Consider the following 70,056-nt stretch of genomic DNA (forward strand, 5'->3'; position numbering starts at 1 on the left):
GAAGAGCCACAAAGAGAGGCCTGAGGTTTGTTGTGTTCAATGCACAGCCCCCAAGCCCGAAGGGACAGAGTCCCAAAGGGGAAAACTCCTTTTGCCTGAATGATTGGCTGCATAAGTGAAAATGGCCCCAGGGAGAGGAGAGAGTGCTTTTGTAGCTAGCCATAGGAGAGAAGCCCGAAAACTAGCGGCTGGATTCCTGTAGCCTTAGAGGTTAAGCATGTAGTAGGATTAAATGGCATGAGGTGCCAGGCTTAGGAGGTGGCTATGGGGGGACCTAGGGAGGGTTGAGCTGCACAAGCCCCCTCCGAGACCACAGACACTGAGATGTGCACAGCTGCTGCCACCAGGGGGCGGGCAAGGGCTGGGGAGGTGGCGCTGCGCCGGAGCGGGGCGGGGCAGGGACGCAGCGACGCCCAGGACGCCAGATCCCGTGACCGTCCGCCAGACCGCAGCCGATATGCAGTCCCCGGCGGTGCTCGTCACCTCCAGGTGAGCCAGACCCCCATCCCGCACTTTCCAGACATCCCAGCAGCTGGCGGTTTATCCCGCTGCACCGCACACTCTCCTGCGGGAGTGGTGGTGCGCCGTCAAGAGTCCCCGTTTCACAGACGAGGAAACTGAGGCCCCCTAAAGGATCAAGCACTCGCCCAAGACTCCAGGAAGTCCTGGGATTGTCAGGATAGCTCTGGCTGGGACGCGGCCCAGCTCCCTGTCCCTGCGTACTTCGGGATCATATCTTCCGGTCCCCCAAACGTTTCTGTGCTAGCTGTGTGAACAGCCCGAAGCTAAGCACCAGGGACGAGGTGAATGAAACAAGCTGTTCCCTGCAGAGGATACCCGCACCAAAGTGACTGGTGCTGCAAGGGGGTGGGGGGGAAGGCTTGGGGGCAGGGTGGATGTCCTACTCTTTCCTCTCTTTCCCCGATTTTTAAGTAACTCTGAAATGGTGAACTTCAAAGAAATTCGTATACTCCGCCCCACCCGACCCATACAAACGGTAGCCGAGATGGCAAACGGATGCTTACCCAACACACGTTCATTTCTACGCCCAGCTCCCTGTTTAGAAAAGTATGATTCTGTACATAAGCCCTGATGTTGAAAGCGGCTCGCTCCCCTTGGTGTGGTAAGTGAGGCCGCAAGGCGCATCCCCATTAAAAGAGATGCCCCTGTGGCTCTGTGAGTTGTTCCCTTTCACTGAGCCTCAGTTCCCCTTCCTGTAGAAAGAGGCTCCATCTAAATAGCTAGAAGCACAGGCGCAGTAAATGTCCCTGTGAGCCACAGCCAGCACACCCACGACTGTGAATTTGGTGCTAGGAAGGGTAGTGTTGGCATCCCTTGGTGCTAGCATGCCCTCGGGCGTTAACAGGCATAGTGTGCTGCTGCAGAGTGAGTGACACAGTGAGGGCGGACGAGCCATGCACTGCCCACCACTCCACTCCAGTAGTGCCTTTGAGGAGCGCTGCCCCATAAGTAAGCAGAGGTGGCCCTGCCCCCAGGATCAGACGGTGTTTCCAGCGTCCTCCTGCTAGGCAGCTCCGGGCTTCCTGCATGCATCCACCCAGAGGGTGTTTTCTCAGGGACTCCTTCTGTGCTAGATGCAGGTCCAGGTTCTAGGATACAGTAGTGAGGCATTGGTGGGAACAGGTCGGGAGTAGGAAAATGCAAGCTTTGTCAGGGTAGTAAATGCCATGAATGATGAGGAGAGTGGTCAGGTGACCGCGTGAGTGTTATACCTCATGGTCAAGGGAAGACGTCCCCCAGTGGAAAGAACTGTAGAAAGGAGATCTTGTGGTGTGTGCTCAGCAGAAAAGCCACAGTCCAAAGGCCAGCGTGCTCAAGTGGAGGGAGCATGGAAAGTGTGAGGTGGCCTGGAGACACCTGCCATCAAGAAAGGCCACGAGGTTTCATTCTGAGTGTGTCGGGGAGCTGGTGGAGCAGGGAACTCGGCATTTGTTCAGATGGGTTTGCTTTAAAACTCGATTGACAGTCAAGTGGAGGTGCTGGGTAAGTAAGAGGCAGGAGGGTTTGTAGGGAAGAGTCTGGACCACAGGTAGGAATTGGGCCGCCCTGGGCTCGGGATGCCAAGGAAGGCCTTGAGTCAGGGTGAGGTCACTGGAGGGCAATGTGAGCCAGATCGGGCTGAGCCATGGGAACAGGGTTAATAGGATCCATAAGGGACCTATAGCCACATCCTGACGGAACCGCTTGGTTTAGGACACAGTGTGCTGTGCCTATGAGCCATATCCTGCCAACTGCTTGCTTTTGTGATTCCAGTTGGACAAGAACACACCCAGACCGGGCAGGGGTGTCGGCTGTAGCTGCTTCTCTAGTTGAACTGAGATGAGGTAGCTTGCAAGGCTTGAGATATTTATGGTCTCAGGCTTCCGGTTCGGTGACCCAAGTGGATCTTTCTTGAAAGTTCCAGAGTGGTGCTCACACTGTCTAGGGACCACTTCTTGTCTGGATGAAGGAGTAGTGACCACCCCAGGCTTACTGCTCTCCCCTAAAAGTCAGAAGTCAGGAGTTTCAGGGAAGGACAGGGGAGCATAGTTTTGCCAATCCAGGAGAGACAGGAAGTATAATTGTGTCCAGGCACAGGAGCAGAGGAGCTGAGGAACAGGGCTTTTAAAACTCAGCTGGGGGCTGGGGATTTAGCTCAGTGGTAGAGCGCTTACCTAGGAAACGCAAGGCCCTGGGTTCGGTCCCCAGCTCCGGGGGTAGGGGGGCGGGAAAAAAAAAAACTCAGCTGGGCCCTAGGCACGAAGGCAGGGGAGCCACACGTGACATGGAGAGCTGCTTGCACAGTACACTCAGCTGGAAGAAACGATACAGAGGCTCTAAGGACAGGGATATGAGTTCAGTTCCTGGTGTGGTTGTCTGTGGGAAACCTCCATGGGCGGTTCCAAGTGGGGCTTGACGGTCCTCTCCCATCTTCTGCCGTTCAGGGTGAGCAGCCTTCCGTGTTACCACTTCCCACTACCTCAGCTTCATTGCCCCAACCATCCCAAAGAAAAGGTGCCTCATTTCCCTCTCACAGCCAGCCAAGGCTGCCTGGGATGGCTCCCTGGAACTCTGACAGCAAACATAAGCTACTTCCTGTTCCTATAGGTGGCACTGAGCAGTTGAAGTAATTTACCCACCTACTGGGAGTGCCAGCTGCTTCCTCCATGCCTGAGCCTCTTCCCCCCATGCTACTTCTTGTCCTTGTGATGGTAGCACGCGGTCTTCAGCCTCAGACAGAGAACACTGTCACTTGGCCATTGGTAAAGAAGTGGCCTGGCTCGGGACTCAGTGGTTGAGCGCACTCACTGGCTGTCCTTCCAAAGAGCTTGAGTTCAGTTCCCAGCACCCACATGGCAGCTCACAGCTGTCTGTAACTCCAGTCCCTGAGGGATCCAATGCCCTCTTCTGACCTCTGAGGAGACTGCATACATGTGGTACATGGATATTCGTGCAGACAAAACTCCTATACACATAACATTTAAAAAGGAAGTGACCTAGCGTAGTGTGTCTCATCTTGCAGCCTGTGTCTGCTCTGGATGCCTTTGGAATGCTTCTCCAGAGGCAGTCAGCTCAAGTCTGCAGAGGGATCCATGCTTACAGATGCACCTCACATGGGATGAGAGTACAGGTCTGTACAGTCGCTGGACACACACACATACACACACACATTGCATATTTCATGCTTTTAGTATGCTGTCCCAGTGTGACAGCCTGATAGCCTTGTTCTCAGGCATGAGTGTGTGTGTGTGTGTGTGTGTGTGTGTGTGTGTGTTTGCATTAAAAACATGGGCTCTGGTAGGCACTCCCAGCTCTCGGAGAGCACTAAGCTAGCCAGCAGATCCTTGCAGCCCAGAGAGAATGTTCTAACTATACTCAGACACAGGTATCTGTTCCTTAAGGGTATCCAGAGGAGGAAGTCACTGTTTCCTTGCAACCTTAGATGTCATTCCAAGCTGCCACTAGACGCTCTGGTTAAAGGCAGACAGGACCATCGGGCCTGGCTGGGCCTGCTCTACTGAACCTTGCCTTCTTCAGAACTGAGGAAGTACGTCTGTCCAGATTCCCTAGAAGGCTTCAACCTGCTCTGTCTTCACAGACTGAGGCTTCTCTCTTGGTCTACATACCCTCAGAATGTAAGGACAGACTGAGAAGAACACACAGCTGAATGACCTGGTGACCGGGTCCCACTGACCTCCTTCCTGCCTGCCCCTCATTGGCGAAGCCTGCTTACTTATACTTGATCTTGACCCGCCTTCCTTTGCTTTACAGGCAAGTTCAGAATGCGCACACGGGCCTCGACCTGACTGTACCACAGCACCAGGAGGTGCGGGGTAAGATGATGTCAGGCCATGTGGAGTACCAGATCCTGGTGGTGACCCGGTTGGCTGTGTTCAAGTCAGCCAAGCACCGGCCCGAGGATGTCGTCCAGTTCTTGGTGAGCAGGGAGCCCTAACCATGATGCTCTGAGGGTGCCCAGGCAGGTATGTCTGCCCCTCAGAGTGCTGACACTTCTCTATACAACACGCGTCCAGGGTCTAGAGTGCTAGACTGTAGGATAACAGAAATGCCAGAGGAGACCACAGCAAGGCAGACTTGTAAAGCAGCATAGATGGTGACCCAGGCACGTTGGAGCCTGGGAATGTGTAGAAGGAACAACTTAACACACCTTGGAGAGAAGATGCTGGCACCCTCTTGGAAAAGGTAAAGGCAGGACAATGGTTTAAAGAGTAGATGGTGTTGCTTGGATGGTGCTGGCACACTCGGGAGTCAGAGGGAGGCGGGTCTTTAGAATTCAGGGCTAGCCTGGTCTGCAGAGTGAGTTTCAGAACAGCCAGGGCTATATGGAGAAGCCCTGTCTCAAAAGAATAGATGATGTAAAGCTGCAGGGAAGGAGGGAAGACTGGCCCAGAGGAGGACACGGGGGTTGGGATGACATGCGGGACTCAGGTTGTACCTGGACTTGACTTGCGGCCATGTAGTTTTAAGCAGGGAAGCGATGGTCCTGTCTGCCTTTAACTAGAGCATGGCATCAAAGTATCAGGACCAAGAGACACCGGCTCTGAGGATAACAGTTGTCCTCCATGCTGGGAGCCAGCACAAACAATAGGATAAGAGGCAAGGAGAGAAGGAGAGGCTTACAGTGTGCAGATGGCCAAGATCAACCACACCGGCAAGGAGCCAGTGTGAGAGTGCAGCGTTCACCCACTGGGTGGACACAGGAAGTCCAGCATAGGAGTGGGCCAGGCCTGAGTCCTAGGTATCTAGATATCAGCTTAGAGGCCATGTTAAGAGCTGGGAGTGGGTGAAGCTACCCAGAGAGCAGAGGTGGAGAGTCAGGAGAAGAGCTGAGGAGAGGAAGTCTTGGAAGCACCAGCAGTGCCAACAACAGTGGGGCCGACCATCAGGGCAGAAGGGAAGGCTGGGTGATTGAAGGAAAGGAAGCTCAGGAAACAGAATTTCAACTAAAAGGAAGGATGGGTTCACACATCTATTTACCCTTTGGTCTCTTATGGAAGGGATGCAGATCTGGTGAGCAGGAAGGACCGGTCTTGGGATCTTAGGATACGGAAAAATGAACCAGAGTCCTTTAGTGCCCCAAGGGAGCCCCTGCTGCACGTTGGTTCAGCACCTGCAGGCAGCCCAAACAAAAGGAGAGCGATGAGTGTACAGCTCCGTGACAGTAAGGGACGGAATTCTAAAAAGATATGTCTCACAGATCACTCCCCACAGTGCCGGGTTTCGTCTGATTGTTCCTTAGACCTTAGACCAACTCTTGATTGAACCCAGGTGGTCCCTGGCCCATGGTTCTGGGCCTGCTGTGTTCTAGAGTGGATCTTGTTCTGAGGGGCAGCTCCTGGTGGTCTGGCCTGAGCTCAGGTACACCTGTGTGTTCAGACTCAGGAGCAGGGAAAAGGGGGCGCGGCGTGGTTCTGGGGCCTGAAGGAGAAGCAGCATCCTTGGGGTCCATCCCAGCCTGTTCCATCCTGTACAAAAGGCTGGAGGGGGGTGGGGATTTAGCTCAGTGGTAGAGCGCTTGCCTAGCAAGCGCAAGGCCCTGGGTTCGGTCCCCAGCTCCGGAAAAAAAAAAAAAAGGCTGGATGTCAGGTGGCGTGAATGAAAGGTCATCTGTGACACTGCCACATGCCACATTAGTGATGCCTTGTCCCAAACAGTGATGCCCATGCAATGTGGAAAGCATACAGAGTGTGGGTGCGCACACCTGAGAGGGCAAAGGACAACTCATTTGCTCCCCCACAAACATGGCGGTATCTAGGGGTGTAGGCCAGAGTTATGCTCCCAGGTCTGTAATCCCCCTAGATTTTGACAAGTTCGCTAAAAGAATTAGTAAGCATTTTGTGTCTATCACTTAGAAGGATATATACGTTTTAATAAAAGCAAGCTTTTAGTTGCTAGCCATGAGGTAAGCCAGCCCCCAGGGAGGAGCATTATGCCTGAGGTCTGGCAGACACGCAGAGGTATGTATGTATGTATGCATGTATGTATGTATGTATGTATGTATGTATGTATGTATGTATGATGTATGTACGTACGTATCAGAGGACAGAGGCAGCTCATGTTGGCTCCGTGCTCCGCACTGCCCGCCACACAGAGCCACTGGGTACTTTTGTGTTTCCATTTCAGCTCCCTGTTGTCCTTATCACGTTTGCTGGCTGTGGCCTGAGATTCTAGCTAGAACACAAGTAGCTGATAACCCTGGATGGTACTAGAAACCTGGGCTTAAAGCTCCCTCCCTGCCCCTCACACTGCCTGGTTTGTGGGTCTGTGGCCTGAGCCTTCGTGGTGCAGTTAGGCCAGCAGGGGGCGCTCGTCCCTCACCATGGCCAGGCGCAGTGGCTTGATCCAGCCTGAGCAACTAGCTAGTGCACTGGGGATCTTCCTTACCCTTTCCCTGGGGGTTCATTTCCAGGAAGGTTCTAGAACCAGGCTCTTGTGCTCAGCTATGGGCAGCAGTTTCTTACCCCAGGGGAATCCCCACTTGGAGGGTTCTGAGGTTCCACCCCCACCGCCACTACACGACCATCCCCGGAGTCTAACACCTAACACTGGGTGGTGTGCTGCTTATTGAAATGTGGCCCCCTACCTGTCAGTTAACCACCGTGCCTTTCTGAGCCCCAAATGATGGGGACACCCGCAGCCCAGCCACACACTAGCCTACATACATACTTAAGGTGGTGCAGCCAGGCCTGGAGGAGCAGGTCCTCCATGCCTTCATCCTCAACGTTGCCACTCATTTCCTGGGGAGACGGACCTGGCCTCCAGGGAAGCATCAAGGAGTTGAGGGCTGAGGTTAAATCGAGGGTGTTGGTGAAGGCTGTGACATAAGGCAAGTGACTTTTGTCTGAGCTCATGTGGATTGAACAGATACCAGCAATGGCACCACCAAACCCACGGGGCTATGGCTGCTCCCTGCGTGGGGGCCCGGAGCCAGCTGGGGATTCCTGTGTCAACAAACGCATAGCAAGAGTATAGTATATGAACCCATGCTCACTGAGCCGTGGGGAGGTGGGGAGCTTAGTAAAGAGGCAGATGTGATCCCTCGTAGCAGCAATCCAAGTAAACCTTCAGAGACTCAAGGGACACTTGGGACCGCTTGGTAGCAGCAGCAGGACCCATGCACGCTGTGCTCCAGCTAACCTTACCTCTGCCGCCTGTCAGGGCAGGCCCCACCTGTCCTGTGCTGGGAAGAGGTCACACAGTGCTGTCACAAGATGGCCTGACACCTGCCAGGGGCCAAACTCACTGTGCTCAGGTTTGGAAAGCCCAGAATAGGTGGAGGTCATGGCCGTTTGCAGGCTGGGTTCAGGTCCCTGTGTCAAAGTCCTTTACGTGAACCTGCAGAAATACCTTAGATCAGTCCATCATTGCGTCCTTCCTTTGAGACTCTCAGACTTCCCTGGGGACCAGAGATTGAGGCTAGAGGTATACAAAGGGCCAGCAGTCAGGCCTACTCCAGGCGCCTCTCTGGTCAGGGTGAGGAAGCTTCTCACCCTTGGTTCTTCTCTCAGGAAACCACATGCTCCTCTCATTCCAGGTCTCCAAAAAATACAGCGAGATCGAGGAGTTTTACCAGAAACTGTACAGTCGTTACCCAGAAGCCAGCCTGCCCCCACTGCCTAGGAAGGTCCTGTTTGTCGGGGAGTCTGACATCCGGGAAAGGAGAGCCATGTTTGATGAGATTCTACGCTGTGTCTCCAAGGATGCCCAGTTGGCGGGCAGCCCAGAGCTGCTAGAATTCTTAGGTACCCAAGGTGTTGTCCCATGTCCATGAGGTCTCTGCATCCCAGAACCCACCTCACCCCTGTGACTCAGTGGGAGGCCCATTGACACCCTCCATGACCTGTAGCTTTAGCAAGGATGTTTAGGGCGTTGGGTCTCAATAACCCCCTGGGCTGGATGATGAGCAGGGCACCCAGCCTTCAAGGGACTAACCTTCTGGATGCCAGCTGTATATTCACAGAGTGGCCTCACCATGGCCTTCCTGCCATCCTCATTGTATATCTCTCTTCACTTCGATACTTACAGGTACATATATCCCTCCTCCTCCTCCTGCCAGCCAGACTCGTCAGCCTGGGAACACTGGGCTTCTTCTGGCCCTGTCCCTTGTGAGCATCTCGCTCAATCCATGGCCCACATAGAGACTATGGGTGTAATCTGACATGACACCCTTATTCCTAACACTGAAGACCTCATGCTCTTCAGTGTAGCACCGGGGAGCTCCCCACCCCCATTCTCTCTTCTACTGGTGTTCTCTATAAGAGAAGTCATTTTTTTTTCTGATGGAGATTGTGGGGGATAGTGTGAACTAACACACATGAAGTGCTTCAGACAGAGCCTATTATCAGGGGGTAGTGATCCAGGGACCACCCCTCTCCTGTCTACCTAAGTCCCCCTTGGGGAGCATCTGCCCTTCAATGCCCTGAACAATGAGGCCAGGCCACACCTATGGGTGGAACCTCTATCTCCCCCTCACCTTCTCCATCTTCTGGTCAGTCATTACCTTTGCTCTGACTAACAGGGTTTCTTAGATAGCCCTGCCTATATTAGAACTCACTTCATAGACCATGCTGGCCTTGAACACACAAGGTTCTGCCTGCCTCTGCCTCCCATGCTGGGGATTAAAGGCACCACCACACCTGGCTGAGTGATTTTTATTTTTTAGGTGACTGTTTTAAAGGGTAATTTACCAGTCGCTGCTTGCTTAAGGATAAGCAAATAAATAGTCCAAACCTATGCTTCTCAAACTGTCCTCTGGGGAGAGCTAGCTAGTCGTTCCAGCCTTTCACAGACAGATGCGCTCACAGGACTGTGTGCTCAGAGGCTGTGGTGATGCAAAGCCTCTGTGGACATTTCTGGGCCTTGCTTCCCCTTTCTGGACTTAACTTATCGCAAACACCTGTCTCTGAACCATGCTTTGAGTCGAGCTGATGTAAGCCCAGTTGTCCTGGGGCGATCACGTCTATTCTGGGATCTTCCACATGCTCCCTGCACTCATCCCGGAGTCTGCAGGCTCTCGGAGTTGTGTGTGTATGCTCAGGTCATCAGAGTTCATTGCCGGACTTACTACTGTAAAATGTTCTGAGAGACAGTCCTGGCCCAGCCTCATTGTACAATGGCTGGTGCACTTCACCTCTGGGCTGTGGCCCTTTCTCCTCTGGCATGACACAATGACACAGCTGTTGCCCTCTTGAATTCTTAGAAGCTGTGACCACTTAACCTGTATGTGAACCATACAGGATTGGGTCCATTAACCTTCCCTCATGGGGGTAGGAGGGGCTCACAAGGCCCCACCCCTCCCCAGGGGACAGACAGGGCAGATGGAAGGACAGACAAATAGATTGATGGATAGATAGGTAGCTAGACAGGTGGGTGGGTGGGTGGATGGATGGATGGATGGATGGATGGACAGGCAGATAATTGAGAGGTGGGGGTGGATAAGCAGATGGATGGACAGACAAGCAGTTAACAAGCAGTCGTTAGGAGAGAGGCTTTTCTTACATGGTGTAACTACTTATAAGCAGCCTGTGCTCCTATAAGTAACCCCAGTTAAACTCAGCACATTAAGCTAGACATGGGTGGGGTCGTCCCTTTGTTCTGCAGGTGGTGCCCTATCTGGGCATGTCTCCTTGGGAAAAGTTTATAAAACACTCAGGCTTCTTCTGACATTCCCCATGGCCAAGCAACAGCAGGCTCCCTGAGTGCCAGCATCACAGAGTGGGATAGCACAGCACCTGGTGCTCTCCCAGACTATCCACTCGGGCTGGAGCAGAATTTGGTCCCAGGAAGTTACAGGAAGCCCTCAGCCTCAACCTGGCTTAGGCGAGCGGCTGTGGTGATGTGGCCTTGAAAGCAGACAGGAACCTCATTTTCCTTTTCTTCCACAGGCACCAGGTCCCCGGGGGCTACAGGCTTTGCCACCCGAGATCCCTCTGTCTTGGATGAGACAGCCAGCCGGCCAGGGGACAGTGATGAGGCTTTTGACTTCTTTGAGCAACAGGATGAAGTGCAGCCACCCACATTGGGCCTGAGCAACAAGAATGTTGAGAAGTCCTTGGAAGAAGAGGAGGAGGAGGAGGAGATACTGGATCCCCTGGGCATCATGCGGTAGGATCTCCACTTCTTCTGATGTCATTGCTCAAAGGTCTAGGCCGTGGGACGTTAACCTGGTGTGCTCAAGGGAGTTTGCTCTGTTCTGCCTCAGTATCACCTGTCTGTGTGGCTGGGCTCAGAATCACCCACCCCTCCCTAGTTATACCCCCGCTCTGAGGTGAACTCCCCAGAGTTAACCCCATGATAGCTCGGTAGTGCAGACTGCTGGACCCAGCCTCCTGGTGTTGGGACCTGCCTTCTTTTTGCAGAGTGGCACCGTGACTTATTTGCCCCGAGCCCCTCACCATCTGTAAGGCAGGACTTCTTTCAAACCCTCCAGGACAGTTGGAGGCCTCTGTGAACATGGGTATAAGCACCAAGAGGTGCTGCCTGCAGTGGTGGGACAGTGTCCCCTTCACACGCTCACCCCACCCCAGTAGGCATGAAGAGGCAAACCAGCTAGCTACTGTCTCTGCTTTACTCCTCTCTGAGGCATCCCGCCAACTAGCTGCTCCTGAGTGCTGACAGCAAGGACCTCCCCGTGCTGGCCATGCAGCCATGGGGACAGGGCACCCCGGCTGGAGGAGGTGATGCAGAACCAGACATCTCCTGCCACAGCCACTCCGGTGGACGCAACGGGCTGCGAAGGCTAATAGAAATCGGCTACTCATCCATCCCAGAATACTGGGATTTTCCTTCTTGGCTCAAGCAAAGAGCAACTAATATTTTCTGTGCCGAGCATGATACTCCGGACTCCCCATACTGCGTCTCATCTGTTCCTTGCCTTGTAAGCATCAGTTGAAGGTGGAGCACGGTGCTGGATTGGCACTGAGTTGGGGGGCTTACTGCTGGGACCTGGATTCCAGCTCCATCTGTCGGTAGCCAACGCTCCCTGGCTGTCCGCCTCTTTCTTCAGTTTTCCTCAGTAAATGGGCTCTTGGCAGTACCTACTACAGGGAGCAATCCGGGGAAGACTGTCTAGCATGCGTAGATGTTAACATTAGCTGTCATCATAGCCTTTCAGCAGAATCAGACCACCACGGGCCAGGGCACCCTCCTCCACACTGTGACAGTGGGTCTTAGGAATGTACCGCCGTCCTCAGCGTACAGACAAGGGAGGCCTCCTGAATCTAGAGCTTCCAACGAAGTGGACAGAGGCATGTTCAGTGTAATGGCATACAAAACGAAGTCCCCCCAAATCGGTGACCACTCAGCATGGGGCCTGCCTCCAGGATGATATGTGAGCCGTTGGCTGCGGGACCTCAAGATCACCATAGAGGCCTCACATTGGGCAGAGCTGCCCAGGCACAGAGGCTGCAGTAGGCCCAGAGGAATCAGTGTCCTCCCAGTACCCACCAGCCAGTGGGGGGTCTGGTCCCCAAGGGACAGACAGTAAGGATACCAGGGTGACGTGAGGAGAAGCCTGTAACGCACACTCCTTATCCGCCCCACCCAGCCCTAGGGCCCTGCCTGGGCTTTATTTTGTTAAGGATAAGGCATTGTTTGAACTCATGCTGTCTGTCCTTCTAAGTAACCACCGAGTAGTGCCAAGCTGAAATGGGCTTTTGGGGCTGCACCAGCCTTTGGCTGGACAACATAGTTAGCAAAGTGGCTCCTTTTTTGGGTAGGAAAATGCTCTTGGGGTTGGCAAAGTGCTGCCTTGGATTTCTTACTCTAGTGGCAGAGTTGCGGGTGGGGGCGGGGCAGAGGTCTCAGCAGCTGGGAGAGCCAGCCTAGGACCACCTGCAGCGAGCTCTGTGCTCTTGGGGGGCCCTGGCTCCTGGATTCTGGGAACACAGCACCAAGAGGACTCCCCTTCGTGCCAGATTTTCTTTTAAGGACCCATGTGACACCAGTTGGTATTATCGGCTCTGTCAGGAATAATAAGGAATTTTTTTTTTCCGAGAGCTTTTTCAATGCCAGGAGCTGAGCTAATTGGGCTTTGCTTGCGGGAGCTCATGTTACCTCTGAGACAGCACTTCTGAATTTGGCTGTGACCCTCAGTGAGTGCGTTGTGCGTCAGGACACCCATGTGTATGTGCCTTGCATGAGACCAGGCGAGGTTTGCGAGTGTAGGAAGCCTCGCTGAGTGCATTCTGTGCCGACATCTCCTACCCTGCCTCATTTGTGAAAAGATTCGTAACACGCCAAATGGCTTTCTGGGAACCTTGCCGGAGACGCACGGGAAACCAAGCCCTGGGAGGCTGATACTGGCGTTGCTTTTGTTTTCTGTAGTCGGACACTGGAGTCTCTCAGAGTCGGTGGCTTGAGCTCATTCCTGTAGCCCCAAATGGCAGAATCGGGGCCTGGTGGTCTAGTTTGGTTTCTACCACGTGATAAAGGCCATGGGCAAAAGCAACGCGGGGAAGAAAGGCTTTACTTGGCTTACACTTCAGGCAAGAACAGAAGCACAGACCATGGAGGGACGCTGCTCACTGGACTGCACCTCCTGGCTTGCTCAGTTTCTTCCACAACCCAGGCCCACCTGCCCAAAGGTGGCACAGCCCCTGTGGACTGTGGTCTCTCTCATCAGTCATTAATCAAGAAAATGCCCGGTTAGACTTCATGAAGGCAATCTGATCAAGGCTTTTTCTCAGCTGAGGTTTCTCTTCTCAGGAAACTAGTTTGGGTCAAGTTGGCCAAAAAAAAAGCCATCTGGTACGTGACAGAGCAAAGACTTGAGGTCAGGTTTCCCAATCATGAACACAAGGGTTTCCTACCTCACCCTTGGGATAGTCTTGTCCAGGAGAGGTTTGTAGTCAGGATTCCTCAGCTCCTCTGTACACGCAGTGCTCCCCACCCCCACTCTCTTCCCTCTACCCGTACCCCTCTACACATCTCCCCCCACTCCACTCCGCCTCTCTCTGTCTGCACCCCCCCCCTTCCTTCCCTCCTTCCCTCCCTCTGCTGGAGCCGCGTTCCTGTGCTCAGCCTCAGACATTCACTGCTGTGGCCACAGGGGGGCGCCCCGGCTCCACTTCAGGAGCGTCTGCGAGGGTGGGAGCAGTTGGCACAAAGTGGGAGTCGGCCTGGCCCGGCTTTCCTTTGTCTCTTCAACCTGCCTCTGACTAGGGAAAAGTCAGCTGCTGCGTTATACTGTTAGGAAGCAAAGAAAAGCCCACCCTCTAGCCCACTGAAACAGCATGGCTTCTTCTTTTCTGGGGATTTTTTTCCTGACCCTGTCCCAGGGCCATCTGGACTCTGGACATAGCGTACATACTGTTTCACACTCTGCCGTTCCAATCAATGTTCTGTCTCGGGCGCCTTTCTCTGTCATACATACTTTTCTGTATTTAACTCTATTTTGGGGTCTATGTGGCTCTGAGAAAACAGTGCCTTGCGTGCTAGAAACATTTTTCAACGTGACTCAAAAAATACCCCGGTCGTTGGGAATGATTGGTGAAGAGTCCCTTCCCAGGAGCAAGGATTAGCTCCCAGGAGCCTTCACTTCTCCTGCTGCCCCCTTAACAAAGGGACCGTTTTGTGCCTGCGCTTCCACAGTTTGGAACCGGTCTGTCTCCAGACTCTTGAGCCAGTCCCTCGGACCCAGGCACTGTAAACCGCGCGGTCCGGCCTCACCTTGTTGGACACTGTAGTGCCTTTCACGTGTTTGCTACCTCAGGCAGGCAGTTAACGTGAGGAGCTTCACGGGTCCGGGGTCGTTCCATAGAATTTCTCATCTAAAAAATAGCCTCAGAACAAGGTCCCAGAAGGCTGCGCGGGGACCGTCTGATAAAAGCTCCCTGGAGGTGACACATTTGCCCTGTTGAGGGTCCCTCCTCTCTTCCACCCCAGGCCGCTTGCAGGTGACAGGACACAGCTGGCTCTTGCCCCTGCCTATCTGTGAGTCTCAAGGAAAGGGAAAGCCCAGGACCCAAGTGGAGAAGACCTCTCCTTAGATACTGTTTTATTTTTATGTAGATTTTGCTTCGTTTTTTTCCCATGAAACAACTGCTTGTGTTGAACATAAAAAAAAAAATACTTGGATTTTTGTATTTGGATGAAGCTTCTGCTCTGGGATGATCCTTCAGTTTTTGAATGCCCATAGACCCCCTGCTAAGTCCTCCTGGATTTGCAAACCCAGCATCTAGAATCCAAAGCAGGGAGGGGCTGTGGGGATGGGGTGGTTTCAGCCTTGCCCCTTCCTGCCTTCAAGAGACCCTGGGATGCCTAAGTAAATTACAGTTCCGTCACTTCTGTCTTAGGGATTTTGAGCCAGGAGACCAAGCCTCTGCTGGATACTCCTTTGCAGCGGAGAGCAGTTAGGGGCTGTGTTCCAGGTGGGGATGCAGATTCATAGGCCCCCTCAGCCCTGCATGGAACCCCAGAGTCTCAGTGAGCCTGTGTGTGTGAACAGTGGTTACACTCAACACCAAGGCAGTCCAGGCACTGCAGTATGCAGAAGTCTGAGAGATGCCCCACCACAGTGCAAAGGGAGACTGTAGTCTCCTGCTAGTCTCCCACCCCTGCTCTCCTTGGCTCTCTCTGCTGCCTGTCTTTACTGAAGAGGTTCTCTGAGAACCAGATACCATAATGGAGATCTCCAGGAGTGCCCCCAAGGTCCCATGTCATGGTTGGCCCCAAAGTAGTGAGGGAGACACAGTCAAAGCATTCAGCCACACTTACCAAGGGGCACAGTCATCTTCTACTGTTTGCTGTGTTTCCCATCCAGGTACTTATTGCTCCTGGCCCAGCCTCAGTGAAGGGACTCCAGGGACTATGGTTAGCACAGTGGTTTTTGTCCTTTTTATTTAAGTAGCAAAGTCTTCAAGAGGTTCAAAAGGAAAGCCCCACACAGACCCATAATGTAAAAACCAGACCCAAGTAGAATTGTCTTCATTTGGACAGGCGTGGAAACTCGATCGTTGCCATGTAAAGCGGCCCTCGATGACTTTGGAAGAGACTGGGGCCTCTTGTGGCATCGATTGAAAGCCAGTGGGAGGGCTAGAAGTCCAGTATGTATGATCACCCCAAAGGGATTCAGCATTCTGATCTCAGCTTCGAAGCAGGCCATGACAGTTTGCTGAACTCCAAACTGTGGTTTCTTCAGTCGTGAAACAGTTAGGGTCTCAGAAGCAAAGGGACCCTCGATGGGGTGCAGTGGGGGCCGTCTAGCCTTTCAGGAACTTTTACATTTCCCACCAAAGCCCCCAAGGGTCTAGACCCAAGAGTCCAAAAGGAAGAAAGGAGAATGCTTCGTGAAATGTTGTAACTAGTTCGTGTTCCTCCTGAGGCCTTCATGTAATGTATCTTTCACATCAGATGAACGAACTGTAGAAGGCAACACCCCCTATTGTCAAGCAAACCCCAGCACTAGATAATAGCTTATGGGTGTATGGGGACGGCCACCTCCTGCCAAGTGCACCTGTACAGTGGAGGTGGCTGGCCTGCTTCCCACAGCTCTTCCTCTAGGAGAAGGGGGTTTGCTCGGCTGAGCCCTTTGGTGGAACTAACACTTACTTAACCTGATTCCTCAGACGCAGAGTCTTAGAGGTCATGTCTACCAGCCTGATTGAGGCTGCCCCCAACGTCAAGTGCTCGTAGCCTGACAGTCTGTGTTCAGGAAGAGGTTGGACTCAGTTCTGGGTAACAGAGTTCAGGAACATTAGTAAGAGGGCAAGAGCATCCAGAGAGCAGCGCGTCAGTGACCAGATGGGTGCTTCAGATTCTCCACATGCCCACCTGAGACCACTACCCGTGTCGAGTCTGGACTTCCTCAGCTTTTTTGTTTGTTGACTTGTTTCTCAAGGCTGTGTAACCCTGGCTGTCCTAGAACTCACTCTATAGACTGGGCTGGCCTCGAACTTGGAGATCCTCCTGCCTCTGCCTCCCGAGCGAATGCTGGGACTGACAGCACGTGCGCGCAGCCGCCACCCCCTGACTTTTCCATTTTTATCCGCTTGCTCTCAGCTTGGATGCCGTGGGTGGTGATGGACAGCTCTTCAACAGAGGCAGTCAACTTCCTCAGCTGAGCCAGCAACTAGAATTCTGTGGGATATTGGTGGGGATTAGGGGGGGAAACAGCTACTCAAATAAGAGCGCCCGAAGGCTTCTTGCTCATTCTGCAGTGGCTGGGGTGGAACCGACCACCAGCACCTGCATTTGCCAGAGGCTCAAAAGCAGACAGGCGAGGGGTGAGAAGCCCGATGGCAGACAAAAGAGAAGGCAAGGTTGGACTGTCAGCATGGCCACCTAGAAGAAGGACTTCTGGGTCTCAGGGAATTGTTAAGGAGGTGTTTGGCCTGCCTTCTCTGATTGATCCCACTAAATTGGAAGTGAAGGTGACAGTTAAGCAACCCGGCAGGTATTGATCACGCTTGGCCATTGGGGACCAATGGCTGCAGAGGGGTAGTTTGCTGCAGGCTCCGCTCCGTGTCCCATGGCCCTTGTCCCCGTGTACGTACTATATGTCTTGGAATAATTGCATCGTGAGCAAAGCTGGATTTTCACTTCAGGGCAAAGGGTTGTCCCACTGCAGGCAAGACCACTTGCTCTCCTGGTGGTATGTGGTAGGTAGACGACAGAGAAAATGAAATGGGGTCACCCATACTCTAAGAAGAGGAAATCGCTACTGAGGTACTGGTCCCCGGCATACGGCTTGGCTCTAGAAAACTAGGAGAGGCTTAGGCCTTAGGCCGCTGCTGTCGGGATCCACAGCAGTGAGGCCTGTCCAGAGTGGTTCCTCACACCAGGCCTGTGTTCCTGTTGGGCCCATAATCATAAGCTGGACATCATGAGACAGTGGCCTTGCCCACTGCCATCTGTGTACAGGCTGCAGAGTGCTTTCGTAGGGCTTCCTCCTGAGTCCCACTTACCAAATGAGGAAAATGGACTCCGAGGCGCTGTGGCAACCCAGGTGTGCCAAGCCATGCTCAGGCCTGCACTTCCTTGAGGCACAGGTACTATACTAATGCTCGTCGTTTACCCAGTCTCTCCCTGAAGTTCTAGTCTATTCCATGACACTGGAGCGCTCTGTAGAGACAGATGGATCCCAGGAGTGCACTGGCCAGCTATCGTAGCCTACTGCTAAGTTCCAGGCTAGCTAGAGAGCCTGGTGTCAAAGCCCAGGGTGGCCAGTACCAGGGGAATGACAGCTGAGGTTGTCTTTTGGCTTGCACAGGCATGCTCACACCTGCTCACACAGGAGAGATTGTTCAGTAACACCCGAAGAATTTCCTACGATTGAGATAAACGGCCGAATTTAAGGTTAAGATGTGGACAGTGCTTCGTTTTTCAAAGCAGGAAAGTCGCATCATTGGGAAAGAGGTCCGTTGCCATATTTGGTGAGGGAAGCATGGCCCTGGCTTTGAAGGTGGTCTGTGTGGGGGCTGGCTGTGTCTGGAGACCCTCTCTGTTACTCCCTTGCTCTCAGGGCAGCTGGTGGCCGTCACTGGTTGCCACGGGAGGTGGATAAATCTGGAATGGCTCCACAAGGCCCCTGGGTGGCCAGAGGAGGAGGCTGCTCTCGGGTGTCAATCACTGTCACCAGAAGTGCCTGAGCCACGGGGAGCGAGACACTTCTTGGCCAGGCAGAGCTTTGGAACTGTCGGCAGCAGCTGCCACATCTCCCTGCGTTTGCTACGCCCAGCTCTGAACAGGGCCCGGCTGTACATCTGGCTCCTGTCAGATACACAGCAGGAGAACCAGAGTCTGTACAGCAGCATGAACATGCTTACACATGCCTGCGGCCGTGCAGGGACCGCTACCTACCTCACACAGCCTGTAGTGGGCAAGGTGCCTCTTAGGGTAGCCCTCACCTCAGGATCTGCACAGGTCTGCAGGAAGTCAGGGGCTGCAGACCCTGCTCTGTCCCTGCTGTCCGTGCATGGCTTTCTCTCCTGACAGTGCTGAGGGTGAGCTCCTGACAGTGCTGAGGGTGAGCTCCTGACAGTGCTGAGAGTGAGCCCCTGACAGTGCTGAGGGTGAGCCCCTGACAGTGCTGAGGGTGAGCCCCTGACAGTGCTGAGGGTGAGCCCCTGACAGTGCTGAGGTTGAGCCCCTGACAGTGCCGAGGGTGAGCCCCTGACAGTGCTGAGGTTGAGCCCCTGACAGTGCTGAGGGTGAGCCGTATGTCTGCGGACAGCTGGGTGGAGGCATTGGCCTTGGGTAGTGTAGGAGGACGAATGCTCAGAGCCCCAGTGACTCAAATCCAGATGAAGTGATTGACCCCATCCATCCAACACTTAGCATACGGTTCTTGTAATGGCGCCGCCACAATGTTCTTTCCAGCATTTACTCTGACCTCCCCTGCCTTCCAGGGTTCCTCAAGACAGACCATAGTCTGTGAGCAAAGTTCCACGAGGGATGGCTCCCCCGTCCCTCTTCTCACCCGTGCCTAGCGAGGTGTATGCTCCTGATTAGGCCACAGTCGGGCTCCTTCACGGTGCAGGGTGACTGACAGCCGGTCTGCCAGAGATGCCCCTCTACCCTCAGCCACTGGGTCAGCTGCTTGCTTCCATTACCTCCGTCCGTTCCTCCCTGCATCCTCACCGACTTCACGGTGTGCTCCAGCCTGGTTTTTCTTAGGTGGAATGACCTGTGTCTGGGACTGACTGCTCAGCTCACGGCCTCTGGGAAGGTTGCGAGTGCATCTTAAGTGGTGGGGTCTGTCTGTATCACCTAGAGCAGGCACCTCTACATGGGAGGAGCGGGTGGGGTGGGGAAGGGAGGAGGAGGAGGGGGGAGGAGGAGTGGGGAAGAACAGGAGGAGGAAGAGGTGGTGGTGGTAGTGGTGGAAGAGGGGGAGGAATGGACAGGCTGCTTGCAGCTGAAAAGCTGGCAGAGGGGTGTTGTTAGAAGAACTGCCTTTGTAAACATGAGTGCTGACACTGCAGCTCTGACCCCTTATTTCCTGTCTTATAACTGTCTGCCTGCCTGCCTGCCTGCCTGCCTGCCTGCCTGCCTGCCTGCCTGCCTGCCTGCCTGCCTGCCTGCTTTCCTGCCTGCCTGTTTCTCCTCTCCTTCCAGTCAGCTAATCTGTCTTCCTTCTCTTTGATGACTATCCAGCTACACAGGACAGATGCCTATCTATCTGACTGTCAGTCTGTCTGTCTTGCTGCCTGCCTTCTTCCTTCTAGTATTTGCTGAACACCTTTCTGCAGTGTTGGGATCAATCAGACAAGACCCTGGGGGCTTCCAGGTCCCCTCGCGTCCCTTGTGTCCCCTTTGGAGAGCTGAGAAATTGGAGGACAGGACAGCTCAGTGGGCAGACAGTGCTGACGGAACGCTCTTGTGCCGAACATCTGCTTTGTTTCAGTTCAACAAAAATCGCAGATATCACCAAGGAGGACAAAGATGTGAGAGGGAAACTTGCCCAGAAGGGAGGTCTAGCCTCATCTGTGCTGTCCAGGTCAGACTGAGCCGAAATGGAAAAGTGGTTGAAACCTCCCTCACCTGGCTTCCCGCCTGTTCTCTCATACTTCCCTTCTTCTTCCCGAGTTCCCTACTCGGTGCTTCCTGCCGTTCTTGATCCATAGGAAACTTTGCTCCCCTGCCCTCTGGGCCTTTTGAGTGGGTACCATGTGTGTTGGGCCCTCAAAGGAGGAGGTTTCCGAGTGGGCGAGCACCTGAGGGTTACATTCCAGAGCCATGCCCACAGTTCCAGGGCCCTCTAGGAATACTGACACAGGGAGTCTGGACTCTGGACATCCTTGCTAGGGCCATGGCCTCTGTCAGTCACCAGGACTGTTGATTCTGCCTGATAGATAAAAATGTAGGGAGCCCTCCCACGAGGAGCAGCCGAGTCCACACTGTGCGTCTGAGAGGAGCTAGAGCGGAGGCTTTCTGAAGGGTGCTCACTATCAGGTTAGAGATCCTCACTCCCTCACCCGCCCCAGCACCACAAGCAGAGCAGAGCCCTGTCAGCACTTCACCGTGGTGACCCCGTTGACAGAAGAAATTTTTTGCAAATACTGCAGTAGGGACACAGATGCCATCACTGTTGGAATGTGCCACTCTCTCCCCAGAGGACAGCAAGGACAGTTCTGTTCATAGGACACTGAGAGTAAGGAGCAAGATCCTAAGTAGTAACCACCCTACTCCCAGCCCCCAAATATCCTGCCTGCTGGGCAACCTCCACTGGACACTCGATGCCTCTGAACCAGGAAGGCTTCTGGGAAAATAGTCTCCTCAGAGTCCCTGGCTTTGCAGCACCCAGGGACCTGGTATTTTTATCTGCCACTGGAGAGCCTGTGGTACAGTTTTTGACAGTGGCCAGCCCCTGCGCAGTTTGCCACTGTGCTGCCAAAATGAGCTCAGAGATGACCTCAGTCCAGTGGAACTAGCTGCCAGGCATTCAGGAGAAAATGATCCCGGTTTCCAGTAAAAAAAAGAAAAGAAAAGAAACTTTTACGGTTTGTAGGAATCTTAAAATGCCTAATGTGGGTGGCAGCCCCCGTGCATGAGGTCAGCTTGTTAAAACAAAACTAAGTTTGTGATCCGGCATTGGAGACGTTGTCACTAAGGCAGTCCAGATCATGTGACCCAGCAACGTAGAGCTAGCCTAGCCACCTGGATCAAGAAGTAAAACTGCAAACCTCAGGAGCCTCCCTGGTGACCCTCGGTTTCCCACCACAAGCATCCCAGGGCAGGAGCTCATCAGTCAGTGAACTGGTGTGGCACAGCCAGGCCCAGCTGACTGCAGAGGAACTTCAGAAAGGAGTAGGTTACCCAGGGGAACCATTGAGTAGCCAAGAAGGACGGCAGGTACACTACTGAGAGATGGGTGGTGAAACAAGGGCTTAGGCGGTGGGGTGGTTAATACTGTCAGTCTAACAGGACAGAGGATTAACCAGCCTCTAGGAGGATCGGAGAAGGGTTTTTGGATTGGATTAATTGAGGTCGGAAAACTCACTCTAAGTATTGGCAGCACCGTGGTATGGTCTGGTGTCTGGGACTTCATAAAAGGGATAAAGCAAACCAAGCACTGACAATGGCTGCCGTGTGGCCAGCTGCACCTGTCACGCTGACCGCCCCACCCCCATGGTAGACTGTACCCTCAAACCATGAACCCGTACAATCCCTGCCTTCTTCAAGTTGTTCTGTCATTGTTGTTGTTCACTGTTTCGTCACAGAGAAAAGTGGGGGCTGGAGAGATGGCTCAGAGGTTAAGAGCACTGACAGCTTGTTCAGAAGTCCTGAGTTCAATTCCCAGCAACCACATGGTGGCTCACAACCATCTGTAATGGGATCTGATGCCCTCTTCTGGTGTGTCTGAAGACAGCGACAGTGTACTTATATAGAATATATAAATCTTTCACTAACACAGGCTTCTTCCTGCTCTCCTAGACCCTACCCCTTGAACTTTGAGCCCCAAATCACATTTACCCCATGTCTAAGTAGCTGTGGAGAGCAGCCTTCTGAACCCGAGCCCCAGGGGGTTAGGGACCCCCACTGCCTTAGTTAGTTAGGGGTTCCATTGATACCATGACCAAGGCAACTCTTATAAAGGACAATATTTAACTGGGGCTGGCTTACAGGTTCAGAGGTTCAGTGCATTATCAAAGCAGGAAACATGGCAGCATCCAGGCAGGCGCGGTGCAGGAGAAGCTGAGAGTTCTACAGCTTGTTCCAAAGGCAAGCAGGAGAAAACTGCTGTCTTCCAGGCAGCTAGGAGGAGGGTCTCAAAGCCCACCCCCACAGTGACACACTTCCTCCAACAAGGCCACACCTACCCCATCAAGGCCACACCTGCTCATATGTTCCTCGGCATCCAGAAGGCCCAGCTGAGCTGGAGATCTGGGAATGACCAATAGGCCACTCGTGCACTCGTGAGAATCCTTACCTTGTGTTTTATCTCCAGCTCCAAGAAGCCTAAGAAACACCAAGAAGTGGCCATGAGGACCAAGCCTTCACCTCGGCTCACCATCTTTGACGAGGAGGTAGACCCTGACGAGGGGCTCTTTAGCTCAGACAAGAAGGTGTCCCCTCGGAGACCTCTGGGGACCACAGAGGACCGTGAGTACTGTGTTGTCCCTGCTATCGGCTTAGCGCTTGGTGAACATCTGCGTCCCTGAGCAAGTGGGTCTAAACCTTGTCCTGTTTCGATGGAATACAGATTAGAGTGTAGAGATTTCCCGCTGGTGTCCCTCACGCCTGGCATCCCCACAGGCTGCAGCATTTGGGGATTACATACTCACTCGGAATGTTCTACAGAGCAGAGAATGACAGGTTTCTTAGTTGCTTAGAGACCTAGTTCCTTAATTACATCTGCAACCTCAAGGGCACTGGAGCTCCCTGAAACTGTTTAATGGAAAGTGGATACTGACCTACCTTGGGCATGCATGTGACTCTGTATAATTTTTAATTCTCATGAGTGTGTGCCACCCACGTAGATTCTACTGCAAGGCGTGGTGCAGGGTTCAGAGGAGGTGCTTAGCGGCTTTGGGACTTTTCCGTGTATCTCTGACCTTTGCTCACGCCTGCCCAGGTCCTTCTCCCCAGGGGAAGAATTGATGATTCATCCAATGCTTAGCGAGCGTCCACCAAGGGAAGATCCATGGGGAGATAAAGATAGATAATATCACCCAAAAATTCAGCACAGCCCAAGTCTCTTTCGGGGATGAGCAGAAACACGGGTTCCCATAGGACCGTAGGCATCCTGGGAGAGAGTACAGCGGTGAATCCCAAAAGCCAGGAGGCTTAACCAGGTCCACTGGGAAAAGACGCTTCAAGTAAAGACATGATCGACACTCCCAAAGTGCAGCTCCTGTGGGACAGGTTGGCTTCCTGAAGATGGATGGGCCTTGTGGGTAATTTTTGTCTGTCGCCTCTGCTCATCACCCACGACCTTGACAAGACCTGTGGCTGGTGGGTGCCCCTCAGTGCCCGCTCGTTAGCACTGGCCTGCCAGAACTTCGAGGAGCCTGGTGCAGTGTCCTGAGAAGCCACTTCTGCCAGCAGTGAGAAGCCCTCGAGGACTGGAACAGAGCCAGGCCAAAGCGGACAGGCCTTATAGAGACGCTGTGTCCTTGCCTGCCTTCTGCTTTCCTGCCCACTCACTCGGGTGCAATAGGGGGCTTAGCAGGCCTGCTGTCTGGCATCTGAGGATAGACAAGCACTTTCTTTATCGTCTGCTGTGTCCTCTCTTCCCACAGCCCTGAAGCTGTTTGACGACCCTGACCTAGGTGGGGCTGTCTCCCTGGGTGACCCTTTACTGCTGCCGGCTGCCCATGAGAGTAGAGGGCCCACATCCAGCCCAGAACACAGGGATGCCTCCAAAGAGCTGTTCAGGTACCGTCGTACCCCAGGAAGACTTCTCTAGCTTGTAACCCAAGTGGTAGTGCGTTTTACCAGCTTCAGCTCACAAGGGAGGAGGGATCCAGGCCTGGCCAAGTCTAGCAGCCATGAGTGGCTAAAAGGGGGTGAGGATTTGCTGGGAGAAAGCTGTGGGCAACGAGGGCAGCCCCACTGGTTCCACGAACTACACTCATTTTCTTCTCACACTTCTATTTTAATAGCTTTTTTTTTAAAGATTTATTTATTTTTATTATATCTGAGAGTACACTGTAGCTGTTTTCAGACACACCAGAAGAGGGCATCAGATCACAGATGGTTGTGAGCCACCATGTGGTTGCTGGGAATTGAACTCAAGATCTTTGGAAGAGCAGCCAGTGCTCTTTTTTTTTTTTTTTTTTTTTATTAACTTGAGTATTTTTTATATACATTTCGAGTGTTATTCCCTTTCCCGGTTTCCGGGCAAACATCCCCCTCCCCCCTCCCCTTCCTTATGGGTGTTCCCCTCCCAACCCTCCCCCCATTGCCGCCCTCCCCCCAACAGTCTAGTTCACTGGGGGTTCAGTCTTAGCAGGACCCAGGGCTTCCCCTTCCACTGGTGCTCTTACTAGGATATTCATTGCTACCTGTGACGTCAGAGTCCAGTGTCAGTCCATGTATAGTCTTTAGGTAGTGGCTTAGTCCCTGGAAGCTCTGGTTGCTTGGCATTGTTGTACATATGGGGTCTCGAGCCCCTTCAAGCTCTTCTAGTTCTTTCTCTGATTCCTTCAACGGGGGTCCTATTCTCAGTTCAGTGGTTTGTTGCTGGCATTCGCCTCTGTATTTGCTGTATTCTGGCTGTGTCTCTCAGGAGTGATCTACATCCGGCTCCTGTCGGTCTGCACTTCTTTGCTTCATCCATCTTGTCTAGTTGGGTGGCTGTATATGTAGCAGCCAGTGCTCTTAAACGCTGAGCTATCTCTCCAGCCCTTAGTAGCTTCAGTAAAGGAATAAATTACACAATTCATGAGCGAGTATAATTGGTATAAGTGGGTTCGGGAACAAATAAAACTGACCCTCAATACACTACAGCATACTCAGAGAGAACAAAGCACAAATGTACTTCAGAACCATGGCCCAGTCCACCAGGAGGGTCCCATCAGAGGGAGGGGAAAGCCACAGTTAATCTGTTACAAGAACGTTGGTGTCAGATGCAGAAAAACAAAACAAAGCCCACTATTTCCTTAGAGCTTACTGTGTGTTTGGCACTGTGAGAAATTTGCTTTACCACAGATATTCTTACTTACCCCTTGCTCGACCCCTAAGATAGGCGCTGTTCTCTGCAACTACAGAAAATAGTATAGGAAAGATCACCTGCCCCAGGCCACCACTCCTGGCAGGCTCTGTCACCACCTCTCTGCTCCAGCGGAAGCCCTGAGCCCTCGGAGAAGAGGGAGAGAGACCTGCCTTCCTGTCTCAGGCTGTGGCTCTCCCTGACTTCTCCTTGCACCACAACCTGATTTCCGGTTGCTCCCACTATGGCGTCTCATCCTCCTTTTCCCTGCCCTCCAGGGTGCAATGAGTGTCTGGTGAGGTGCATGAAGCAGAGCTGCCCCTTTCCAGGAATAGTTTAAGTGGCACTGGGGCCTCAGAGGCTGTCATCCGCACCCCTCGTTAGCAGCCCCAGGCTATTACACAGCCCTCTAAGCGCCCGCCAAGCCTGAGTCACCTCGCTGGCGTCTTGTATTTACATCTCCCAGAGGCCCCTGGCATCTGTTCACTCTCTCCTCCTGTGTCCTCGCTCCTGACGTCCTGCTGTCTGGGAGGGGCCAGGATGGCTGTTATTCCATTAGGGAAGAAACTGAGGCACAGGCAAGTCCGACAGCACGGTATATGCCCATGGGACGGACGTCATGGGGCCTCTCCCACATCGCATATTATAAACCCTCTCCTTCCAATCCCACCCTCCAGAGAACACTGTCCTGTGGGTGTGTCGGCTTCACGGGACCCCGTGGCCAGCTGACACCAGCTTTTAGCAGGCTGGTCATGCACGAGCAAACACGGCCTTATTGGTCCCTGGGAACCTTCCTTTTCATTGTGCCTCCCTATCTTGCACAGCCCCTGGGAATCACGGCTTAAAGAATGTGGGCTTCGCAACCCTGTCTCCATTAACAGACATCTGGCGGTGAAGCACTGGCTTCTTGAGAGCCGGAGCCAGAATTTTTCTTTGTGCCTACCTTGTTCCTGTTAAGGGAGTGAGTGCCCTGCTTCTTGGTAGCAGGCTTTCTCTCCACCATCCCTGTTATCCACCTGCCTGGTCATTGGTTCTCTCTGAGTTGTTGAGTGAGCCGAGCAGACTTCTGGAAGCCTTTATCTCAAGCCTTGAAGTCGATCTGTAGTTGGGTTCTGTCATCAGTGGGGGCTCAGGGAGGAGGAGGTGTTACGGCTTCAGGGCACAGAACACTTCACGAGAACCACCTCTGCCCCTCACGTGTTGGCCTCATCCCACCTGGATGTAGAAGAGAGAAGGGCTGGACCTGGTGCTCGTTTGACCTGTTCTGAGGAGCCCATAGGATCACACTGTGGCTGCCCACCCCAGAGACCCCTCCCCGCCTCAGCAGATCCAGCTGTGACTTGTTCCAAGGAGTCATGGCTATGCCTGAAATTGGTTCTGGGCCTTTAGCTGCTGCTTAGCCTCCCTAAAGAACTCTGAAGATAGTTCTGACTCTTTGAACTCTCCTGATATCTTGTAGGGGATTGAAAGGAAGCAGTCCCCTGATCCAGGGAGTCAGGAAGCAATGCCTGCCTGGAGAAAGCAGATACACATTGGAGCTGAGAGTGGCAGAGCAGTCAGCCCATGAATGACACCTCCAGCATCTTTCTACAGGGGCCGGGCTTTCTAGAAACTAGCCCATCCATTCCCTCTGTGTCCAGACTTTCTGCTCACTTCCTTACCACCCAAACAGGCTCTGAAGGCCCCAATCACACCAGAAGTCAGGCAAGACCATCTAGAACTCCCAAGTGCTGGTTCCTGGTGGGCAGTTCTCTGGGACGCCGCACCAGGAAGCTCTGAGCTCACTCAGGCTTCTTCAGGCTTTGCAGGACCAGAGCAAGTATGCCTCTGTCCGTGCCTGTACCCTCCCCCTCCTGCTGGGGTAGTACTTACTGTAAGGACACGCTATCTGGGGTAGTACTGTAAGGACACACTGTCCAGGGCCGAGTGCCTGCACAGTCCTGAATCCTTTTGCTTTTCATTCCCACTGCCCTTTGCGCTCTGTCATTTCCCTCTGGGTCCCTGCCATTTCACAGCAGGGCCATCTTTCCTCTCCTTTTCCCTAAGAACCCGTTCCAATCTTCTCTGGCCACACCCTTCCCCAGCCATCAAGTGACTGCTTCATGGCCCGTAACACTCTCAGATCCTCTCTGTCCAGCTGGGTCGGGGTCCCCTGAGGAAGAAGTGAGGCATTGACTCTACTGTAGCCAGCGCCTGCTCTGTTTAACATTCTGAAGCTGTCTGTCCAAGTCAATATGTGCAATATTCCCTTAGACTTGCGAGGCCCCTCCTCTGTGCTGTTTTCTTTGGTCCTTACAGGGATCCCTGTTAGGTTAGGGGAACAAGAACACCCCTCCTTTACAGATAGGCAGAGACTGAGAGAGCCAGAGAGGTGGCGTGACCTGACGCCATCCGCTGAGGGGCTGCGGGATATACACAGTAGAAGCCAATTGTGCACACAGCTGCTGGACAGCACTTAAGGCTCCCTTCCCCACCCACCCCACCCTGCTTCCTTAAGATGAGGAGTCAGAGCGTGGGGAAGCTAGGTGCCCCCCAAGTTGTCTGCTTTCTATTGCTGTCCTGTGCCTACTCGGCACGGCTGAAAGATATCTGTGGAGATTACCATCACCACAAGGGACGGCCCCACCCTGAGGCTGGAGAAGGGGCCTCCATGTAGTGGTATCCAGGAAGGTGAGGAGAGCAGCCACCTATAGGGTACGTGCTTTATCCCCACCCTAGCCATGGTGCCCAAGACGGTTTTCATTTTGCCATAGCTCAGGGACTGGATTCCCTTGTACTGGAGTTACAGGTCGTTTCGAGGACCGAACCTGTGTCCCCTGGAACAGCTGATGCTCTTTAACTGCTGAGTCATTCATTGCTCCAGGCTCACATGACCCAATCTTGGTGTGCACTGGCTAAGTCCACTGCAACCCTAATGGGGCTCTATCTAGAACCCAAGTGACTCAGATATGCAGAGGCCAGCAGACCTCGTCCCACGGCAGCTCAGAATCCAGTGTTTACAGTGTCTCTGGATGGAGTTGATTTGGCTTCATGTTGTGTCTCCTGGGTCAGACATCCTTGTTGTGACTCAGGCACGACTATGATCTAGTGCCCTCTCGTTGAACCACCCAGCCTTTGGACTGTAGCTTCCTGCCTGCAAAATAAGGCACATAGATGCCCTTCCCTGATAGAGGGATTTGAGAGACAGATAAGATAATGATTCTGAGGTGCTCTGTCCAGTACCAGGCAGCAGGTGGCCATTTCTAAGGGGCTGGGAGGCGAGTCCCCTGAAGACTTTGAAGTGGTGTCACCACCAAGGGACTGGCTCTACCCTGGCTGCTGTGGAGGTGGAGGGTCAGAAAGACCCACCCGTGGGTTTCTCCTCAGGGCTGCTTGGATGAGGCACACTGGTAGCTATTCACCGCCCATGTAGGGAAGGGTGAGGTCCCAGGCTCTTGCTCCTTTGTGGATATAGTTATGCTAAGACTGTTCTGCTTGCTTCTCTAGAGTTGAAGAGGACCTGGACCAGATTCTGAACCTGGGATCTGAACCAAAACCCAAGCCCCAGCTGAAGCCCAAGCCTCTAGTCCCGTCTAAGCCAGCATTACCCAGGAAGCCAACTGTGCCCCCCGCAGTGGGCCCATCAGGAACTGGGGCTGGGCCACAGAAGCAGCAACAGATCCAGGCTATGGATGAAATGGACATCTTGCAGTATATCCGGGACCAGGACACACTTGCCCAAGACTCCCCCAGCCTCTTCTGACTTCTCCACAACCCTGCCCTTCAAACTATGCTGGGCCTGGGGAGGAAGCCTGTGTGTCAATATGTGGGTTCTGCTTGCAAGGCAAGGACCACCAATGGAAGTGGAACCCTGGACCCTCCCAGTCCCCCCACATCTTTCCCTTTTCTCCTGGGCTATGGGATAGACAAGGACTCTGCAGAATGTAGAGCTGAGAACACCATAGAAATCAAGCCGCATCATCTCCACCCAGCTGGCTGTAAGAAGAAGGTTATTTGTGGGCTCGTCTTGCTCAACGGGGACCTGACCTCAAGTGGGGAATGAGATCGGAGGACAGTGTCCCCCAGGGAAAGGACATCTTCTGCATACTTGTTCCCACTGGCCAGCTCAGCATGGGAAGGAGTGTGAGCTTTGGCTAGGCCAAAGGGGTCCCTGGGACAGGCTGCTCCAGACTCTCTATTTGGCATAGCTGCTAGGGCCCCGAGGTGTGTTCTGAGGAGAAAGGCCAGCTCCCCTGACTGCCCTGACCCAAGTCCCTTCTTAGTCTCTTCTGGCTTCCAGTGCTAAGAAGAAACCATAGGCCCAGCCTTGCCTTTCTAGGGCACAGAGGCTCCCAGGACCCCATGCCTTCCACTTCCTTCCCCAGAAAAGGGCCTGGCTAGCCCATGGCCTTTTGGATGCAGCTGTCAACAGAGTAGGTCCTAGCATCTCCCAGGGTTTGGCCCATGGGGTATGAGGCTCTGAGGCCTTGTCTGCCCTCAGGATCTGAACTTGTTCCTTAGCCTTTCTCCTGTGGAGCCACCAGCCAAGGGAGAAGGAACTGTGCCCCAGGGCAATCCCGTGCCTTCTAGTAGATGCTGTTTTATGGAACGAAGGACCTTAGAGTATTTTGTGTCAGAAACATTTTATTTGTAATGAAACACATAGGGTTTTTGTTTTGTTTTGTTTTTGTCTTTTGCTTTTTTGTTTTTTCAGAATGCAGCCATTTTGTTCCTTGGGTCAACTGGGCTTCACTGAGGCATTAGAAGGGCCCAGTTGGGTCCAAGAGCCACTTTCAGGAATCTCCAAGTAGCACGGTTCAATTTTTTGTTGCCGTCAGTGTCGGGGTCCCCAGCTCCTACCCTGTAGTAAGACCTATAGGATCAGTCTAAGAGTATCAAGTCGGACCTATCTTTCATCTCACCATGTCCCTTGTCACCTGCCTCGATCTGAGCAGGCCACCTGCCCAGGCTGAAAACGGTTCTAGGCGGAGGACCAGAGTACCCTGCTTTACTAGGTTGAGGGTCTCCCCAGAGCCTTGAACTGACTCTAGATAGCCTCGACCCCAACTCTACTTCCCCTTCACCAGCAGGCCTTCACCCCTCCATCTCTTGGTGCCCAACACTCAGCCCAGTGTCCAGAAGCCCTTCCTCACTGACTGCAAAGGCAGGTTCACGTGGCCTAGTCTTGTGTAGAGCTACCCTACTGTGTTCCCTGGGCATCTTTGGACCCTTCTCCCTCTATATCCACTCCTCTGTGCCTTGGCTACCAGCTCTCTACCTCTCTTTCATACACACCTTGCACCTGCTTTGGGTGTTAGATGACATAGGAGCCATGGGTGTGTAGGGGCTTGGATGACCACAGACTGATCCCCACCTGGTGTTCCTAACCGTACCTGACCTGACCTACCACTCTCTAAGGTGGTTTTGCCCACTAGTGGGGATGTCTACTGTGGAGATTTTGGGATACCTTGGCGTGGGTGTTTGCCCCACAGATAGCATTTTCCCAATCATGATTTGTTTTGATCACAGGTCTGTGACCTACAGCCAATCTATGTCTCCCAGCTACCCAGTAAAGTCTGTGTGTGACAAAGCCAGAATTTCAGTTCTTTTCCATGTCTGGGCTGGTGGTGGTGGTGGTGGTGGTGTGTATAGAGGGATTGTCCTTTGTAACCAGGGAAAGTACTCTATGTCTCTGACTCTCTGTATGTTTCTTTGTGTGTCTGTCTCTGGTTTTGTGTATATCTCTGTCTCCATGTCTCTGTCTATTCTCCGTCTCTCTCTCCACTTCTATCTCTGTCTTTCTGTCTCTCCCTCTTTGTCTCTCTCTTGTCTCTCCCTCTCTCTCTCTTTGTGATGGAGGCTGGGATAGTCCCTTATAACCAGGGAAGGTACTCTATGTCTCTGTCTCTTGTGTTTCTCTTTGTCTATCTCTGTCTCTCTGTGTCTTTAAATCTCTCTGTGTGTGTCTCTGTCTCTCAATTTGTTTCTCCCATCTCTTGCCCTGCCTCTCTGTCTCTCTGCTTCTCTTTGTATGTCTCTCTTCTCTGTCTGTCTCTGCCTCTGTCTTTCTGTGTATCTCTCTGTCTTTCTGTGTGTCTCTCTGTCTCTCTCTCCCTCTCTCTCTGTCTCTGTCTCTCTCTGACTCCCTCTCTCTCTGTCTCTGCCTCTCTCTGTCCCTGTCTCTCTCTCTGTCTCTCTCTGACTCCCTCTCTCTCTCTGTCTCTCTCTCCCTCTCTCTCTGTCTCTCTGTCTCTCTCTCTGTCTCTCTCTCTGTCTCTCTCTCTCTCTCTCTCTCTCTCTCTCTCTCTCTCTCTCTCTCTCTCTCTCTGGTGGGGAAAACTGGGATAGTCCTTTGTGACCAGGGTAGGTACTCTATGTCTGCTAATTCTGTCGGGGCCCTCTAGGCTGTCTCTTAGCTGGACCTAGGAGAAAGGAAGGAGTCTAGGGAGTCCAGTCCTTCCCACTGTGTAAACTGAGGCAGAGGGCCAAGAAATCCAGACTCAATGGGAGTCTCTGGCCAGTAATCATTCAGCCAAGCCCTGTGTAGGAGGAGGACTGCTTCCCTCCAGATCCCCACCTTGGGGACCATGTGGGGCTTAAACTACCATGATTTCAGACATGCCCCACCTGATGGAAATACACAGACCTAGCCTTGCAGTCCTCACACACTGCTTCATCTTGGGTTCTACAGTACAGCTCTGCAGGCTGCCACCCACTGCGGAGCAAACAGCTTCTCAGGAACCCTCAGATCGGTGCAGTCTGAGCCACCCCATAGAGCCTCTCTTCCCAACACTTTGGTTTGAATTCTTAAGACTGAGTTGGAGTCTGTGTTCTTGAGGATAAACCGACTGCTGTTCTGTTCTGAGAACTGACACCTCAGGAGCCTGCAGCTCAAATATCTCTCCATGCGAGAGAAAGCGAAGGCTGGACAGCAGCGTGTGTTTCTTTGGGGCTATTATGGGGCCCGTGGGCAGGAAGCATTGCCAGTGGCTGCATCCGCTGCTCCCTTCCTCCCATCATTGTTCTTCTTAGAACATCGTGAACTCGGGACCGTTCTGGAAAGTCCCAGATCTAGGACTAATCCTGGCCAGGCCGGCATCCTGGGCTCTGCGCATAGAGGGGCATAGAGGGACTGTTTCTGCATCTCTGTTCATTCTCATGTGCTCAAGGATCTGCGCTAAAACTAGAGCCCTTGCAGCAGACGCTGATCACAGCCAAGTCCTACTGTTCTTTGGGACCTGAGCTCCTCGTTCTCACCTGGGCTTTGTGTCTACACTGTGGATTTAATGCCCAGTGCCAGGCCGATGTGGAAGGCTGCCCTTGGCTTACTAGCTCACTCACCACCCTGCTATATGCATCCCCAAAAGAGGACCACAAGCTGCCCCCAGTGTATCTCCTGCCTGGATGGCTAGCACTTCCCAGTGCAGCCATCTCCCCACAGGCTGAGGACAGCCCAGAGCAGCCACGATGCACAAAGCACCTTAGAGTAGCTGAACTCTCAGGTCCAGCCTGAGATGCCCCCAGGGACTGCAGACTTGTTTTGAGCCAGCACTACCCAACTCTGTACCCTCAGAAGTCAGGAGAAAGGTGGCCAGGGACTGGTAGAGAAGTGACACAAGCAGCTAGCAGTTCTCACGTGACCTTGGTGAGAGGTGGTCAGGTTGGGGCTGTGGAAGCTTGCTGCTCTTCTAAGGGATCAAAGTCTAGTACCTGTGACCCATGACAGGTTGGGTTCCTCGAAATCACCTGGAACTCCAGATCTAATGCCTCTTCCTGCCGCTGTGTGAACCTGTGCACACCTGTGCACACGTGTCCTACATACTCACAATAGAGTATTTTTTGAAAAGACTATCTCAGGGTCTGGAGAAATGATAGCTCAGAAGTTAGGAGCACTGACAGGTCTTCCAGAGGTCCTGAGTTTGATTCCCAGCAAACCACAAAGTGGCTCACAACTATTTTTAATGAGACCTGATGCCTTCTTCCGGTGTGTCTGAAGAGAGTGTATTCATATGAATAAAATAAATAAATAAATTTTAAAAGACCAAATATCTCCATTCCTGAAATAGGATGTGCTTTGGCTAAGTTATATCTGTGCTTAAAGAAGCTTCAGGAGCTGGTCACAGAGGACTCTTATCCAAGGGGAGTTCCTACTAAGTGGCAGTGCTGCCTACTAAGTGGCAGTGGCCAGGCAGAGTCGTCAGAGGCCCATGGATTGACCTCAGTGAGCCTCTTAGCAGCACTGGCTGTTGTATACACGCTGGGCATTGTGCAGTGAGTAACCACGATGTGCAGACCTCAGGGCCCGCTCTGCTTGCTAACCCCTAGTTTCCACAGCTCTGGCCAGTGGTGAGGGGCTGAAGATCATACTCCTCGGGTCATCCTCAGAATAAGAACTCTAGCTGAGATTAGTGTTGCCTAATCTAATATATAATTCACTTCATTCTCTCTTTTTTTAAAAAAAGATTTATTCATTTATTATATATAAGTACACTGTAACTGTCTTCAGATACACCAGAAGAGGGCATCAGATCTCTTTACAGATGGTTGTGAGCCACCATGTGGTTGCTGGGAATTGAACTCAGGACCTCTGGAAGAGCAGTCGGGGCTCTTAACCACTGAGCCATCTCTCCAGCCCACTTCATTCTCTCTTAATCACACTTACAGCCTCTATTCCCAAACAGCCTTCTTCACAGCTTCTAGGTAGACTAAAAATTTGGGGAGACTCTCTTCAACGAATTACGTTCAATGCCTGTCCTGAGCATTTGGCATTCACAAGTGGCCTCAGGCAGAGAGTACCCACTTCCCTTTTGTCCCATGAAGCTGTGTCCTGGTACTTAGTGTCAGGTTCTGTGCTTGAGCCCTAGTTTGGTGCCTATTTCTTTGTGCCTCCTGCTCCAATGAGCTTCAGTGACTCACAAAGAAGTCTCTGCTAATGGTAGAGACAGTGACATGCTTGCCTTCCTTCCTGCAGGGCATCGCAGGCCGGGGAACACCTTTTCCGTATCATTACCTGCCATCCAGAACATTATCCTTGTGTGGCTCGGCATGGCTAGCCTTCCGGGGGAGTGGCTCCTTCCTGAGCATCCCTCCAGCCGGCTCCCCATCATCTACTCACTCAACCTCTGAGAAAGGCAGAAAAGGACTCTAAAAAGGAAGCCTGGAGGCTACAGCCTAGGGCTTCCAGAGAGTGAGGGCCTCGGTGCTGCTGTCTCAGAACTGGCTGGCCCACACTGGTTTCCTGCCTCTGGAGAGCAGGCTCTTAGCCTCCCTTGTGTTTGCCTCTCTTTTTGTTTCTGATTTAATGGCCACTTTACTGACTTCCCCTGACAAGTGCTTTAGGTCCCAGAGGGCCATGTTTTTAGATGAGAAAGAAGGACAACAGGTTTCTTGTCCACCTGTTTCCCCAGCATGCAAGACTGTAGAGAGGTTGAGCAGACACCCAACAGTGACCTTACTTCTGCCCCAGGCTGGTATTTAATTAACTCCAGTGAACTTCTTTCTGGTTGTCTGGTTGGCCAAGGATTCGAACCCAGGCCTGCTGGACTGTGAAATCCCTAAAAGAGAGGACCAGATATTGGATGGTAAGGGAAGCTGGGGGGTGCAGTGGAGCGCAGATGTGACGGAGCGGGGCGGGCATCTCATTAGATGTCTTACTTCATACCTGCCACTGAGCTCCCCCCCCCACCCCCACCCCACCACTGGTCTGCCGACTCCGGCAGTGACGTAGGTGCGTCCCTTGCCTTTCTGTGGCTCAGGAACCTTGTAAAATGGCAGCACGGAATCATCTGACCCACTGAGGCCGGATCACGCTGTTTAAGTGTGGGCCATGGAGCATGTGGGAAGGAGGGTAGATGGAACTTGCTGGAAACCAGCCATTCTGATGAGACTTGCCAATATCATCAGGGCGGTGGGAGTGGCGACCTCCTCCCAGCCCACCCTACAAAGTAGACAAGGGCGTTTTCCCAGCACCATGGAGACAAATAAACACATCGTCCTCTCTCTCCCAGCCCCTGACCTTTTGTTCAGAGCTGCAGGCTGGGTGCAGAAGCCCGTGAAGGGAGAGCCTGTAGACAGAGACAGCTGCCTCCATGAATCCCCACCCCCCACCCCACGTTTCCCTTCCATGCCTTGCTCCCACCGGGTAGCAGAGCTAGCTAGGATCCCGTTCTTTCCAGAGTCTGCACACAAATATTTAGGCACGGATGCTCTCAGCAGTGTTATTCTCAACAGTTTCCTGTCCACAGGAAACAACCCAAATACCCGCGGGTTAATGGATGAAGATACTGTGGTATATCCATATATGGCTTAACACCATTCTGCACGGAGAGGAAGAACTTCCAGTGGCTGCGGCGGGGCGGACCTCAAAAACAGGTTAAGTCAAAGAAGCCAGGCCCAAAATGCATTACAAGATTCCCATTTGTGTGGAAATCTGGAAAGGGTAAAATTGTGGTGTGGGCAGGAAGCAGATGGGAGTGGTTGGGGGGCTGAGACGTGCGGGAGAGAATCAACTGCCAGCAGCCAGGAGAAAACATTTACATTTCAGAGCAGGGAAAATGATCTAAATGTGAGCTTGCCTGTAAACATTCACTCAGATTCTCCAAGCCCCTCAGTTTAAGTAGGGGAGCTTTTACTGCTTTTCAACCCTGACTCTGTGAAGCTGTGCAAAGAGGAACCCCGGTCTGAAGCCAGCCCTACCTCAGCGGATCCAGGGATTGTGCCCGTTGGTATTTACCCAGAGGAGTTGAAAGATTTGAGTCTGCACACGAACCTCGTGTTTACAGCTCCGGCTTTACTCCTAATGACTCAAGCATAGAAGCAATCAAACCGCCCTTCCCCGAGCGAATGCATGAAGACTAGTACCCAGGCAGTGGAGTATATTAGTACTGCGAGGAGATGCACCAGGGGACCTCCATAGGTTAGAGGAGAGCTTCACGTAGGGGAGAGCTTCACGTGCCTATTGCAAAGTGAGAGACCATCTGAGAGACAGGACTGAGTCGTGCCAACTCGGTAGCACAAGAGGAGCATGACATAGTCAGTGAGAACATCACTGGTTGCCAAAGGGTCAAGGGGAAGGAGGGATGAGTGGCTCAAGGACAGGGAAATTGCTCAGGGTGGATACCCCACAGTGGACATGTACGTACATTTGTCCAAACACTTAGAATACACACCAAGAGTCAGCCTAATAAAAACTAGACTCTATAGGATCAGCGGCCATTCTTTACAGCAGAGTATCCATGGTGAGGAGGTTATGCGTTTGGAGGAGGAGAGGCCAGAAGATTATGGACTATATGGGGACTCTGTACTGTCTGTTGTTTTTCTGTAAACCTAAAACTGCTCTAAAATATAAAAACCTATCTGAAAACAGGGGCTTGAGAAGTGATTCAGTTTGGCAAAGGGCTTAAGTTCAGATCCCCAGCACCCACATATGGCAGTGCGGGCCTACGGTCTCAAGCATTGGAGAGCCACAGACGAGCAGGTCTCTGGAGCTCACAGGCCAAGGGAACCTAGCCAAGTCAGTGAGCCCTAGGTTTTGTGACACTGTCTCAAGAAATAAGGTGCAGAGTGATTGCAGAAGACACCCAGTGTCGGGGTTGGGGATTTAGCTCAGTGGTAGAGCGCTTGCCTGGCAAGCTCAAGGCCCTGGTTCGGTCCCCAGCTCCAGAAAAAAAAAAAAACAACAACAAAAAAAAAAAAAACCCAGAAGACACCCAGTGTCTACCTCTGACCTCTAAATATGAGCTCACAGTGGGTGCACACAGCTGCATGTATACACACCCATAAAGCACACACACAAGTGGGTGTGCACACTCCTGCATGTATACACACCTGTAAAGCGCACACACAATCTCTCTGAACACATAAATTTAGGAAGGACCCACCAGGAAGTCTCTTAATTCAGAGGACAGTTCCCACTCCTAGAGGTTAGCCCTGCCTCCCTGAACCCTGGCCTCCCCTTGTGCTGTCACTCATCTGGGATTTAGGTAAGACTCAGCAAACATCTTCCTGGTGGTGGTCAGGATTCTTGTCCCAGAGATAACCACACGGAAGGAAGGAGCTGTGGACATCTATGGAAGAATAGAAGTCTCTAAAATGCCCTGGAGAAATTCAGGGACAAAAATCCCCAGTGGGCCTGGACACCATCTGGCTTTATCTCCATATGAGATTTCCAGCTTTTGTCCCTTCCTCAAGCTGTCCCATGTTATCCTAAATAGTCAAGAGTCACTGGTCAGAGAGAGATGTCCAAGGTTCTCCCTGAAGCCTTCAGTAAATCCCAGGAGCCTAGGCCACATGGCTGTTGAGAAGATAGACCATCCAGGGAGTGAAGCCCTCATCACCCGACCCACCACTCTGGGCCCCTGAATTAGGCTATGAAGTTGCAGTCCTGCTGATGGTCTCCGGGGAGCCCTTTGGATTCAGTGTTGGGCCTCAGCTTGTTAGCATCCAGGAAGTACGGCTGTATGACGAAGCAGAGAACAAAAACTGCATCATCTCAGACTGTTCACTGCTGTGAGAACAACAAGGAGAGAGAGAGAGAGAGAGAGAGAGAGAGAGAGAGAGAGAGAGAGAGAGTAAGCCTGGTGAGGCCGGGGCCTCTCCCTCCCAAGCAGTACTCACTCGGCCGGCCGCTGACAGTGACCAAGAAGAAGTGGGTGCTTCATTGTGCTTTGTTTTGTTTCGTCTCATGGTTACAGGAACAAGCTAAGCAAGTCATTTCCTGTCCCTACTTTCAGCCCGAGACATTATTGTTACTAATAAATAAGAGGCAGGCTCCTGCTGTTGGCTCCTGCCTGAAGTCACACCCCACCCCCACCCCGAGCCATGGCATTTGAGCCGCTCTTGAGGACGGACACCCCTTAGACCTAAGGCTCAAGCGTCCTACATTTAAGGACAAGTTTAAGAGTCTGAATTCAAGAATAGCCCCCTCCCTGCAGGCTCGTGTAGGGATCAGGATGGCTGAGTGAGCTTTGCAGAAAATACCAAGCTATGGTAAGGGCCCTACCCAAGCTGTCTGGGCTCCCCCCGCTTCATCAATGCTTACCTCTTTCTTCTATGGATGTTAACTTCATGTCTTTGTCTAGCTTTTGTCCTTTTTGTTTTTCCTAGAAAAGCATCCCCTTCTTTAGATTTCAAAAGTATAAATTCTTCTCCTATAACTTTAAAATTGATTTTGTGCTATCAATAGTTTTCAATCTAGGGTTTTTAAAAAAATCTTTCTTTTAGCACTTATTTGTTTTTTAAAGATGTATTTATTTATTATATATGAGTACACTGTAGCTGTCTTAGGAAAGGGCATCAGATCTCATCAGAGACAGTTGTGAGCCACTGTGTGGTTGCTGGGAATCGAACTCAGGACCTCCAGAAGAGCAGTCTGTACTCTTAACTGCTGAGCTATCTCTCCAGTCCCACTGTCCAGCTTTTATATTTTGTACTTATGTACACACCAGAAGAGGGTATCAGATCCCATTACAGATGGTTGTGAGCCACCATGTTGTTGCTGGGATTTGAACTCAAGACCTCTGGAAGAGCAGTCAGTGCTCTTAACCACTGAGCCATCTCTCCAGCCCATCTTTTAGCACTTATATCTACAAGAAATGAAGGTCACTGTTCTTTCTGTCTTAAATGTATGTAAAGGGGTGTGTGTATGGATGTGTTTGTGTGCGTATGTGATATGATTATGGTATATGGACTTGTTAATGTCCGTGTGTGCTTGTGTGTGTGTGTCTATGTGTACAAGCTTTTAGAGGTCAGAGGTCAACACTGTATGTCGGTCCCCAATCATTCTCCACCTTTATTTTTTTTGAGTCAGGGTCTCCCACAAAGTCTAAAACTCATCAGTTTGACAAAGCTGGCTGGCCAACGAGCTCCAGTTTCGTGCCCAGACTTATGTACTTGCATGGCAGGAAATTCACCAGCAGTGCTACCTCCCAAGCCCTTCTACCTGTCATTCACCTTGTCTTTAATCCCAGCACTCAGGAGACAGAGGCAGGTGGATTATCTATGAGTTCTAGGCCAGCCTGGTCTACAGGGTAGACTTCCAGGACACACGGAGAAACCCTGTCTCAAAAAAATAAATAAAAAAACAAAAATAAACATACCAATAATAAGCCTGGTCTATCTAATGAGTGTCAGGACAGACAGAACTGCACAGTGAGACCCTGTCCCAGATAGATAGATAGATAGATAGATAGATAGATAGATAGATACTAAAAAACCAGATAGTTTGGGTTTTAAATATATATATTATTCTATTTTTATATACCTTTATATAAATGTATATACAATTTTTTTCTAGTTTATTTGTATGTATGCCTTTCCCTAGGAAGCCACATCGTCAACATCCATCAAAGCAGAGTTTGGTCATCTCCTATTCATTTTGTCGTTTATCATTCTCATTTTTGTTGATCTTTTTCAACAAGTATAAATTTGAAGTTTTTATCTCTTATTTAAAATATAATCCACTATTTAAAATGCTAGTAACGTCTATGTGTTTCCCCAGGTCCTCTCCTTGGTTTTGCTATCCCTTTGTAATTCATTTTAAGTTTCATTGAATTATATACCTTGTTTAGAGAGAATATATAGTTTCAAATGTATTGGTTATATTTCCCAGGGCTCTGTATTCTCATTTATTCTGGATTACTTGGACCATCGTTTCTGAGAGAGGATATATTAATACATCTCACCGTGGTGATTTTCTCAAGTGCTTCTGGGTGGGTGCCGTTTGGTGCCAGTTCTAACTAAGGATCAGCAAGGTAGACTCTGACCTCGTCCCAGAGCAGGGCTGGGAACCTCTGTGAAGATTTGTCTATGTTGTGACTCCCATGCCTCTAACAGGAAGGTACTAAGCACTGCCCTAGGCTCGTTCTGACTTTGTATTCTAACCAGCATATAGGTCTCCAGCCATCGCCTTCACAGAGGTACTTGGCTCAGGGGTTGGGCACTTCTGACCTCCTCTAGCTAGCTGAAAGGGACATGATTACAGTTTTTGTTTTTGTTTGTTTCCACAGATTGTCAGCAGGTGCCACCTGCCATGGGTCAGATCCTCTGGAGCACCTGTGATTCGGTGACTGCCAAATCTGGCTGGAGGGTTTGGGGATTTATCTGTCCTGTTCCAGGCAGGTTAAGACATGCCTCTTCACAGCAAACCTGGCCTCTAAAGAATGTCTAAAGGCTTCCGGCATGCTCCCCAGCACTATGTCTGCATCTTCTGGGTAGTGAGGAAAGGCCCAGGAGAACTCATGCCAACTGACTAGACGAGGCCCAGAACATTCGTAGTTGTAAACATGGGTTTGTTTTTTGTTTGTTTGTTTGTTTATTTGTTTTTGTTTTTGTTTTTTGTTGTTTTTTGTTGTGTTTTGTTTTGTTTTGTTTTGTTTTTGAGGAAATGGTGGGCAGAAATGGAACTCGTGTGGCCAAAGGCAGGAGAGTGAGTAGGGGCGGGAGCTACCATGATGACCACAGAGGGATTTCAAGAGGCAGAAGAGTGTTTGGTGGAGTCTTGAGATCTCTCTCTCTCTCTCTCTCTCTCTCTCTCTCTCTCTCTCTCTCTCTCATAAAATACATATACACACACACACACAGAGCACAGGCTAGTCTTGTGTGTCAACTTGACACAAACTAGAATTATCTGAAAGGAGGAAACCTTGATGCCTCCATGAGATCCAGCTGTAGGCATTTTCATAATTAGTGATTGATGGGGGAGGGCCCTGCCCATTGTAGGTGGTGTCATCTCTGGGCTGGTGGTCCTGGGTTCTATAAGAAAACAGGATGAGCAGACCATGAGGAGCAAGCCAGTAAAGAGCACCCCTCCATGGCCTCTGCATCAGCTCTGTCTCCAGGTAACAGCCCTCCTTGAGGCCCTGTCCTGACCTCCTCCGATGACAGATGATCTGGAAGCAGAATAAGCCTTTTTCTCCTTCTCCCCAGCTTGCTTTTGGGTCATATTTTCATTTCAGCAATAGAAACCCTAACTGACACACACACCCAGGTACACACACACACACACACACACACACACACACACACACCCAGGTCAGCAACAAGACCAGAAGAAGTTCTGGCCAGAGCAATTAGGCAAGAAGAAAGCCGAGATCAAAGGCACCCACATGACTAAAGGAGCAGTAAAAGTGTTCTTTTTGCAGATGATGTGATTTTTACATGTAGACAGACACTCGTAAAAAATTCTCATTCAGACAGGGAAAATTATGATAGCTAATAAATGAATTCCATGGAGCCAGCGGATATAATAAAAACATTCCAATCAGTCATATATCTATACACAATGTGGAAAGCTAAGAAAGCGATTCCATGCTTTCTTTCTGGACTATCTACAAAATAAAATACTCAGAAGTGAGTTTAACCAAGAAGGTTAAAGACTTATTCCCTGAAGACCATAAAGCATTAGTGATGGGATGGGAACATGATGAGTCAACAGCTAAGGCCAGAGTTAAGATCCCAAACACCCACTAAGTGCTCTGTGGGCGTGGTGACCCCACCTGCAATTCTAGCCTTGCAAAGCAGAGACAAGAGGTCCCCAGGTCAGCTGGTGAGAGACAATAGCCTGGATTTAAGACAGAGAACAATTGAAGAAGATTCCCAACACACACACACACACACACACACACACACACACAAATACACATGTTTATGTGCAGCATATACACATACACATAAAGAAGATGAGAGAACACTGCTAAAAGAAATTAAGACCCAGGGAACGAAAAAGACACTTATAGTCATGGGTTAAAAGCCTCAATTAACACCGGGGCTAGAGAGTTAGCTCAGATGGCTTGGATGTTAAGAGCACTGTTGTTCTTACAGAGGACCCAGGTTCAATTCCCAGCACCCACATGGCAGCTCACACCATCTGTGACTCTAGTCCCAAATACTCCTGCGCCCTCTCTGTCCTCTGAGGACACTGCATGCACATGGTAAACACACATACAATACACTCAGGCTAAACACACACATAAAACAATTAAATAAATAAATCTAAATGGTTTAAGGCTTAATTTTGTTAGAAGGCAAATATAGGACAATGTTATCCATACCTAAATTCCAGTGACCTTCAGAAAAAAGAAAGAAAAAGAGGAAGAAAGGAACAGAAAAGTTAATCTTAAGACGCACATGGAGCCAGGCACCATGCCTCGTGCCTAATCCCACCATTTTGGAAGCTGGAGCGTGAGATTCTCCATGAGTTCCAGGTCAGTCTGGGATACAGAGTGAAACCTGGTCTCAAAGGAATGAAATATATAGAATTGCGAGGGACTCTGGACAGTCAACGCAGTCTTGAGAAAGAACAGAGTTGAAAGGCCTTGGGTGTCCTGATTTCAAAACTTACCACAAAATTAGACTAATGAAGTCAGTAGGGTACTGGCACAAGGCTGGACATGCAGATCCGAGAATTCAGATATGAACTTGTACATCTACAAAACTTGATTTTTTTTTTTTTTTGAGGCAGGCCCTCATATAGCCCAGGCTGGCCTCAAACTTGCTATGTGGTCAAGCATGACCTTGAAAATCAGATCCTCTTGCTTCTAAGTTCTGGGTTATGGGTGTAAACCACCAAGCCTGGTTTACACAGTGCTGGGGAACTGAATTTAGGACCTCGTGCATGCTAGGCAAAATCAGCTCAAAGGAGAAAAAATATAAAACTTGATCGAATCCAGAACCTTTCTGCATCAGGGTTCATCATTAAGAGCATGAAAAACAGCCCAGAAAAGGAAAGGAAACAGTTTGATGATTTTTTTTCCCTCCTGAGAGAGGTTTTCTCTGTGTAGTGTGGCAATCCTGGAACTTGCTCTGTAGAACCAAACTGGCCTTGAACCCCTGTCTCTGCCTTCTGAGTGCAGGGATTAAACCTAGCTTGGCTTGGTGGTTCTTAAAACATCCATCAGGACTTCTTAGTAGAAATGATATGGCCCAGAAATCCCACGACTAAGTTATACAGGCAAGATCATTGAAGACAAGTGTTTGAATAAGTGAAACACACAGAAAACCCATAAGGCTTCATAATAAACTCTAAGTAGAAACAGCCCGAATGCCTACTGGTGGGTGAATGAAGACAATGTGGTACATCCATATAGTAGAATATTGTTCAGTCATAAACTGCATCAAGTCTGGTAGCTAAGGGATGGGGGAGCTTTGGGAACTCTAAGCTGAGTGAAGGAAGCCATGTATAGAACATCGTTTATATGAATTTCATAAAACATGGAAAAGTCAGAGTCTGAGAGATGAGAGGCCACTTACCAGAGGCCAGGGAGGGAGGAATGAGAGGAAATTTCTTGTTGAGGCTAAGCGGCCTCCTGCAGTGGTAAAATGTTCTGGAAACGGATGGTGGTGACGGTTGCACCATATGGTGAACGCACTAAATACCACCGAATTGGACATTTAGGAATGTTTTGAATGGTAAACATTATGCTATGTGCTTTTTATCAACCCCCTAAAATATCTAAATAGATAAACCTGGAGTGTTACGGTTGAACTTCCCTGCCAAACCAGGACGCCACGGAGCAAAGCATGATGGGAAAGAAGAAATGACCTGGGAAGTCTCTCAGTTTGGGGGGGTGGGGGAGGAGGCTGGACACGTGAAGCCTGTCACAGCCTAGCCAAGCAACTTCTGCAGTCCGTGTTGAAATCCTGCTGAAGAGAGGCTGGCTGCCAGGAGCTGCAGGCCTCCCAGGTTTGTGATGCTCTCGTTGTGTGTGCGCGCATTTCCTGTGACTAATGTGGGCTGGGGCTTGTCTCTCTTGGCTGCAGCTAGACTGAAGACAAGCTCTCCCCTGGTTTGGCAGGAAGCGTTTGAAGCTACTGCCAAGACATCTGCTTCATCTCTCTTGGCAACAACAGGCATCCTGAGAGACAGACTCTGGGCTTGGAAGTCGGAACAACCAGCAATGATTCTTTCTCCTTTTCTCCTGTGGGACTTTAAACGGAAGCTCCCAGACCCAGATATAGATGGATCATATGCAGGGAGCCTGAGTTACAGAGAAGCCAGCACTGGGGTACAAAAATGAGGGATGGGGAGACATGGAGACTTCTGGCTTAGATAAATTCGGTTTGATTCTGAGCATGCCACTGTCTTAATGACATATGTGAAGTCACTGTGTGGAAAAGGAAAACATCTTCCTCAGGAGCTGAGCAGTGGGATTCTGAGGGAGAACACCCTGAAAACATGAACACATTCGGGGGGCTCTGGGGAGTTTGAGAAAAGCTCCCAGGGGGGCCTCCAGAGAAGTGGCCTATGGAGACCTGAAAGGACCAGTTCAGCTCTTAGCATAAAAGAGATTTATTTGTCCCAGAGGGACAAAGGGCAGTGGATAAAAGACAAAGACAGGAGATAGAGGATGAGGGAGAAGGGAAAGGGAACAAGAGAGAGGGATATTTGTCCCGGAGGGGGATAAAGGACTGCCTCTGGATAGAGAGGAGACAGACATGGCCGGGCTTCTAAACTTTGATAACTAGACCTTGGTGGTCACCCTCAGGAAGAGGAAGTGGCCAAATAAGGGAATAGACCTCAGGGGCTGTAGGAATGCATTCTAACAGTTTTTAGTGAGGCAGAGGGAATGGAGAAGGACAAGGCCTGCCAGAGCCATGTCTGCCACTCTCCGGCTGGCCAGAGTCCCTTCAAGACCACCACGTCAGGCACTCTGGCCTTGTATCCTCTGCCCTCTAATCTCCAGTCACCAGGGGCCTGACGTTGACTCACTAATTTTATAACCAAGGCCTCCAGACTCAGGGCTATCCCTGGTCAGGCTTTAAATACAGTTGCTGATTCAGGGGCCCGGAAGAGTAGGACATACGAGTAAAGACTAAAGGCTACTGCCACTCCAGCAAAGCGTAAGCACTTAGGGTCTCTGACGTGTGGATAGCCACCTCTCAGACCCTCGCCCAGCTTCCCGTAGAATAGGGCAGAGGTGGCTTCCCACAGCTACCCAGCAGCTCCTGTCTCCCTCTCCGAGGCTCTCATTCCCATAAACTTTGTGAATTGCTATTTGATTTTTTAATCGTGTTTTGGAGGAGTACGTGTCCAGTGGAGTCTGTGAAGGTCAGAGGACAGCTTGCTAGAACCTGTTCTCCCCTTCTAGCGTGTGGGTTCTGGGAATTGAGTTCAGGATTGGCAGCAAGCTCTAAGCCATCTCTCAGGGCTCCAACATTGTTATTTAAACATCAGCAGGACCGACAGCCCTTCCTTCCTATAAAGGGAATCTACAAACCGTGTGTATTTATAACACCTTCCGAGGACGGGGGGCCTTAGAGAGACTTGCCTTAGTCTGTTTTCTGTTGCTATAACAAAGTACTTAAGACCAAGTAGATTATAAAGAATGGATGTTTATTTGGCCAGTGGTTATGGAGGCTGGGAAGAAAAAGAGCCTGTGGTGTGTCATCTGCAAGGCATCTGGCCTGGAGGACAGAGGGCATCATCACATTAGGTAAGACAGCCAACCAACATGCCAGCTCCAGTTTCCTTCCTCTCTCCATAAGGCCACTAAGATTATCACAGCGGTCACGCCCTAGTCTTAACTAGCTCACAAGGGGACTGCAGCCCTCCAAATATCATTAGCATATGCATTTGGGGAATTAGATTTCCTGCATGCGTGCGTGCGTGCGTGCATGTGTGCGTGCATGTGTACCAGAAGCCAACCTTGGGTGTCGTTCAAGAGTCATCCCTCTTGTTTTGTTTTGGTTTTGGTTTTAGTTTGGTTTTGAGACAGTGTTTCTCACTTTCCTGGAACTTACTTAGTGGCCAACAAGCCCCAGGGATTCACCAGTCTCTGCCCCTCAGGGCTGTAAGTCCAAGAGTATGCAGCCTTTCTAAGGACACGCAGCGCTTGAGAATGCTGCACTGTGGGCTTGGACAAGTGGTTGAGCCAGAGTTCAAACCAGCTCAAATCACACTTGGGTTCCCATCTGTGTCCCCAGCCTTCTAGGTGGGCCAAGTAAAGTAAGTGCCACACGCCTGTCTGTCTGTCTTCCTTCCTTCCTTCTTTCTTCCTTTCTCTTCTCCCTTCTTTTCTTTTGTTTTTTGTTTGTTTGTTTTTGTTTGTTGTTGTTTTGTTTTGATTTGATTTGATTCAGAATTTCTCTGTGTAGCCCTGGCTGTCCTGGAACTCATTCTATAGGCCAGGTTGGCCTTGAACTCAGAGATCTGCCTGCCTCTGCCTCCCAAAGGCATGTGCTGCCAAATGCAGCTACCGGGCACTTTTCAGTGACCTTATTAGCATATAATTAGCATACCATACAGCACACCCACATGAACTGTAAAATTTGGTGGATTTTATTACATTCACAGAGTATACAACCACCACAACCAATTTTAAAACATCTATTGCCTCAGAAGAAAAAAAAAAAAAAAACCCAAGTCAGGTGTGTGATAACGCGCACCTCTGATACTAATCAATACTCAGGAGCAGAGACAGAGGCACATGAACTTGAGGCCGACCTCAGCTATGTGTGTGCTGTCAACTTGTCTCAAAAAGAAAGAGAAAGGGAAGTACTGGAGAGACCAGGGAGAAAGAAAGGGAGAGAAATTGATTCCACACTACTTAGCACTACACACAGACACACACACACACACACACACACACACACACACACACCTTCAAAGCTCTTAGATGGGCACTTTCTGTTTTCATTCCCTTCTGGACATTTTCTGCAAGCAGAATGGTGTTTACACATGACCTATTGGTAATCCCAACTTCTTCCAGGTAGCATACAGACCTCAAAGTTTGTTCATGTCGCCGCACGATCTGTGACTGCTTTATTCCTTTCTGTCGCCAAATATCTTTCCTTCCTGGGGATGTCATATGCTTTTGGCCATCTCTTCTCCAGCTGTTGGGTGGTTCAACAATCGGATGTTATAAATGATGCTGTTGATGGTCCTGCATAAGCCTTCATTTTCGTATGCATTCAAAATTATGCTTTCAGTTTTTACATGTGCCCAGAAGAGGGGTTGCTGAGGCAAGAGAGAAATCTGTGCTGAATGTTTGGGGGATCTGACACAATATTTTCTAAAACACACCATTTTACATCCCCACCAGAGGAGCCTGAAGGTCCCTAGCTATCTCCTCTTGGCACTGCCTGTGTTTTGATCTTAGCCACTGCGTTGAAGTGTATCACTCTGTGGCTTTGGTTGGCATCCCCCTAAGAGCTGCTGATATAGCCTGTCTTCTCACACGACTGTTCTGAGATACTTACACATGGCCTTTGGAGAAGCATCTGTTCAGATCCTTTGCCCTTTTTCTGAACTGGATTGTGTGTGTTTTTAGCACAGGGGGTGTTCCTTATGCATGTTAGCTCTAAATCCTTGATCAGGATTTGCAAATGTTCCCACTGTGTGCGCTACCTTTCACTTGCTTCATGGTATCCGCTGAAAACCAAGAAGTTTAACTTTGTATTGTTTTTGTGTGTACACAAACAATTTTTCAGTATTCTCTGACAACTTCATACATGTGTGTATTTTAGTCATTTTAACCCTGAATTAGCCTCAGTCACCCTTCTTCCCAATGACCCCTCCTGTTTTCATGTTCTGTGTGTGTGCGTGTGTGTGTGTGTGTGTGTGTGTGTGTATGCCTGTGTGTGCCTCTGTGTGTGTGCTTCTGTGTGTGTGTGTCTGTGTGTGTGTCTGTGTGTGTGTCTGTGTGTGTGTCTGTGTGTGTGTATGCCTGTGTGTGTGTATGCCTGTGTGTGCACCTGTGTGTGTGTCTGTGTGTGTGTGTCTGTGTGTGTGTGTATGCCTGTGTGTGCACCTGTGTTTGTGTCTGTGTGTGTGTGTCTATGCCTGTGTGTGCACCTGTGTGTGTGTGTCTGTGTGTGTGTGTCTGTGTATCATTAAGTTTAACCAAGTTTGCTTGCACTGGCAGGTATGGGCTAACTTAAGCAAAGGCAACTTAGCAATGACTACAGCACCAAGAAAACTTACTCTCCACCCCAAAGCAACCATTAACTGCCAATGCTCCTGGCAATGAGACTGGGCCTTCTCCCACCCATATGGAATGCTGATGGCTCAGTCTCCTGCAAGGAACCACAGCTGCTTTGGTTCATGGGTGTGATACATGTGTCACATCTGGACGACAGCGTTCCACGGCGCTCTTTCCTGTCCTCTGGCTCTTTTGTCCCCTCTTTTGCAATGGCACTGGAGTTCCTGGATGGGGTGATGCTGGTGTCCTGTTTAGGGCCGAGTATTCAATATTCACACTCATTCCAAAATTTGATGCATTTATCTCATTTTTCTTTAAAAACCTTCACTTTTAGAATCATGGAGTTTCCGGGTTTTTTTTGTTTTGTTTTGTTTTTTAAAGTAATATTTGATGTAAAGAAATAAGTTCAGCCTGAGACAATGATTGAATCGAAAAGAAAAGAGCCCTACAGAATGAGAAGTTGGAAGGATCTAAGAGCCTAGACAAGAACCACTGCTTTTGCAAGCCCAGGCATTTAAAGCATCCTTCCATTATAGTTTACTTCATTCCAGAGATAATTTGATGCCACTTTAAAAACATCAGGCGAAACAAAATGCCACAAATATAGAATTACGAGATAAGCATAGTGGTTCACACCTGTAATCCCCGCCACTCACAATGCTGAAGCAGGAGGATTGTGAGCTTAGGGTCAGCCTTGGCTATACACCAGACCGTGCCTCGACATCAACCAAGAATTCTAGGCTAATTGAAGATGTGCGACTAAGACACTCTGGAGCCGGAAGCAAAATTATAAACACAGGATTCCACAAGACTGCAGCATAGAACGAGACCCATGACTGAGAGGAGCTGCCACTTTCTCTGACACAAAGGCAACAGAGGCGTCTTCTCCCTGCCCCCTCTTAAAGGGAACACACATTTGACTTTACCAACTAAAAGAGAGTGTGGGTGGCCAGTCTTAACACCAAAACTAAAGTTATCTGAGAGGAGGCATCCCTAGTTGAAAAAACGTTCCTCAACATGCAGCTAAGCACCGGCCTCTGCAGCAGCTCCTGCCTCCCAAAAGCTATGGTCAAGGGCGGGCTGTGCCACCACTGCCCCGCACACGTGTGATTTCTAAGACAGTAAATGAGACCCAGCAGCCTAGAAAACAGAGAAAAGAATAGCAGCAGGTGGAATATTGAGACCCACAAGCCATTTGCAGGAGACTGAAACTTTATTTTTTTAATTAATTTATTGGGTTTTTTTTGTTTGTTTGTTTTGTATATGGGTGTTTTGCTTGTATGTGTACCACATGCATGCCTGATGCCTGACAAGGCCAGAAGAGGGTTTTAGACCCCACCCCCGCCCCCTACTACCCCCCCAGAGTTATAAACGGGTATGAGCTGCAGTGTAAGTGCAGAAATTGAACCCAGATCCTCTGAGAGAACAGCCAGTGCTAGAAAATAAATAAATAAATAAACAAACAAACAAACAAACAAATAAATGCATTCATACATATATACATACACACACACATGCACAATCAATAAACAAAGAATAAATACAGAGAGATAGCTCGGCCAGTAAACGCTTATAGGGCAAGCATGAGGACCCAAGTTCGATCCCCAGAACACTTTGAAAAAGGCCAGACTCCTGTGACCCCAGGTTCTGTGGAGATGGGAACAAGAGGATCTTGTTGAGCAGGCAGTCTAGCCCAATGCTGAACTCTAGGGACTCAAAGACTAAGGAAGGACTGAAGCGCTGGTTCAGCAGTTGAGAGGGTTTCTTCTTTCAGAAGACCAAAACTAAGTTCCTAGCACCGTCGGGCAGCTCACTGTAACGGCTGTAACTCCGACTTCAGGGTAATCCAAAGCCGCTGGTCTCAGGCACCGCGCTCACATGCGGGCTCGCGCACACAAATGCACATAATTAAAAGTAAAATAAATCGGACAAATGAGGTAGGAAGTAATTAAAGGACCTCCCCACTGTCAACCTGGCTTCCATACACACACACACACACACACACACACACACACAAAAGGAAGCAGAGTGAAGTACCTATTCATTATAGAAAATTCAGACAAAGAACGATATTAATTCATCATCTCAGTTTTCAGGCTCAGCTGCTGCTAACACATTTGAAACGTTTTTAGAATTTATTGCACGTGTCATTTTTTCTTTTTTTCTACAGAAATGCCATCCCATGATCCATGGGCTCGTTTCCGCGCATCATGAAGAGTTTCACGAAAACAACGGGCACTGTCATTTGAGGCCTGCGCTTTGACGGCTGCGCCAGGCCTTAGAAGATGGCCGCTCATTTGGTATTTGGGTTATTTCTATTTGTTTTTGTCCCTCTGTGATTCGAGGTGCCATGGCGACTTTGGGGACCATGCTGGGAACGTTCTCTTTAGTTTGCCAGGTTCTCTGTGACTTGAAAGCACGATCCATCTCCTGGTGGAGCCCTTGTAGCTTGTCATAATGGCACTTTGTGGCCTTAATGAGAACAGGGCTCTATTAATCCCTCTTCGTCTGACCTCAGCCAACCTTGCCCTCTGTGCGAGTGGGATTCCTAAGCCCTTGGGGCCCATTCGAGCTGTTGTCATAGTGATTGGTGCAGGATGGGGGCAGGGTCACTAGGCCAATATCCCTAACCAGTCCAATTCTGTCTTAATGACATGCTCAGGGCATGACTGCCCAGCAGCTGGGTGACAAACCAAGCAGTCAGGGCATCATGGAGCCTGACATGACAGCACTGAGGCTGGGACACCTGGAAGCTCTCCGGGGCCTGGTTAACTTGTCCCACAAAAAGAAGCTTAGCTGACTTGTCTGGGGAGTGCAAAAGGGTGTGAAGTCACCATTGCTCACGGCCCTGAAGCTACACTCATACCAGACGCTGGCGGGCCAATATCCTGCGAGCATCTGGGAAGACACTGTACCCAAAATGCTCATTCATGACCACAGTGGATATTCACAGAACCTGGGCAGAGAGGCTACTCATTACTGTGTACAGCAAAGGTCTCTGCTGCCATCTCTGAATGAGATGTATCAATGGTGAAACTGAGACCCGTGAAACTAGCCGATTCCAAACCAGCAGTTAAAAGGCATAGTCTGAACCCAGAGCTCCCTCTCCCCGACTCTCTCTCTCTCTCTCTCTCTCTCTCTCTCTCTCTCTCTCTCTCTCTCTCTCTTCTGGAAAGGACCTCCTTTGGAATCTGTTTAAAGGCAGTTAGGTTATTTTTTGTTTGTTTGTTTTAAAACTGGAAGGTTCTTTTTTTTTTTTTTTTTCTTTTCTTTTTTTTTTTCCGGAGCTGGGGACCGAACCCAGGGCCTTGCACTTGCTAGGCAAGCGCTCTACCACTGAGCTAAATCCCCAACCTAAAACTGGAAGTTCTTTAAACCTGATCTTTAAGGGGATCTTTAAGGGGAAAAAATAAAGTGTGTGTGTGTGTGTGTGTGTGTGTGTGTGTGTGTGTGTGTGTATTCTTGTTGTGCAAGTTTTCCATAAGTACATTTTTCTTTGGGGAAGGAAAGAGAGGCAGAGACAGAGAGAGGGAGCACGCAGACAAGGCTAAACTTGTTGGCCTCTGTCAACAATCCCAGCATCCTCCCTCTCCAGATGGAATCCTGGCTTGGAACATGCGCAAATCTTACTTTAAATTGTCTAAATCTCTTTTGCTTGACTCTAAGTGGCCTGGATGATTGGGGTGACGCAAATCCATGTCCTCAGCTGGACCTGCGCCCAGGCAGTTCACTAGGCTGTGGGCGTCCCTTTGGCTGCCTGAGGTCAACAGCATTGCCAGCAAGGGATGTCCTTCCCTGCCTTAGGGAGATGGCAGCAGGAGAGGGACATGTGGATCTCCTGTGCTGTGTCCTTGCTCAGCCCAGAGCCCTGACAGGTCTTCTAACTTCTTGCCCTAGTTGTGGTTTCAGAATCCCAATAGATCTGCCTGGACTGGATGCCAGGAGTTTGGGCAGATGAACAGAGAAGCCTTCACTACGTTTAACAGTCTCCTTAGTAAGTCTTAAAACTCCCCAGGACAGTGTAGAGACCTTTAGTTCCAGACTCGATATCTGGTGCCTTATCAGCTCGCCATGCTGTTCTCGCCACCTGTTTCATAGCATCTGACTCTTCGTCCTGGTCCCTCTGTCCCCTCCACCAGAGAAAACTTCAGAGGAACAACAGATCCACATTTCTGAGAAGAATGTAAAGAGCACCAAAATCAGAGAAATGAATCCATAGGACATTAATGCTGACTTTAAAGACAGGTCATAGAGGGAGGTTTCCCCGGCACCCCACCTACGACCCCAAGCCGATTAACTTCCTGGCTAGGTCACTGCACCGCTCCCAGGCAGGGCCTGGCATTAACTACCTGCAGACACAGCCTGCTCCCCACCCATCCCTCTGGCCAGAGTACAGTCATAGAAAGTCCAGGGGAATTCTGAAGACAGATAATGATTTGCCTTCTAGGAAAGGAAAAGCCGGGCAGCCCTCAAATAACCCCCAACGCCTAATCGCACGAGAGACTGCCACATCAGTACTTCTAGATTCCCAAACCAGAGACATCACATCCAGCAGGCCCGGGGTGGTGGGTTGGTTGGTTAGTTTGTTTAACCAATGTTTGTCTCCCCTGCTTCAGTTCTTACCTACGTTCCTAACACCCATGGCCTATAAACTCAGAGAGGTTTCCAGCTGAGGGAACACGAGATCCCTAAGATCCCCCGCCACTCAGCTGCAACCCTATCTCTTTAAAATTAACTTTCATCTTTTGCAGCCTCGAGAAGAGGCTAGAGGCATAGTGATGCCCACACACGTCTATCAGGACACTAAACCTACACAAAACCTTCCTTAGCCCCCAAAACATCAACTGTAAAGTTGGGGCAGAGTTAGAGCCGCTGAGAACATGTCACTTGTGTAGTGCTGCTGGGACCAGGTCACAGTGACCTGTTGTGGTAAACATTATTTGGGGGGTTCTACCCCACCTTGGATCATTTAGTTCCCAAATAAAAGCAGCAAAACCTTTATATTTATAATAAGCCTTAAAGCATAGAGCTGGGCAGATATTTACCCTTTGGACCACTTATCTACTTCCCTGTCAAAAACCCCAAGATACCGCTCGCCAAGTTCCGCCTGGGCCACTCCTACTCCAACTGGCGGGCTCTCGTGGTGGGCTCAGCATTTATCTACACTACAGTGCCTCCTTCCTTCTTCTCCCTCTCTCTTCCCCGTGGTCTCTGCCTCAGATCCCTAGCCTGGGAATAGAAGCCCCACCTACCTCTTGTCTGCCCAGCTACAGGCTGTAAGCATCTTTATTAACCAATCACGGATAACTGGAGGGGAGGCAGGGTTTATATAACAAAAGCTAGTATACGTGAAGATCCTCTCGTGTTGAGGCAACCTCGGGATACAGAATGTAACATTACATAATATGAGCATAACATAGCAACAGACCAAGCCTCAACAGTGACCCAGGAACTAACCTTTGGCTCCAGAGTCATAGAACAGATGCTTGTGTTTTGCTGGGCAGTAGCCAACAATCTCACCCTGCCCCTGACTAAAGTCCATATTCGAGGACTGGCCATAAACATGAGGGAGCCTATAGTAGCAGTCTGGGTTAGAGATGGACACCTTCAGTCTCAGCCCCAGTCTGACATGGGCGGCCTCCAGAGAGTTAACAGGTGACTCCAGCTCAGGCCTCCCTATGTGGCCTTCAAGGAAGCCCTGGGCTGGGTCCTAAACACACCCATGTGATCCAAGTTCTACTAAAGGTCCCAAGAGAAGAGGCTATGATGACCCAGCCCAGGGACTGTGAAATAAAGGACACTGGCCCCCAAAATAAGACCAAAGTTGTATAAAAGAAAGGCGGGAGTGCTAAGGAGAGTCCTGGGAGGGGAAGAAATGACCAATCCGTTGCCACCAGCCCATGGGAACAAACACCTGAGTTCTTCAAAGATTGCATTAAAAAAGAATACTATAGACCAGATGGCTTGTGTGGAGTAGAAATCTGTTCTGCCCAGTTCTGGGAGTTCTCTGATCTTGGTCCGAGATCAAGGCAGCACTGACTAGTTGCCTGGAACTGACGTTTGCTCATAGATGGAGTCTTCTTACTGGGTCCTTTCACTGTGAAGGGGAAGGGAGGTCTCCAGGTCCTTTTTATTTTTTATTTTTTTCTTTTTTTCGGAGCTGGGGACCAAACCGAGGGCCTTGCGCTTCCTAGGTAAGCGCTCTACCACTGAGCTAAATCCCCAACCCTGCAGGTCCTTTTTATAAAGACACGAGTCCCCTCCCAGAGGCCCCCCAACTTCTGATATATACATTCGGGCACACAAAGATTTAGGCCAGTGTAGAAACTTCCCAGAGGAATTAAGAATTTATGTAGAATCTTAGAAGATGATGACGAGGAGTTTTCCAGAAAAAAAAATTACATGGGTCCATTCCAGCATGACAAAGCAGTTAGTATCAAAAGATGAGAGTCAGGAAGGAGTGGGAATAGGGGGTATATGTGTGTTGATGATGCTGATGGTGGTCGTGGTGGTGCTCGTGTGTGTGTGTGTGTGTGTGTGTGTGTGTGTGTGTGTGAGATGGTGATAATGGTGGTAGTGCTGCTACTGGTGGTGGTGGTGGTGGTGGTGGTGTGTGTGTGTGTGTGTGTGTGTTTGTGGTGGTGGTGCTGGTTGTGGTACTGGTGGTGTGTGTGTGTGTGTGTGTGTGTGTGTGTGTGTGTGTGTGTGATGGTGATAATGGTGGTAGTGCTGCTACTGGTGGTGGTGGTGGTGGTGGTGGTGGTGTGTGTGTGTGTGTGTGTGTGTGTTTGTGGTGGTGGTGCTGGTTGTGGTACTGGTGGTGTGTGTGTGTGTGTGTGTGTGTGTGTGTGTGGTGCTGGTTGTGGTACTGGTGGTGTGTGTGTGTGTGTGTGTGGTGCTGGTTGTGGTACTAGTGGGGTGTGTGTGTGTGTGTGTGTGTGTGTGTGAGATGGTGATAATGGTGGTAGTGCTGCTACTGGTGGTGGTGGTGGTGGTGGTGGTGGTGTGTGTGTGTGTGTGTGTGTGTGTGTGTTTGTGGTGGTGGTGCTGGTTGTGGTACTGGTGGTGTGTGTGTGTGTGTGTGTGTGTGTGTGTGTGGTGCTGGTTGTGGTACTGGTGGTGTGTGTGTGTGTGTGTGTGTGTGTGTGTGTGTGTGTGGTGCTGGTTGTGGTACTAGTGGGGTGTGTGTGTGTGTGTGTGTGTGTGTGTGTGTGTGTGTGTGGTGGTAGTGGTGATGGAAGTGGTGGAGGTCAGAGGACAACATGCAGGAGTCAGTTCTCTCCTTCCTCCATATAAACTCCAGGATTGAACTGAACTTAAGCTATGGCTTACAGCGCCATTACCAGCTGAGCTAACTCAGCAACTAATCAGCTCTCAGGGCAAGAGCGCTCAAGAAGTCTAGGTTTGGTAGACGTGCTTCAAAACCCCACAGGAGAGAAAAGGAATGCTGGGCTTCACAGTCCAGGCTCCCCACGGGAAGCCTCCAGAGCCATGGTGCTAAATCCGTCTGGAGAAAACATTTGTAAAGCACACCAGGGTTCACAGTAATTGTCTAAGCCGTAGCCAAGCAACGGCATCTCCTTGCCACTTGGAAGTATCTGGGCCACAGGTTTCCTCACCTGGTCGAGCCTGCAAGGATCAGCATGGCTTCTAGATGAAGTCACCCCTCTGCCCAGCAGGGGACCTCTAGGGCAGCCCAGCTAGAAGCTTCTTTGTCTTTGAAGTCAGTGCACTGTCTCATCTGCAAGCGTGTTGCAGAAGCAGCGTCAGAGATTCAGCCGGTGTGAGAAGAATAACCGTGCTGGGAAGGACATCCCTCTAGGGACGGAAGCCCAGTAGCCAGGCGAGGACCTGGGATAGAGTCATAGCTGCCATGGGCGTAGCTCAAGCCTTCCTTCTCCCTCTTTGTTCCTTCTGTGCTTAACGGACTCTCCAGTGACCATGGAAGGAGAGGGATGGGGGAGAGAGGGGGAGGGCTGTGGGGGGAGAAAGGGGAATGAAGGCTTTGGCTTTAGCTGGTGTGAATTAGATGGACACACTGAGGCAGGAGAAAAGGCCAGAGACTATTATCCGTGCATGGAAGAAGAAAAGGGGTTCCTCACCAGGCAGTGGTGGCGCACAACTTTAATCCCGGCACCGTGAGGCAAAGAGAGTTTGAGGCTAGCCTGGTTTAACAGAGCTAGTTCCAGGACAGCCAGGACTACACAGAGAAATCCTGTGTTGAAAAACCACCAAACCGGGGTTGGGGATTTAGCTCAGTGGTAGAGCGCTTGCCTAGCAAGCGCGAGGCCCTGGGTTCGGTCCCCAGCTCCAGAAAAAAGAAAAGGAAAAAAAAAGAAAGAAAGAAAGGAAGAAAGAAGGAAAAGGGTCCCTAACACCAAATGTGGCTAAAGTCTCTTGCAGGCTGTTAAACAAAAATCCAGTCACAATTAACATTGCTTTCTCCTTTGTCCTTTCTTAACTATACCTGCAATTTTCTAGGAATCTCCCCAGAAGACCTTTACCAAGTCAAAAGACACTCCCCAAACACCTGGCCCAACCCTGGTGGCTCCTGGTTTTACCTGATCGGATTACAATCCCACCCAACACAGCTCTCGAACCACCCCATAATCTCGTGTTTCAGAGAGCCAGGAGGAGTTTCTTAGCAACCTTTTCAGATGTAACCAAAATGGTATGTATGCCTCCCACTGGGACAGTTTAGTGTGACTAGGGTGTGTCTTATTCTTTTTACCTGTGTGTTTAGAAATTTACATTGACGGTATCTGCACATCGTGTGACACTTAGAGAAGCCCACACCCATGCTCTCAAGTGTGCCTTGCTTTCTGTCTCTAGACATCCTCTCTTTGTCCTAGGCCCTGTGGTTGCTCTCTACTTACAATGCCTTTATTAACACACACCACACACACACACACACACACACACACACACACACACACACACACTGTTCTACTTCATACTGTCTAGTAGTGGATTTCTTTCCTCCATTTGAAACCAAGAGTCTTGTTTTACCTGAATTGGAAGTCCCTAAAAGATGGAACACCCTCAGGGTGCTGTGGGTGATACCAGATCTGTGTTTCTCTGCTACTGTGGACAGATCTTGGCTATGTGCTGTATCAGAATCTCCATTTAGGGGTTTAGGAAAGAACAAATGCGTAGACAGACATACACTGTCCTCTGGGTGGACACTGTCCTGGGATCATGGTCTCTCTGCAGACCCCTGCTACCGTCCCTCAAGAGTAGGAGATGGCTGGGTTACTTGACTCGATGTCCCAGAACAGTGGTTCTCAACCTGTGGGTCGCGACCCCACAGGGATCGAATATTGAATATTTATACTACAATTAATAATGGTAGGAAGATTACAGTTATGAAACAGTAACAAAATCATTTCATGGTTGGGGGTCACTGTAACACGAGGGGCTGTAGTAAAAGGTCACAGCATTAGGAAGGTTGAAAACCACTGTTCTAGAAGTCCACAATCCTTTCCTGCCTCTAGTGAGGGCTTCCCTTCTAATCTTCATACAGAAAAACTAAGCAAGGACCAGGGACCAAGAGCAAATTCACCCCATAAAGGAGCCATTCCAGTATGCATAGGGCCTTCAGAGGTCCAAGAGGGAGAGAAACATCTTCAGTGCTGAGATGGGGTCATAGACACAAGCTGCTGTCCCCAACCAAGTTTCTCCAAGGGACTCTCACCGAGTATACAAAGCGTGCTGAAGGGTAGGCGCCATTTCCAGCAGTAAGTGACCAACACAAAGCCAGCTCAATGGTATTTTTGAAGACTTTTTTTTCCCTCGTGTATTGCTTTGTTTAGACTTTTTCCCCCTCTTTTAACCTTACAGGTCTTTTACTTCTATATTATGGTTTCCAGTCTTTTATGTTTCACTGCTTGGACCCCACTCCCACTCATGTTACAATTCGTATCCCAAGGGAAGGACATTAGAAGGCAGGGCCTATAAGAAGAGAACAGCTCCTCATGGTATGGCCCGTGATCATGACTGGAATGAGTGGGCTGAGAGACCTCGGTGTATAGTACTTGGTTATGGAAACCTGAAAGGATTAAGACAGGAGACCTCAGTCACAGCCAGCTTCAGCAGATGCTTGGTCAGACTCAGCTAGCATGCCCGTCTTGATCCAAGCCCAGGCTCTGTCACTAAGCACCACAATCACAAAGGAAACGAAATTCAAGACGAAGACTGTCCTGTGAGCTCAGCACAGGTCTAAGGAAAAAGCAGGCTCCCATTAGCTCATGAAGGTCCTCCTAGACAGCAGGCCACACTCATGACCTCAGAGTCTCCTAAACTTAATAAGGATTCTTGATGCTGACAGATGCTCATTGGGGGCCTGCTCACTTCCTCTATGATCTCCCTTTTCTGTCATTAGTCATTACCCAGACTGCCACGGTCTGTATCCCAGAGTGACCTCACATGTCACTCACCCACCTTTTAGCATCTTTTAGCACCAAGTCCTCACCTTCCTGCCTGTTCCCGTAGCAGACATCACTAGTGGACACTTCCTTCCTGTTACAACTGGATTGAACCTTGATCAGAATCCTTATTGACTCGGTACTCTAGGCAGCAATAATAGAGCTAGCAGAGTCCATATGTAAGATGTGACTCACTTTAGCTAGCCCTGGTTGCCCCAGTTTTAGAAACAAGGAACATGGAAAGCAGCACTAGGAAAGGGTTTGTAAGTAAATGGTCATCATCAGTGTCTCATCTATCTCCAGGCCCAGGATGCTGTGATCTCTGTGACCTCCTATCTTCTAAAATTAGTTTCCTTTAGGGCTATAAAGCAGGGGAGAAGAGGGTTGTCTCCTCACAGTGCTAGTCTCTCCTCCAGTGCCTGCCCCACAGACTCACTGTAGGCCAGAGTAGGCCTCAGTGTAGGAGCAGAATGACTCCCTGAGAACCCTAAGGAATGGGGAGATCTGCTGGACTATTGTAAGAGCAGCGTTACAATGGAACAGTACTGGTTCTCCTGCAAACCTGTTCACCCTCCAGTAAGCAGACTAGGAAAAGGGAAGGCAGCTTCCTCCATGGTCAATTTCTGATCTCCGTGCCCTTTAATTATATGCATGATGGAAATGTGTTCCCTGCAACCTGCTAGCTCAGATAGGTCTACAGATTCGCCCACCCAGCTGCCTGCAACTATATTTGCTGCTCAGAAATGATTTTGCAAGGATCCAAAGAGACAGAGGTGACAGGCAGCCTGTGGTGTGGCTGCAGAGCCTTGACAATAGACGTGTCAGCCGTGTACCATGGCTGCTTCTAACTCCTAAGACTCCAGATTCTGGGTGATGGCGACTGCTGGGATGGATGGGAGAGGGCAAGCTCACTCTGAGGCTTTGTGTAGCCTGTGGTGCTTGATGATGAGTAGTACCAAGAGAGGTTTGTGCCTGTCTTAGAAGGGAGGGGCCTAAAGTGTGTGGCTCCAGTGTTGCTCTTCCCCAGGGAGATGACAAAGAGCTCTAAGGCACTGGTGGCACCATCGGCTCTGGATACTGATGCAGATATCTCTCTCTTTTGGTGACTGAGATGGACTTTAATTCTGACACCTGTATTGTATGGGCAGCTGCAAACTATTGGATCCCAGCTGCTGGTTCAGGTGTAAGTGGGGTGAGTGCGTCCCATGGCTCATGTCTAAAGTTCAGAGGACTGTCAGGTATCAGTCTTCTTCATGTCATGTCACTTCACTAGCTGGTCTGTGAGCTCCCAGGAATTCTCCCATCGCCACCTCCCATCTTTTTATAAGAGATCAGGGATTACAGATGCCGGCTACCACATCCAGCTTCTGTGTGGGTGCTGGGGGTCTGAGCTTAGGACCTTGTGCTTGCTTGACACGCTTCTGGTCTCCAAGAAAGTCACAGGACAACCATGGACAGTTTGGCTTCTCTCCATGGAGAGATCAGGTACTTCAACCACGTAGCATATCTGTGGTGGTTTGAATGGAATGACCCCATAGGCTCTTATCTTTGAATGGCTGGTCATTGGGGAGTGGCATTACATAAGAGGGATTAAGAGGTGTGGCCTCGTTAAAATAAATGCATCATTGCGGGTGGGCTTTGGGGTTTCAGAAGGTCAAGCAAGACCCAGTGCCTCTCTCTCTTCCTGCTGCCTCTGGATCTGGATGTAGAATGCTCAAGCTACCTCTCCAACACCATGTCTACCTGCATGAGTCATGCTGCCCACCATGATGACTATGGACTAAACCTCTGAAACTGTAAGCAAACACCAATTAAATGGGTCCCTTGATAAGAGATGCTATGGTTATGGTATCTTCACAGCAATAGAACATTGTCTAGGACAACAACCTAAGTCCTGAATCTTGGCAGTCAGTGTCTTTAGAAAGAGGGTCATTGAAGTTAAAGGGCTCTTGGGCAAACAAGCCCCCTTAAACGACCTTTGCCCTCACCCTAAGTCTGTTGGTCAGCCAGCTTCCTGGGTTTGTGCTGATCAGCCAGAGAGAGGAGCAGACTGTGAGCCCCCATGCTGGGCTGTGGTACTGTCCCAGGATAGAACTGGGACCCTCAGTCCTGTCAGTTCCTAGAAGAGAAAAGCTGGTTTGGAGTCATTTTGATTTGTAAGAAATAAGTGTGTGTGGCTCCTTGGGCAAGAGTGGTAATTGCTCTTGCAGACGACTTGATTTGGGTTCCCAGCACTCAACAAACTTATAGCCATTTTTAAAAAAAAAGATTTATTTATTATATATGAGTATACTATAGCTGTTTTTAGACACACCAGAAGAGGGCACCAGATCTCATTATAGATGGTTGTGAGCCACCATGTGCTTGCTGGGATTTGAACTCAGGACCTCTGGAAGAGCAGCCAGTGCTCTTAACCACTGAGCCATCTCTCCAGCCCACTTATAGACATTTTAAACTCCAGTTCCAGAGGATCCAATGCCTCTCTCTGGTCGGAGGGCAGCTCTCTCTCTGTCTCTGTCTCTGTCTCTCTCTCTCTCTCTCTCTCTCTCTCTCTCTCTCTGTCTCTCTCTGTCTCTCTCATACACACACGCACGCACGCATGCACACACACACATCATTAAGAAAGAACAAAAGGCAAGCATCTGGGGGACAAAAATTGCAGAAGAGGATGGGCAGGGTGCTATGGAATGCTGTCTTCCGGACATTGCATGGCCAGTAATATACTCATGAGCTCACAGCAGCTGTGATTACCTGTGTAAGACTTGCACAAGATCAAATTGACCAGCATCCCATCATGGACCAGAGAGACGTATGAGGCTCCATTTCTGGCTGAGACGCTGTTGTCAGTTGATGGATGCTGGGGAGGGGGAGTCTTCCTTTGGACTGCATCTGCTGGTGGCTTGCCTATGTGATGGATAGACGGGAGGTGGACTGACCCAGGTGTACCTGCAGGTGGCACTATTTGAACTCTGGCTTATAAAGAAGTAGCAGAAGAGAAGGAGAAGGGGGAGGAAATGAAGCTTAAAGGAAGAAGTGGGGGAGGGGGTCCTGTGGGAATGGAGGTGGATATGATCAAGATACACTGAATACATGTATGAAATTACTGAGAATTCTAAAAGGGTAATAAGAACACATTATTGTTGTTGTTATTGTTGCTATTATTATTATTTTAGTTTTCGAGACAGGGTTTCTCTGTGCAACCTTGCCTCTCCTAGAACTCACTCTGTAGACCAGGTTGGCTTGAACTCTAAAATCTCTCTGCCTCTGCTCCTCAAGTGCTGGGACTAAAGGTGTGTGCCACCACCACCTGGCTCATGCCTGCTGTTTTTTTAAATGACTTTTTACTGTTTTCTTTGTTTGTTTGTGTGTGTGTGTGTGTGTGTGTGTGTGTGTGTGTGTGTGTGTGTGTGTATTTTGTTGCTCTCATTGTTTATTTTGGATAAGGTCTTACTATGTAGCCCTAGCTGGCCTGTAAATTAAACTATGGACCTGACTGGCCTCAAACTCACAAAGATCTCTCTGTCTTTGTCTCCTTCCCAAGTGCTGGGATTAAAGAAGTACACTGTCATGCCCAGCAACCTTTATGTTTTAATAGTAGTATGATTGATATAGAAAAAATTCGAAAGCATAGAAAAGCATAGAGAAAACAATATAATGTTTTTATGATATAACTTTTAACCCAAACATATATTAGTAACTAGATTTTAGCGGCCGGAGAGATAACTTAGTGACTAAGAAATGCTCCTGTTCTTCCAGAGGGCCCAGTTTCAATCCCCAGCATCCATAGGGCAGCTCACAATGATCTCCAGTTCTAACAGATATAACACCCTCTTCTGGCCTCCTCGGGCCCCAGACATACATACCTACAGGCAAAATACTCATACAATAAGATAAAATAAATCAGTCTTTTTTCCTATTTACTTACTTACTTATTTATTTATTTATTTATTTATTCTCTTACATTTTAATCTCAGCTCGTTCCCCCACACACACAATAAATCAATCTTTCAGCCTTATATTTTGGCTTCTTTTTAAAAAAGAACATCTTGAAGAGATCTGTTTCCTTGCTTTGGTACCCAGCATGGAGTAGTACCTTAATGTTTGTAGCCTAGCCACCAAGTACTAACATTAAAGCAGTTCCCATACCTACTCTGAGGTATCCCATGGCTTGGGCCACTGGATACAGGAGAGCACCTCATGAGAGGGTCTATACATGTCAGCAGGGATAAATGTCTGCTCCCAAGGCAGAGTGGCCTGGCCCCTTGCCAAGGCACTGGGCTCATGGCCCAAGTCTCTGCAGCCCTTGATCACAGGATGGCGGCTAGCATGGTAAAACAATTCCCGGCACACCGGTCCTCATACTTTCTGGGCTGCTGTCCTGAGACTGTTCTCTGGTCTCTATCCTAACCTCAGAACACTGAAGAATCTGCAGACATCCCATTATTTCCACTGTATAGGATATGACACCAGAGAGGAGACATTTTCCTGGTATAGCTAAACATGACTAATGGAGCTAAATTTTGTTTCCTTTTTTTTTCTTTTTTTTTTTCTGTTTGTTTGCGCTTGTTTTGTTCTGAGACAGGGGCTCACTATACAGCCCTGGTTGTCTGAGAACTCAGTGTGTAGACCAGGATGGCCTCAAACTCACAGAGATCTGCTTGCCTCTACCTCCCAAGTACTGGGAATAAGGGTCCCACTATGCCTGGCTATGGGGCCAAATTTCTATATGATCACATTGTTTGTGTGTGAGCACATGTGAGTAAGTATGTAAGTGTGTGTGTGTGTGTGTGTGTGTGTGTGTTTATAAATACATATATATGTATGGGTGAACATGAGATATATATAATGTGTATACATACTTTTCCAAGTTGGAGTCATAGCCTCCTTTTTGCATTAATATTTTATAGTTTTTTTTCCTTTGTATGAATAGGCCTCAAAAACACTTTGAAATGGCTATGTAATCCTACAGATGTATTATAATACATGTAATTATGTATTTTAGAACATCTGGGTTTCCACTTTCTCGGTATTCAACATCCTCTTTATTGATCATATCTGCACATAAAGTTTTTAAGTTATTACCTCAGAGAGAATTCCAAGATATTTTTTGTTAAATCTGCTTGATGCATTTGTCAGATGGTTTCCAGAAGGGCTGCCCGTGGCTTGAGTGCCTCCCTTTGAGGGAACTCTTGTCCGTTCCAACTTACGGTAATACCAGTAAAGAGAATCTTATCATCTGAAAGGCAATAATGGTGATTCAGAATTATAACTCATGTGACAGGCAACAACAATAAAATCATAATTATGAAACCACTATTTTTTTTTTTTTAAGTATCTTCTTTCCTCATTGTTTCTTTCAGGTCTCGTGGTAGAGTGCTAGTCTCTTCACATGCTTAAGGCTGTACATTTAGTTACTGGCCCTGCAGGGGGGTGAGGGATGGAGTGGAAATGGGGAACGACACACCCTGCTCGTTGTTTTTGGTATGTAAGTATGGGTCCATGCGTGTAAAGGTGGAGGCCGGAGGTTGATCTCACTATTGTTCCTCTGGAGCTGTCCACCTTGGGTTTTTTTTTTTTTGTTTTTTTTTTTTTTTTTTTGGTTCTTTTTTTTGGAGCTGGGGACCGAACCCAGGGCCTTGCGCTTCCTAGGCAAGCGCTCTACCACTGAGCTAAATCCCCAACCCCCCACCTTGGTTTTTAAGACAGTGTCTCCCAGTGGCCTGGATCTCACTGGGCAGGTTAGACTGGCTGGCCAGTGAGCCTCTAGTGATGTGCCTGGCTCAACCCCCCCTCCAGTGCTGAGATGACAAGCATACAGCTGTGTGTCTGTGTGTGTCAGCACTCGTGTAGCATACATGTGAGGGTTAGCTTTCGATGGTTTTTGGTGTGGCAGAGATTTGCATTTTTTTTTTTTTTTTTACTAAAGCTGTTAACTTTTTCCTTTTCTGCCACGTCTGTGACTGAGCAATGGCCCTTTTAAGTGGACCAGAGGGCTTTTTCCTCTTCTTCATTTCTCTAATTTTGGTAACTTTTGAGAAAATATCCTTTTCCTAAATATGTTTTCCTGGGAACATCTGGAATGTGTTTGCTTTATCTCTCCTCCCCAGAGACCAGAATATTGAGGGGAAGGGGAGGGGAGGAGGAGGGTCAATCCATGCAGGGGGTTGGGTTTCAGAAACTGCTCTTCCCACAGCTGCTGTGGAAATGTCTACTACGCTCTGTTCTAAACGCTGTCTACCATTCCTAACCAAGAAATACAAACACTTTCCAAGTTTCTTTCTCATGGAGAGTGTGTGTTGTGAAGATCAGCTCAAGGGGTAGAAGGCCCAGCTCCCTGGTAGGAAGAGAAGCCTGGGGGTTCATACGTGTTCATACATGACACAAGTGAAGCTATTTGTGTCTCTACTCTGGAACCAGAAAAGCCCCAACCCTTAGGGCCAAAACAGGACTCCACTGCCAAGTTCCCCAGTGCATACCTCATTATTGAGAGTTCACTCAGCAAAAGCTGTCATCCATCCCTGGATACCAGCATTCACCCTGCCTCTCCCTTCTAGGCATCTCCTAACACCCAGCTGGCAGGGTCGGTGTGCAGATCCAGCAATGGGACCCTGTACAACATCTACCACATGGTAGACACAGTGACGTGTCTTGTGTAGTGCAGCTGCTGTGCATGGCAGATCTTTGAACTGAAGTTTCCAGAGAAAAGCCACACCTACTGTAAAAGACTTCAGGACTGAATGACTCCCGCTTCCCGCTTGTGGAGACCTGCAGGGGTCTGCAGTAATATTGGACTATCTGTAAGTGCATTTAGTAGCCATTCATTGTCTACTTCTGGTTTGATCCAACATCCCTTCAACTACCAGATAAAACCTTTGGAACGTGTCCATTTAACAGATCCCCGTCCTCCACCAGCCTAAAAGCTAGGAATGCCGTCGCGGAACATCGGAACCCTGTGCTGGAGACTCCCCCGCTTCGCTGTGACATACCTGTCTGCAGTCCTCATAACTGTCTTTGGCAACACAGCCTGCTGTCCTTCTGTGACTATGAATGCTCGTGTAACTTCTTCCACTGTGGGACACACTATTTGGGGCCACCTGAATCTACATTCCTAGGCCATAGTCACTCATGTTTGACTGAGAATAAATAATCTCATTCCCTTAAAGTGGTAGCTGTAATTTTCTCCACACACCCTAGTGACCCAGAACTGTCCCAGCAAGCCAGAGAGCATATGGCCACTCAGTGAAAGGCCCAGCACAGTACGTAGCCCTTTGACAAGTCCTCAGTGATGATACTCATGGAATGGTATGTCCCCAGCAAGCAGTGGCCCATGCTGGACATAGATCAAAAAACAAGGGCTCTGCATCAGACTCCTGGACGGGACCAGGGCAAAAGGACTCAGACTGTACAGCTATATTCTGAGGAGAGCCAGAGAGGCCAGAGCCTCACGACACCATGACCGCCAGAAGCCTGTGATAGGAAAGAGTGAAGAAGTAGCTCCTTTTCCAGAACCTCTGTAGGAAAGGCCTTGCTTGACCTGCCCCCTCTTAGATTTTTGTCCCATGGGAGCAATTAAAGCCAGCTTTAAACAAGGCAGAAGCTGTGGTAGCTTGGGTCTGATCTTCCTCTAGCAGGTCTTGTGGCAATGTCCTACTGCAGTTGTTCTCAACCTTCCTAATGCTGTGACCTGCAAATTATGTTTGTTGCTACTTAATAACTGTAATTTTGCTACTCTTAGGAATCGTAATGTAAATATCTGATTTGCAGAATATCTGATACGGGACCCCGGCAAAACGGGTTATGTGACCCCAAAGGGCTATTAATCCACAGATTGAATACCACTGTCCTAGTGGCTTCAGCCTGGCCTTTACTCCTTGAAAGGAGCCCTCAGCCTTTGTTGGCCTTGGGGCTAGCCTGCTGCAGAGTAAGCAGAAGGCCTTGCTTTCCCTGAAGCCCAGTGACCCAAACACATTCCAGAAGCTTGATCCCCAGCCAAGCATGACTCAGCCTTCAGGAATGTGTAATCTTCGGATTCCCCTTCCCAGGGGCGAATTCCTCACGCAAAGGTGAGCTCACAGCGGGCCTAACCACTAAGCCAGGCGCTTCAATAAGCAACAATGACGGGCCTTGGCTGAGCTCCTGGAGATACAGAGTGTGCTCCTGCTGTTTCCTGGCTCTGCCCCACACACCCCTACCTAGAGTCTACATGGTGTGTGGAGGAGGGGAAAGAAGGTAGAAATGAGGGAATCCTAAGATCAAGTTCAGGGCTCTAGAGAGTGGAGCAGGCAAGCTTGGTCAGCAGGGACCAAAGCTGGGGGCAAATAGGTGTAGGGATGCTGGTTAGTCAAGATCTTCCCTGGCCAGTCCATGAACACAGAGATGGGGGTGCCCCTGGATCCAGAACTGAGAGCAGTTTCTCTCCTACAAGCTTGCCTGGGTCAGGCCATCCTAGCCTTCTGAGACTCCAGACAAACTCTCTGGGGTGATGGCTGCCTTCCAGGTGTTAGGTAGCTAGACCTGCATTAGCAAGCGCAAAGGCCAGGAAGGTCAGACCCTTCCTTTATGATAAGAGTTTGGGCTCCACCTTCCATCTCCACAACAATACTCCAATTTGCAGAAAAGGAAGCATCGCAACTGCTTAACTTCCTTAAGATTTAAAAAATATCGCATGATATTAAAGGCCTTTAATCCCAGCCCCTATCTGTATAGAGAGTTCCAGAATAGATAGGGTTATCTTGAGATGCCCTGACTTGATAATTAACTAATTAAAAATTAATATGTAAACCAGGCAGTGGTGGCACATGCCTTTAATCTCAGCACTTGGGAGGCAGAGGCAGGTAGAACTCTGACTTCAAGGCCAGCCTGGTCTACTGAGCAAGTTCCAGGACAAACAGCGGCTACACACAGAACCCCTGTCTCAATCAATCAATCAATCAATCAATCATCAATCAAATCATATGAATAGGTAGAAGTAGCAGGGCTTTGTTGAACAAAATCTGAGTCCCTCCTCTATCCCCGACCCCCACCCAACTCCACCCCCACCCCCCACCCCCGGTTGGAGACATGACATTTAATTCTTGCTCCAGAGATTATAGTTATTACTCATTACCTTGCTATTACAGTGTTACTCGTTACTACAGGCTCTCTGAATAGTTACTCTAACTAGGCCTGTCAATCAGTCAGCTGACAGAGAGACCACTCCTGATGACATGCTGAGAGGGGAGAAATAATTATTCCTTAATGAGATAATGTACTTAGCCCGCCCGCCAGGAAGCTCCTCCCTCTAGGTAATTACTGACAGAACTTCACTGTTGAGCCTGCCCACTCTCCTGACCCTGAGGAGCTTTTTCTTTCCCTCTTTTCTCTTTCTACCTCTTCCTTGCAAAGGGACCAGAATCCCAGTCGTTCCTGCCCTGTCACTCTGGGATTTCCCTTATTCTTGTCTACACAGCTGCTAGTAGGCCTCTGCTGCTGCCTTCTCTCTTCCTCTTCTCCATCTCTCTCCTCCCAGAGATGCTATTTACAACCTGTCTACAGTGTGGTTTTTCTCTCAAACTCAGATAAAGTGATCCTATCAACAAGGCTTAAAAACCTGCACAAGGGAGCCCTGATTTCTTGTGTAACTTGTGTCCCCTCATTTCTTTGTTTCAGACACAAAGTACCTCGACAATGCATCATGGGATACCTCCAAATCACCTCCAGTTACAAAGGTCCAGCCACTGTAACTCCCATAATCCTAAGCCAAGGGTTCCCCAGGTGACACGAAGAAATTTAATAGCAAAATCTCTTATAGCCACCAAAGAAATCCCCTCATCTGATAAGCAGAGAGTGGCCCTATGACCAGGATTCAAAGGTAATGCGGCCTGAGTCTGTGAGACAGGGACTGACTCTGAGTAGAATCAGAAACGCCAAGGAATGGACTGGAAATGTCAGACCCACACAGGGACCAAACTTGTAGTAGTGGCCGGACTGGACAAGCCGTCTCTTTCACTATCACGTGTACAGGGCAGAATGTGGGCATGGCTGGTCAGGTCTCAACAGTGACCTGCCCACTAGGCGCCCTCGGATCTGCCAGGAAGACTGTGTTGCTCAGTATGGGTGGTTGAGCACCAAAGGTTCTGAGGTGTCCCTATTGTGAAGGATGCCCGCCTGAGGGTCCAGCTACAGTTTCTGAAAACACTTTCTGTACTTGAGGGCTTTTAGGGAAGGAAATCCCGCCTCCTCCTCTGTGAGAGACAATGGGCAAATCAGGACTTCCTCTATCCCCACCCCACAGCTGGCATGCACTTGCTTTTTATACCTGCGACAGCCGGCTTGGAAGCTCTAAGTGTCAGTGGAAGCTCTAAGTGAGGTCATGGAGAAAGTCCAGGAACCACAGCCTGGGAGTAGCCCCAGTCAGAACAGCTTCGTGGGCCCTGGAAATTTTGACCTGGCATGAAGGTCCATTCTCAGGCCTGAGTTCCATGGGTGGAGGAGGGTTGTTTGTTCCCACATAACACAGAAGATCCCTGGAGCAGGAAGCCTGACAGGCTGAGATCACATCTGCCCATGACAATCTTCCACTGACCCTGAGTTAGGATGTACAATAGGTCCCGTTACCCCTTAGTTGATCCTTACAGAATCTTTGACAATCTCACAGAAAGGGTGATGTTCAGAGGAGAACAAAAGAGCTGAAGTACTCCAGACTGATGTGAAGACTAAGGTACTCCTCTGGAGTCATCTCAGCTGGAAGAAAGGAAATTCAGAGGCCCTCACCGGCATACACGGGGCTAGATTACCAGCGTACACAGGGTCTCTCCACATCTCACCTAACCTTTGTAAGCAGCCAGCCCCCCACCTCCACCCCTCCAGGACCTACCTTCCCTGGATTTCTCTATTCTAGCCCCTGTACATCGTGGTGGCCCAGCATCTAACGGCATCCTCACAGATCCTGGAGGAAGCCATCTCTTGAGGACATAATTTCCTCAGTAGATAGGATGAGGCCTTGGGCCTTTAGTAGAACCTCAGACAACGTGATGGCTCGTGACTTCTCACCCTCATGTCTACAACAATAATATCCTCTTTTAAAAAGTAACTTATGGGGTTGGGGATTTAGCTCAGTGGTAGAGCACTTGCCTAGGAAGCACAAGGCCCTGGGTTCGGTCCCCAGCTCTGAAAAAAAGAAGAACCAAAAAAAAAAAAAAAAAAAGTAACTTATTTTTATTTTATGTGAGTTGGTGTTTTTCTAGCATGTATATCTGTGTGAGGGTGTCAGATACCCTGGAACTGTAAGCTACCATGTAGGTGCTGGTAATTGAACCCAGATCCTCTGGAAAAGCAACCAGTACTCCCAGCTCCTGAGCCATCTCTCCAGGCCCCCGTTAATATCCCCCTGAGTGGAGGACCTATGACATGTTTCTGGACAAGTGAGGGATTTTTGCCTATGTAATTAAGGCCTTTTGAATTCATCAAAAGCAGACCCTCCTGCATGGATCTGGCTCCAATAGGGAGCCACTTCATAAAGGCATAATAGAGTAGAGGCCATCTTGGAGAGGAGCTACAGACAAAATCTGGGGCCCCGCGGCAGCTTCCATCTACTACCCCCCTCCCATCACTGCAGAAGAAATCATGAGTGTGGGCATAG

The 70,056-nt window shown here is 49.9% G+C and overlaps 1 protein-coding gene and 2 long non-coding RNA genes across 9 annotated transcripts; 2 read left to right on the plus strand and 1 right to left on the minus strand.

Annotated features, from left to right (window-relative positions):
- Positions 1 to 423: 423 nt before the first annotated feature.
- Positions 424 to 30,686, plus strand: Hs1bp3 (HCLS1 binding protein 3). 3 transcript variants are annotated; one of them, XM_087553118.1, is made up of 7 exons: positions 424 to 489; positions 4,273 to 4,484; positions 8,057 to 8,264; positions 10,407 to 10,626; positions 22,412 to 22,566; positions 23,706 to 23,841; positions 28,604 to 30,686. In XM_087553118.1, the coding sequence occupies exons 3-7, from the start codon at positions 8,189 to 8,191 to the stop codon at positions 28,857 to 28,859; spliced, it is 843 nt and encodes a 280-aa protein (XP_087409244.1). In that variant the 5' UTR covers positions 424 to 489; positions 4,273 to 4,484; positions 8,057 to 8,188; the 3' UTR covers positions 28,860 to 30,686. The 3 variants fall into 3 exon arrangements, with proteins under 3 accessions (XP_087409244.1, NP_001385707.1, NP_001385708.1); NM_001398778.1 differs by having other exon boundaries at positions 4,273 to 4,438; NM_001398779.1 differs by lacking the exon at positions 23,706 to 23,841 and having other exon boundaries at positions 4,273 to 4,438.
- On the minus strand, positions 24,079 to 37,778 carry LOC134479336 (uncharacterized). 2 transcript variants are annotated; one of them, XR_015622251.1, is made up of 3 exons: positions 37,712 to 37,778; positions 26,061 to 26,332; positions 24,079 to 24,820 (listed from the first exon to the last, which is right to left on the minus strand). It is a non-coding gene; the product is annotated as an uncharacterized LOC134479336 (long non-coding RNA). The 2 variants fall into 2 exon arrangements; XR_015622250.1 differs by lacking the exons at positions 24,079 to 24,820; positions 26,061 to 26,332 and adding an exon at positions 33,544 to 37,550.
- Positions 37,779 to 43,661: 5,883 nt separating this feature from the next.
- Positions 43,662 to 69,587, plus strand: LOC102550373 (uncharacterized). 4 transcript variants are annotated; one of them, XR_015622257.1, is made up of 6 exons: positions 43,662 to 43,775; positions 50,183 to 50,312; positions 56,494 to 56,683; positions 63,797 to 63,917; positions 64,991 to 65,233; positions 68,085 to 69,587. It is a non-coding gene; the product is annotated as an uncharacterized LOC102550373 (long non-coding RNA). The 4 variants fall into 4 exon arrangements; XR_015622255.1 differs by lacking the exon at positions 68,085 to 69,587 and adding an exon at positions 65,331 to 68,043; XR_015622258.1 differs by lacking the exon at positions 63,797 to 63,917.
- The last annotated feature ends 469 nt before the right edge of the window (positions 69,588 to 70,056 follow it).

Source organism: Rattus norvegicus, chromosome 6 (assembly GCF_021556685.1).
Source record: "Rattus norvegicus strain SHRSP/BbbUtx chromosome 6, alternate assembly SHRSP_T2T, whole genome shotgun sequence".
Taxonomy (NCBI): domain Eukaryota; kingdom Metazoa; phylum Chordata; class Mammalia; order Rodentia; family Muridae; genus Rattus; species Rattus norvegicus.

Coding starts and splice junctions, on each gene's coding strand:
- Hs1bp3 (NM_001398778.1), top strand. CDS start 458: ATGCAGTCCCCGGCGGTGCTCGTCACCTCCAG. Junction 8,265..10,406: donor AGAGCTGCTAGAATTCTTAG/GTACCCAAGGTG, acceptor TTTCTTCCACAG/GCACCAGGTCCCCGGGGGCT. Junction 23,842..28,603: donor GCCTCCAAAGAGCTGTTCAG/GTACCGTCGTAC, acceptor TTGCTTCTCTAG/AGTTGAAGAGGACCTGGACC.